The following is a 72089-nucleotide window of genomic DNA, read 5'->3' on the forward strand; positions in this document are numbered from 1 at the left end:
GAGTCTTCTGCATGGCAAAAGAGATGGTGTATTATTAACGTGGTTTTTTCAGCTTGCTATGAAGAGGCAGAATTCTGTAAGAGCAGGACAACACTGTCAGGAGGGTAGCAATATAATCATGTTTTTCCCTTGCCTTCACAGTACACTAAGATAGAGCCAATGGAAGTGGCAGATAGGATGGGATACTTGCAAATGCAGAAATAAATCAGCAAAATTACCACGGTCATGTGTGATGGTAGTTCCAGCTACACAGGAGGCTGAGGCTGGAGGATTGAAAGTTCAAGGGCAGTCTGGGCAACAAAGCAAGTACCTATGCCAAAATTTAAAAAAAGAATGGCCAGAAGTGTAGCTCAGGTGTATAGCACTTGCCTGGCATTTGCAGGTCCAGGATTTAGTCCCCTGTATGTACCACCCAAAACAAACAAACAAATAAATAAAATTGTCAGTAATAAGAAAGGTAATAGTGCTGCATGCACCTGGAGAACAGTGATTAAGCACTTGGAACATGCACACTTATGTAAGATTTTCCATTTGTGTGTTGTGACACCTGCACTTAACCATATGATTTCACTGATGTGTTTTTTTGTCATTATTAGGAAGGTGAGGTATAACTATGGATATTTTACATTTTCAATCTTGCAAATTCTCTTCATCTCTTTACCTATAACCACCCACCTGATTAAGGACCTGAGTTCCTGGGAAGTTGCATGGAACTACTGTTAACAGGAAAGAGAGCTTCAATAATTAATTGTTTCTATTATCTAAGATGAAGAATCACAATTTGTGTTTAGTTAATATATAAAAAACAAAAATTTATTATCCTTTTAATAATTACATATCATCACATATCATATACTATCCATTAGAATCCCTTGGCCATCATAAAGGATCATATGCTTGAGAGACACGATTATAATGTAGTCTAGCTTTATTCCCAGGATACACACTGAAATGTGAAAATGTAAAGATGACAAAACATTTCTATTAAAACAAATAAATTACAGTTGTATTTTATGATGTATAAGACATAAAATAACATTTTATTTGCATAGAAAGTGTATTTTTTTCATAGATTATGTTGTATCAAAGAAAACAATTTTAAAGCTGTAGTGCACTTTGTAAGTGCCAGAATTTGGCTTATTTTCCAGGCTCATGCAAGTGCAAGGTTATTTAACATGGAGACAAACTTTAGGCTGTGTTCCAAAGTAAAATGATTAAAATTATTTGTATTTATAAAGTACTAAATAGCATCTATTTAAACTGAGCTATATTTAGAGGACATGAGAATGACTTATTTTCCAGAGAAAGAAAGATAATTAAATTTCTATTTTTTTTCTTGTTTTCTATCAAATGTAGCAATTACTTGCAATATAGGATATTGGAAGTCATCAATAGTCTTATAATATCTTCTTTATTTTGCAAGTATAATTCCATAGCCTATGTATTGGTAGGTGAATTTCAAAAACATGGATTTTTTAGATGCAAAGATAAACACTGTGCCTAGCACACATTTATTGAATTATGAAATAAAATTAAAAAGGAGAAAAGTTGAACATCTCTGAAAAGAATTGCTGTCTGTCAACATGAACCATCTTTGTTGATTATCTGAATATTCTCTCTTTTCCCAGAGAATAGAAGCTCTTGGTGTGAGGGAAACTGAAGATACTGTGAGTGGGGAATTTTTCCTTTCTGGGTCTGTTGTGACATTCTTTGCTCTATGGACTGACACAGGGGCCAATAACACCATAATACCAGTATTTCTTATACACTTCAAAAATTTCACTGAGAGTGATGATACGATTGCTTTTTCAAAATTGGTAGAATTGTTTAGAATCACAAGACTTTTTTAAAGAATAATAAAATAGAGAAAATAGAAACACAATTTCTTGCACAGTGTGCTGACAATTAATTACACCCATAAAAGGATAACTGTGAATTTTTATATTTGAAAGGAGATGATTTTCTTTTTCTTTAATCACTTCAAATTTATGTATCATAAAGGGTAAAATTCTAGAAAATATTCAACAAGCGGTTGATTAATCATGTTTGTATAAAGTTTTCTGTTTTCCCTTTTCTTCAACATACATGATAACATAGTATTTTTTTACATTGGTAATATGAGTCTTTATTTTTTAAATTATTAACATCATTAAAGCATAGTAATTATACATATTCATGGGGTTCACTATATTTCCATATATGCATGTGTCATGCACTTATCATGTCCATGTACCCTTCATCTACATCACCTTCTATCCCAAGGCATTCATCCAATTCCCCAGAAAAACCACCTTCAACTTTTCCATTTTCAGGTCCAATTTTTGTTTTTGTTATTGTTTATTAACTTAGTTTCCACATATGAAAGAGAACATGCAATATGTATTGTTTCTCTTTCTATGTCTGGCTTATTTTGCTTAAAATGATTCCCTGCTGTTCCATCCATTTTGCTGCTAATGACAGGATTTAACTCTTTTTTATTACTGAATAATATTCTGTGTATGTGTATATGTAATATACTTATGTATATAATGTGTGTGATGATATATATATATATATATATATATATATAATATATATATATATAACATTTTCTTTAGCTATTGTGGAGAGTGCTCCAATAAACCAGTATGTGTCAATCTTCTTTGTATGCTGACTTCATTTCCTTTGGATATATACCAGGTACTGAAATCATTGAATCATATGATAGTTCTATTTTTAGAGTTTTGAGGAGCTTCCATACTATTTTTCATAGTTGCTGTACTAATTTACATTCCCACCAACAGTGTAAAAATACTCATTTTTATGTGCATCCTTACCAACATTTGTTATGTTTTAATCAATAATGGGCATTCTAAGTGGAATGAGATGGAATATCCTTATAGCTTTTGTACATTCCATCTGTAGCATTTACTTGCATTTCCATGAATGTTAAAGATATCGATAATTTTCATGTAGTTATTATTCAATTGTGTGCAGATCATTTGCATACTTTTAATTGGATTTCCTGGAGCTTTTTTGGTTAAGTATTTTGTTGTTTTTGTTTACAACAGTGGGGATTGAACTCAGGGGTGCTTTACCATTGAGCTACATATTCAGTCCTTTTTATTTTGTATTTTGATACAGGGTGTTTGGTTGGATATGAGGTATTCCACAAAAACTCCTGAGTTAATATAGGAATTTTCAGAGTAAAATGATTAGAATATGAGAGCTGTAAACTAATAAGTCTATTCTGGTTTGAATGAACTAGCTAGGTGGTATTGTAGGAGGGTGGGGCATGATTGGAGGGGGATGAGTCAGTGGAAGGATTCATCTTCCCTGTAGTCTCTTACTCTCTTTTTCTCTGCTAACAGATTCCATGAATAGAATAATGTTCCCCTGCTATAATCTTTTGTTATGGCAGGGGAAAATCATGTTCTACCTCAACTTGGGTCCAGAGCAATGAAACTGACCCACCATGGATTGAACCTTTGAATCCATGAATCAAAATAAACTTTTCCTCCTCTAAGTTGTTCTTTTTCAGTACGTTAATAAAAAGTAAACTAACAAATTGGAACTGAGAAGTGGGGTCATTGCTGTGATTAACCTGATGATATGGTTTAGAAGCTTTGAGAACTGGTTTGTAAGAGGAACTTGACAAAGTTTGAAGATGTAGAATGGAGAAGCCTTACAATGTCATAAATAGAGCTCCCAAAGTGAAAGACTCCTTCCTGCCGAGAGAAATGCAGACAGAACAGATGCACTCTTGAAGTTTCAGAAGGGAATGAGGATTTTGTTGGGAATTGAACTAGAGACCATTTGTGTTATATTCTGGCAAATAACTTATCTATATTTTGTATGTTTTCTGAGACTTTGTGTTAGGCCAAATTTAAAGGTGATGGAATAATTAATATGGCAGAGGAAATTTCAAGACAGCATAGTATTCAAGTAGTGGCATGGATATTGCTATCTGTTTTTAACAAGGTTTACTGGTGAGAATCAAAAGCAGAAAGCAGAACAAAGGGCTTTTATAAACTTCCAGTTTGGCCAGAAAAGTGCGTGTAAAAATGGGGCCAAGGAAGATGTGATTATTAAACAAATTATACCCACTAAAGTGATGCCAAGTACTTTGTACAGTGACAGTGGGACAGATTCCTTCAGAGTATTTCAGGAACTGCCAAGACGCAACCATCACAGGCTCAAGGATGTAAAAGTGAAACTTCCTCTAAGAAAAGACAGGCACATTCCTTGCACAAGAGACATTAGGAAGTTGTTTCACTGTGCTCACCAAACAAAACTCTCAGAGCCAGTGATGGTCCAAGGAGACCCAGCTACTGCTCAAGTTGATGGTAGAACTTGGCATCATCCATGTAGGGTTATTTCTGCAGGAATGCAGAAGTCTTCCTTTATGATCTCAAGGGAAAGCCTGGGGGGCCAGACAGAAGGTAGTAGGATAAGAATCTCTGTGTTCTGTCCCTGAGAGAGGTGATGTATGAAGCTGTGAAGGTGAAATGAAGCTGGAATGAAGTCCTCAGGAATTAAAGACACCAGTCATAGGGACTGTCTGTTGAAGAAAGCTGTCAGCTGGGGAGAAAGACAGGTTAAGATAGAGGTCATGTGTGCTGCAACTGGAAAGGCCAAATGGGCACGGCTACCCATACTCTTTGGAGATCACATCCCACCATCATGTCCCTCACATGTTGGAGATGAAGCTATAAAATTTTTTTTACCCAACTAGATTTAGATCTTTATTTTTTTTCACATCCCTAATTCTGTGTCCCTAGTCCTCCCTTTTGGAATGGGAATGTTTAATTTATATTGAGTATATATATAACTTGCTTTGGACTTTTTAAGTGGTATGGGTCATTGGAGGCATGCCCTAGAAAGATTCATCTTCCCACAAAGCCCCCTCTCCAGTCTCTGTCTCTCTCTGTCTTTCTGTGCCCACCAACCCTCCCCACCCCACACCCATCACCTTCCTGGCTGCCTTGAACAGAGCAGCTTCCCTCTACCATGCTCTTTAGTCATGTTGTTCTTCCTTACCTCAGGCCCAGAACAAAGGAGTCAGATGATCACTCACTGAAACTCTGAAACTATGAGCCAAAATAAATGTTTCCTCCTCTAAATTATTCTTTTTAGGTATTTTGTCACAGCAACAGAAAGCTAACTAACACACAGGGCCTCACTAAGTTTCTTAGGCTATCCTTGCATTTATGATTCTTCTGCCTCAGCCTCCTGAGTTGCTGGGACTACAGTAGGCACCACCATAATCAGTCAATTTTTTTTAATATATTCTGGATTTTGACCTGCAGACAGATGAATACAAGAAAACATTTGCTCTGACTCTGTAGATTGTGTCTTCACTCTGTTGATTGTTTTCGTTTGCTGTGCAGAGCTTTTTAATTTGAAGTAATCCTGTTGATCTATGTCCACTTTTGTTTCCTGTGATTTGGAGTCCATTCAATAAATCACTTTTTATAGTAATATCTTGAAGTTCTTCCTCCAGAAGAGTAACTCTTGGTTTATGACAGAACGTATGACTTACATTTTTAAATTACTTACTCTATTACTATTTTTTACAATAATGATAAATTAATGACATAAAACAGATGTTTTAAAGCTTGAGTATGAAAATAGATGTAAAAGGAAAAGTTTCAATTCCTGATACTCAGAAGGCACTAAATACATTTTATGGTATGGAAAATGACAAGTGAATGCTTAGTCTTATTTTGACTTGCTTGACATTCATAAAATATTATTAGCTAACATAACTAAGCTATTATTGTTAACAGGCTATTTTTGTTATTTTTAAATAAGTTCTGATGAAACAGAAAAGTTGTACATATTTAAGTGTACATATAGTACAGTGTGATCTAAATAAATTTGAATTAATTTTTTTAATTCTTCAACAAATAAGTATTTCTTGAGTATCTCTCCTACACTTATGAAACATTTCAAATTGGAAATGCAACCTCCCCCCACCACATCCCCTAAAACCCTCTCTCCATTAGTATTACTTTTAGGGATAAAGGTTAAGTAATACATAAGTAATAAAATGAATAACTACAATAATTTCAGACTGTTAAGTTCTATGACATAAATTATATTAACTAATGAACTACATAAAAACTAGAAACAGGATACAAATTTTTTGACTTAGTGATCTCAAAGGAAATGGTATTTGAGCTTATAGCTTAATGGTGGTGAATTTTTTGACTTGGAGATTACCACTGTTACTAGAATTTTTATTATAGTCTGATATTAAAATGTAGTAAAATTTCTAAACTGGAATTTTGTGTTCTAAGTGCTTGGTAAGTCATATTTAGTAAGTAATATTTTGGTATAAAAGTATGTTGGAGAAAAGTGGCCACGGATTTGCTGACTCATGCTGTTTGTTTATTTCAGATAACTACATTTATATTTTAATGATCTTCTTTTGGCAATTTAAAATCTTTAGAACAGGGTTTTTCTTTGTTCTTTATTTAATATCATATATACTTTTAAAATTTCCCTTGTGAAAATCTGGCAGGACTTGGAGGTTCACAAAAAGAAATTGTCCTCTGGGGTTGTAGCAAAATTATTTTGTGTACTCAACCCTATTTTTGTCTTACATCACATTATTAAGCAACAGTTTTTTTTCTTAATTTCTGTGCTTTTCAAAATATCTAGTCCAATGCACTAGATTGTAATATCTATAATTTTGATATCTCTGATTACTTAATGTGGGATATGCCATGTAAGAATCATAGACGAAACTCTTCTTTGGCATTCATACAGTCTCAAATAGCTCAGTACTAATGGTGTCATCTCTTTCATCTGAAAACCTTTTCTTGGCTGTAGATAGGTACACCATTGATGAAACATTCTGCTTACTAGCCTTGGCAAGGGTGTATTAGGGTTCTAGGTATCACTTTATGTTTTACACTACAACACATAGTTCAACAGCATTTTGTGGGATCAGAGAAATCTATTTACAATTTTAAAATTAGTATCTGAAGTGATTATTTTAAGTTATTATTGTCGGAAAAGTTGATTTCTCAAGTAATTTCTTAAATATGGAAACAGATAAAAATGAACTTTTAATGCAATTATTCATTTACAGACTTCATTGTTCTCCTCCACAATGGTTTAACCAAGACAATAAGAGACAGGATGTTATTTTAGTTTTTGCATTGTAATCTGCCATATCTGTACATAGTCCAAAATATTTTTGCATCCTTAACTGAAAGTCTGCAAATTTGCTTAATAATCATTTTAAATTTTTTTCTCCTCTCATCATCCTTCTCTCTCTCATCTTTATCTTCTGTTCCACTTTCTTTGCTTTATATCTGCTACAATTCTTCCTAACAAGCATCTTGAATTAGTAACCTTACATTTACATAATTTATAACATTATTTAGCAAAACTAATTATGAGGATTCTATTCACCTGCAAATTTTTACTTCCCTCTTCGAAATCTTAAATGAAATGATGTAATATAATATTGAATGTAACATGTTGACTTTTTAAATATATGTATTAGACTCAATGTACTTTAATAATATGTTCAAGAATGACAGTGTGTATATACTAATAATAGGTATTTTTAACATGTATGGAGTGGAGATGACACATTAATTTCTTATAGTAATATTTCTATGTATTCTGAAATTAAATGCAAAAACTGTAAAAAAATTATAATTTCAGAACTTGGTGTCAATTTTCACTTTCTCTTCCTTATACATTATTCTTCCATACACTTTCTTTTTCTGGGATTTTATGTGTTTGTTTTTCAGTCTCATTTTTTCTTTATTTTTAATCTTTTTGGTTGTAAGTATTCAGATTCTAGTATAGCTTTGAACAATTTTCCAGAAATGTTTCTTCCAATAACTTCATAAATAAGAAAATTTTGTAAATACTCCATCAATATAGTAGAAATAACATAGGTAACTGGTAATGAAGATTGGATGCAGTGTGTATAAAGTTCCAATATATAGCCTCCAATAAAGCAGGGATTCAATAAATAGTCACTATCTCAATTATTAAAAGAAAGCAAGAGCTGTGGGAAATGGATGTGGAGTTTTACATAAGCAACTTTGTAGCAAGTTATAAATTAAGATAGTTTCCATACATGGATCCTGAAGTAAATATTTATGGTTTGTTAGGCTGCCACACACACTCTTTCAAGATGAAGATTTCCTGGCATCCACAGAAGATTTCTAAGACATTTACACACCCGTTTCATCTCAGGAGCTCTAGATGGAATTATCCCTCTGGGTTCTCAGTGGTGCTTTCATTTCCTCTGAAGAGTCTAAGCTTTAAATATTTAAGTGCAGCTAAAGGATTTAAAATTTGAAGAAGAGAGAATTTTTTATTTTTTAATGATGTATACCACTTAGTTTACTTTCCATTTGCATTAGTGCTTGTTGTAGATTCCCTAATCAGTAATTATTTCAGGATCTTTTCTCAGGTGCTTTATGAAAGTAATTTCCAAGAGATCTCTAGAGCTTACTTGATCCTCCTGTGGGGTCACAAAGTCTGTGCATCAGGATAAATAATTTTGTTTCGTAAGGGTGATTCTCAGCAGATACATCTGATGGAGGTAATATTTTTTTAATTTCATATTTTGCTTGTAGTCCAAAGGTTCTCATCTTGTGGAACTCTTGGAGGTTGGTTTATCATGGGATGGAACCTACACCTGCGGTTCTTTAGTCATCTACTCCCTCATTTAGTTAGCACCTATTACGTGCTAACACTAAATCTCAATGACATGCCTCTGCCTCCTATTTGAATGGGAAGAACAAACAGAAAATGTGAGCTTTTTCAAAACGAATTTAAAGAGAAACTTGCACAGTGTTTATAGGAAAAGCATCTAATCAAAACTGGAATATGTTGAGGGAAGATTTGTATGAAATTCTTCATAGAATTTACCCATCACCTACCTATTGAATAGAGATAACTGGCAGGGGTTATCTTGAGACAATGGGCACAATAAAAAATTTGATATAGCTTAAAAATTATATATAAATGGGATAGCTTTGATAAAAGTAGTGCATTGGTAAGCCAAGATTAGATTAATAATAACTTTATATTCCATGTAAAAAATATATAGTTTATTTTGTTGTGAATGATGAGAAATCACATTGCAAAATTTAGAGATGTTTGATATAAATTTGACTTTCTCATTCCTACCTCTAAATATCTGCTAATTCTATTAAAATCCAGACAAATATTTTGGGGAAAGTTCTTAATTTATCTCATTTGAAGTTGTTAATGAAATAATATCTTTTCTCTTTTAGAGTTTTTTTATAATTTAAAAATATACCTGGAGACACATCTTAGGTCAATGAACAATTTATACTGGTAGAGGATAAAGACACCATAATAGAAAAGCAGGATTATTATTTGAGACAGGCAATCACTTCTTTCATCCCTCAAATAGAAGCATCCTACCCCATACTGTGCCTTCTTCTGCCCTCTTTTGACCTCTGTGAAAGATTACTGAGTCTTCCACTGATTGCAGAAGATGCTATTTTGTCTATGAGGCAATACCTGACTTCATCTTAGGTCAAGCCACATCACAACAGGTATTTGGTTCATGGTGAGTCAGTGCTGGGATTACGTGACAGCTAGCTTTTCCAGGTGATACTTGTTCATAGCAGTCTTCTACATTGAGTATTCAGTCCCAGGAAGAAGCCAGTCTCCCTACCCAGAGCTCTCCAAGAGTGAAAGTAGAAACAAATTTGTACCTAGCCCAGGTATATTTTGTTTAGGTTTTCATATTTAGATCATCATTACTTCCTATTCTTTTTTGGTACCAGGGATTGAACTCAGAGGTTCTTAATCACTAAGCTACATACCTAATCCTACTTTTTATGTTTTTATTTTGACACAGGGACTTACTGAGTTGCTTAGGACCTCACTAAATTGCTGAGGCTGGCTTTGAATATGCACTCCTCCTGCCTCAGCCTCCCCAGTCTCTGGGATTACAGGCATGGCTCATCACACCTGGTTACTTCCTATTATTTATTAAATTATAATGTACTCAGATTTGTACAAAATAAAGTTTTCCACTGAACTTAGTTACAAATAAACTTCAAATGTTACTTGTAAAAACAATTTTCTTTTATAATATAGTTAATTTTGATTATTTACTATTTTGTGTTTATTAACTGTGCATATGCCTGGAGATACAGCAGATTATATTGTACAGGAATAACCAAGAGTTGGATTATTCCTTTTAAGGACAACAGAACAAACTGATGAGAGGGTGTCAGTGTTGTGAGACAGTGGTGGATCTTCTATAAAGACCAGATCTGAAGGTAGTTGTCAAGAGAGCTGAGCATGTTTTCAGACAACACAATGATGGGGCCCCAAAATGTATTATAGGTAATAGCATTTTACAATAGCCCACTCTCAGCATGATATAACAACCAGCATGATATAAACATCTAAGATGTGAGACCTACAAGAGTTATGGAAATGGTTAGTTCAGCACAAAGTCTTTAGCAGCAAGAGAGATGAACAGGCATTCAGATATTGCCTAAAATCTATAAATAGCAAAAGGCGAGAATGGAGCTGTGAGAGCAAAGATGTGTTCTGCAGGACTTTAGGCCATTTCTGTTGGTAATGATGGCATCCGGAGCACTTCTCTTCTGGGAGCTCAGGTCCATGACACACTGAATGGTGCGCAAACAGTCACCTCCAATCCCTGTGAATGGTGCAAACTTTGAATGGTGCACCTCCAATCCCTGAAGTGCCGCAAACTCTTGGCCAATGAAGAAGTAGCAGCCCACTCGCCTTGCTCCTCCTCATCCTGGGTTAAGCCCATAAATATCAACATCCTGTTCAACATCCTGTTCTCTCTCTCTCTCTCTCTCTCTCTCTCTCTCTCTCTCTCTCTCTCTCTCTCTCTCTCTCCCTCTCCCTCTCCCTCTCCCTCTCCCTCTCCCTCTCTCCTTCTCACCCCCCTACATCATTTCTCTTCTGTGACTGGCCCCTAAGGTCCTGCTAATAAAATCTCAGACAGGTAAACGGTTGTTTTGGCTTGTTGAGTTTATGGAGCTTTTCCACCGTTCCTACAATTTCCAAATCTGAGAAGTCACCTACATCAACAAAATTAATGAAAAAGAATATTGCAATATTGGAATATTGGGCAGGGAGAAATTAGTGTTACTATTAATGACCAAGAGGATGCAGAATTGGTGTTTGCTATGTGTTTTGTTTAATTTGCTTCTCTGGCCCCTGAAACTACTGAAAGGTCTCTGCTTAGTAAAAAGCAGAGTACTGAAAGGTCAGAAAGGTGCATTTGGTTCATGCTTTAGTCAGCTTTTTTTTTTCTGCTGTGACTAATGGATCTAACCAGAACAATTGTAGAGGAGGAAAATTTTATTTGGGAGCTCACGATTTCAGAGTTCTCAGTCTGTGGACAGCTGGCTCCATTCTTCAGAGCTCAAAGTGAGGCAGAACACCATGGTGGAAGAGTGTGGCAGAGGGAACAAGCTCATAGGGTGGTCAGAAAGCAAAGAGAGAGAGAGTCCACTGGCCAGATACAAATATATATCCCAAAGCTATACCCCGAATTTCAACTGCCTCCAGCCATACTCTGCCACTTCAGTTAATCCCGATCATGAAATTAATGCATTTGATTGGGTTAAGACTCTTCCAATCCAACCATTTCTCCTCTGAACTTTTTTATATTGTTTTACATGTGAGCTTTTGGGGGACACTACCTCTAAACCATAATACTCCACATTATTTACTGATTCTATATGTGCAGACTTGTCTATTCTCTAAAGTTCTTATACTCCAAATTAACATTTCTGACACTTTTGCAGTCACTTATAGACATGCAGAGAACTATGAAAACTTTGAGTCACCCAAAACACACTTTACCCATTGAGTGTGAACAGCAAGACATTGTCTTCTTGTCTTGGGTTTCATACTGACCACCAGTGTCCATCTTGTAGTGTATCTTATCGTCTATGTACTGTCACATTTTCTGCTTGTTTGCTGATGACTTCACTGTTCTAAATGGCCAAGCATTTAGTGCTGTCCAGTGTTCCTAAGGGAAGAAGGTATAATGTGCCTTCATGAGAAGATGGTGTGTTAGATAAACTTCATTTGGGTTTGAGTCATTGTGTTCTTGCCCATGATTTTAATGTTAACATAAAAACAATATGTATTAAATAAGTTATATTTAAATAGAAATAAACAAGATTTGTATTAATCAATTAACAAAAATGTTATGACCAGAAACTCATGGGAATCTACCACCATATCTTTCCAGGAGCAATGGTTCGATTTCCACTAGGGCAACATTCATGGTGACCTGATAGAACATGACTGCTGTGAATAACAAGTGGTGACTGTGGTAGCTCTGGTCACAGCTGTGGTGCCAAGAAATAGTCATTTTGCTAAGGCAGCTCAATAAGGTGTCAGGTATGTGGTGTGTGGCCATTGGTTTGGCAAATGAGTTAGTTTACATTCTAATTAACAACAACAAGAGCTTCAGGAACTGTTTGCTTAAAATTCTGTTTCAAAGCTTTGCTACATCCTTTACTCTCTCAGAACATGATCCATCAAGACTTTGATCACTTGGAGATTCCACAAGCCATAACATGAGTCCAACAAATCAAATATCTCAGGCTAAGCCAGGCAAGCAATTAATGGCTAGTATTCTGAACCTTGGCAAGATATATGCACTTCAGCAGGTGAATAACCCTATGGAATTTTTTTTATTAATCCTTTTTATTTACATGTAACATTATGATGTATTTTGACATAATCACAAAAGCATGAGATAAAATTTACTGTAATTCAGTCCCCATGACATCCCTCTCTTCCCTCTTTTTTCCCCTGTTTCCCTCCCTTTATTCTACTGATTATTTATTTATAGATTATTCTACTACAATTTATTTAAAAAAATTTTTTTAAATAGCATGCTGTGTATATACTTGATTTTGGAATTCACTATTGCATATTCATGTATGTATATATGAAAGTTTGGTCAGATTCATTTGCTGTTTTCCCTTTTCCTGTTCCTCCTTCCTCTCACTCAATTCCATTCATGGAGTCTATTTTATCTTTCCACACCTTTGATGAAATTCCCTCTGCCTTTCATTGAGCATCTGCCAATTTAGAAACTTTTTAGGTGTCTCATGGTAAGGAATTTGCCCAAATGTTCCCTCCATTGCTCCAACTTATATCATCATTGAATGTAAAATAGTTATAGACATTATCTTATGGACTTATTTGGTGCATGGACAATAAAACTTACACTTGTGAATGTATCAGATGACAAAGATGGCCATATATGAGAAAAGCCTGGAATAGGAAAGGTTCTGTATAAAACCCAGGACGCAGGACCACCAGTACCCTTACTTGGGACATTTTATTTAGTAGCTCCTATTTTGTTGAACTGCCTCAGTTAGGAGAGGATAAAGTGTGGATTCAAAGGCAAGCCTATGAAACCCATGCAGTTTAGCCGTAGAATAATTATACCTCAGTTCCATGATGTTTGGAAACATGGCCATTTCATCTACAATGATGATTACATGCTTAACATTTGCTGCATCAAGAATTGTTTTAAAAAGGATGCACCAAATGGCCATGTATTCAGAACTGAAGGGACTGGAAGCAGTCTATAGCTCTGGGGTTGAGGATGAGCAGGACCAGAAGTTTCAGGTAAATTGAAGATACAGGTTATTAGTGCAGAAGCTCATGGCTTTATCTTCCTCTACATATCTCTGCATGAGGGTGCCATGTGATCAACCAAAAAAGAAGAAAAAAGATGAGAGATTAGTTTGTTGTTGAGTCAGCTAAGGAATAAACCAAAATGGTGGTGGTTGCATTACTAAGATAATTAAGATTGAAATATTTTATAGTGGACAAAGCTTTAAAAATATGCTTGATAATCCACTTTGTGGGAAAAAATAGTTTGAGGTAACAGTCTATGTGGAATCATGGAAAATGGTTATGAGACTATTAAGGAAGTGATCGCAGGATCAGAGACAAGTCAGGAAACAGGTATCTCAACAGACATACAGGAGTGGATGTGAGATCTGTAGATATTGTATTCACATGTTAATACTCACAAGAAGGTATCCGTCAACGAATAGACATTAAGTATCAACAGATATACCATAATTTGCTCAGTTAGTATTAGCTTATCTTATAGATTATACCATATCAGGCATAAGAGCACATTTATTAATTAGCCACAATGGCAGATCTAGTGGCTATGTGTAGGTTCGATACCACCAACTCCCAATTACTGATATAAAGATGAGTAATGTTGTCTCTTAACATCATTAAATCATCCATGTATAGAGACCAATGATGTTCCCCTGATACACCGCCATTCCTCAAGGATCAACTAGTAACTGTTGACTACTCAGCTATATTATATCTCTCCTATTCTAAAAGTGCCCCAGCAGCTTGTCCTCACAGAGAGTTGAGACTCAGGTAGAACATCTACTTTGAAGCAGTACCATGTGTAGAATTCATAGATAGAAGCAGAAACACCTATGCTGTATCCCAATGAAAATCCATGGGTCTAGAAAACAAGTGCAAAAAGAATACTGACAATGCTTGTCACCAGTCTTAATGACAAAGTAGGAAAATTCACATTGACTATGAAGTCTAGACTCCCCAAAAGGGACATAATAAGATTTCCATTGATCTACAAGCTACAACTATTGCCAGTACTCTTAAAAAATATATAGATATATTTTTGATCCATGGATCACCAAGCCTGAAGAATAGTTATAATCCATGTGAGTATAATTTATCCCTGATCAGCAGGAAGAGTTATGCCTACTTTTATACAGTGGAAGCAAAGAGATTTTGTGTTCACTTGGGTGCCTTCAGTGCTGCCTTTCCCCAGTATAAGTGTGAATGGACCATGGTTCCCTTGAGTCTCTCTTTTTGGCTGTTTTCTAAAGTCTGCAACTGTGTGTAACAAGTGGTAGAACTCTGGCAGCAATGAGTATGTACTGTTCAATATCCATCAAGAAAAGTGGCTGTAGGAGCATAGCTAACTGACAGCCCAATTACCTCTGTTAATGAAACCAATATAAAGTTCACACCAATGTCAACTTTACCCATTGTACTGTTGGCCATTGACAGTGTATGGTAGGGTATCAATACTGGTCCAGTTGTGCAGGATATGGAACTTGGTATGGCCAAAAGTCTCTTTGAACAATGCCATACTCTGAGACTCTGCCTTCCCAATCTTTTCTTAAACTGTTGTCATACCGTCATCATAACATAAAGGCCTTTCCTGCTACCCTACCTCTCTTCTGTATTTCCAACCATGTTTTGCCCATTTCTTGCACATTCTAATCCCATCTTGAAGTCTGCTGCTCAGAGCCTTGAATCAACTGCTAAATGCTTTATTGTGTGTCAAATGAAGCTTGTAAAGTGTATCTCATTTTACTATGTAATATACAAATAAAAATATGTTCACTGAAGTTGAAATTAGCTTCATCAGAGAAAGTTTTGCTTGCTGGGAAGCACTGTTTTTCATTGTCTCAAAACTGTAGATAACAGTAATGTGTTTTGGATGAACATGTTTTGGAAAGTTCCAGAAGTTTCTGGAATACATTATTAAATAATTATATAATTTTATATTATTAAAACCATTAATATAATAGTCTATAGTATAAGGGAGACAGAAACAAAAAGAGAGATATTAAAAAATCCAATCTCATCTAGTCACTTTTCCATGGTTGCTTACAGTCATTACTTGGCATGTGAAGGAAATTGAATGCATGGTATACTAGAGGATTGATAGTTGTGTGCTGCTTACTTGGTGCTGCCTACTTCTTGACATCCCATACCTCAATCTTTCTATTGGACTTGAGATGCTATTATACATAATATTGCAAATGTATACATAATTAGTGGTATATTCCTTTAATGAGATACTAATCTATAAATAAAATTACCAAATATATTTACATGCATTACACTAGATAAATCTCAAAAGCAATAGCAAAGAAAAAATTCACAAAATAAAACATAATTTTATACTCATAGATGTAACCCTTAACACAAGTTAAAACTATACTATTTCTTCCTTATTTGGCATAGCTATGAAAAATCAAGTCAATATCAGAAAAGCCCTGTGGCAGTTAACCTTAAAAGTAGTGACTGATATGATCAAAGAGAGTGCTTAATTGATGTTATTGCTCATGGTTACCTAAACATAATTGCATAATTATTTTTTTGACTTCATATGTACATTCATATTATGCTCTTTTATATAACTCTCAGTAAAGTTACATTAGATAAAGACAAAAAGGTTTATATATATAAATATATATATATATATTATGTTCTCAATAATATTAATAATACTTGAAGTAAAGTCTTGAAGAATATGATTGCTTTTCAAAATTTTAAGAAGTAATTTATTTCTAAATTTATTCTAAATGCCATGGAAAATCATTTCAGCTGATTATTTTTAGTGATATGCTGTCCAAAACTATATATTATGTACAGAATGAGACATTTGACAAAAAAATTGAAAGAGTAAATGAAAGCATAGTCTCAACCCCCAAAAAATTTGATTCAAGAATAATTCAAAATATTAATATTGCAGTTGAGATTATTTTTCTCTTTTTTAAATAAAATAAATGCATCTTTTAAAATGTTTTGTTTTCTAATAATGAGTATGGTATATTTATTTATTAGATAACTAACATCTTTCACGTTCATTGTAATAGCTGTGACAAATTGAAGTCATGTAACATTCAGTGGTATCAGCCATGGTGTCAGCATGGTTCATGTGATTATTTCCTAGAGCAGGTAACTGAAACCTGGCTTTCATAGAATTGGATCACTGAATGCAACAATTGTGCAATTTTGAGATAATCCCCTGTGAGAATAGTATTGGGAAAATTTTCACAATGGATAAAATAAGTTGATGGACTCCCTGGAGGTGAGACAGGATAAGAAGAGAAGATTAAGGATTTAAAAAAGTGTAATAAAAGCAAACTTTAGCCATTGTCTCTTTTTCTAGGAACAGTTCTATTGACCACTGAACCTGACTTCTAAGGCAGGTAGAGACATTAAAATCCACTGTGCTTTAATTCTTTTCAGCACACAAATCATTTCCCAGAATGAAAACTTTCAAAATTCTATCTTTTAAAAAATAAACTGGTAACATTAAAAAGTAATTATCATATTTATTGGACACCTGGACAAATAAGAAAACAAAATAAATGACTTGAACTGTTGAATCCTCATGTTTCCTTTTATGTCTATACCTGAAGAAAGTTTATTCAGACACTCCTTTGGGGAAGTTACAGAGGACTGCAGCTATGGAAAGACATTTATATTTGACCAAGACTGAAAACTGGTTTCTGCTTGAATCTTCTTCTCATTTCTCAGAAAATATAAAATTCAATTTTATCACCATCCGGGAAAGATGTGCATAATATCAGCCATAAAATCAATTAGCAAGGGTTTAGTTAGTTATAATACTTCTACCATTTCCCCTGAAAATTCCCATTCATAGGAATGCAGTCAGTCTCAGTCACCCATCTCTTTCAGAAGATTCAAGAAATAATTCTTTAGTTTATGTTAGCTCATTTCTCTCTAAGACCTACTTTAAAAATGTAAAAAACAATATAAGAAATTATTCTCCATTTTTATAACAGTTGCTATGCATGAATGTGTGTCAATCATATGTATATTCGATATCACAGCATAATCTCCTCATTACTTCTGCCAGGGACTTCAAAACAGGGATCACTGGTGGATCCTAGGGTATATACCAGGTCTAATGTTGTACATCAAATGCAAGCCTGGAAATTGGATTACTTCTTAGAATTTAAAATATGGAGGTCTTGGATCTGAGTCACTCTAAATTTGACTCATTGGAATACCTGATATGACATTTCAAAAATGCTCTCATATCTTTTTTTCTGTAGTCTTGATATATTCATAGTTATGGGTATTTCAGAGAGGCCATTTGGGGAGTCTTAAGCAAAGCTGACTATTAATTGACTCCCTAATCCCTTAGGATTGGGTCAAGTTTAGAATGATATCAGCATGAAATCCCTGGTGGGTTAAAAGAAGCTGCATCTGGAAACTGTCAGTGGTGCTTGCGATTTTACCAATGAAAATCTTTAATGGTTTATTGATAGATGAAAATTAAAATATGACTGCATCTCCCCAATATATTTCCTAACTGCAAAAATATTTTGTTTTTGCTGTTGTTGTTACTGCTCTATCTTGTATTTTGTTGTTGTTGTTATTATTGCTCTGTCTTGCTTTTTTTTTGGTATGAATATTCAAAAATATTCTAATAACCTATTTCTAAAACATAAAGTTCATATTCATTTTAATATGCTATAAATGTTTTTAATATACGTTGTTTATTTCTCTTATGCTTGTCAATTTTATTTTTTGCAATTTATGGGAATATCATTTTAACATGAATTTTTAAAGAATAGTTTATTCAGTGTATTCTCAGGTATATTATATGCATTCTTTTTTTCTGGATATTTGTGTATGGAAAATGTATTTGTGTATGTTATTGGTAAGTAATGTATTCTCAGATTGCCAGTATTTCTTCCAATAGTCCAGTTTTGGTTAATTGACCTTTTTATATTCAATGTGTCTCATTAGAAGCCCAATAATATTCTACTTCTCCTTGCCAAATATATTTTATTGTGTCTATCTAGAAACATTAGCTTTTTTCCCCTCAATTCTCTAATTTAAGTATTTTGTTGGGGTATCACAATAGCCAGCTTATGCATTTATGAGTGCAAAGTATTTTAATGAGTTTTAAAATAAACCAATTTGTTTAAAAGTATATCATCCACTAGGTACAGCAGTTAATATCTTATAGATGAAAAAACTGATGTAGAGAGACATTAAGTAATTACCCAAGCTTATAGGTTGGTTAAAGGGAGATCAAAAAAATTCAACCTGTATGTCAGGCTCTGCAATCTGAGTTTGCTAACCATAAGCAACCATCAGCAATACTGGTCTCTTCCTCCACTTTACAAATTGCTTGTGATCATTTTTTACCTAATGACATCTGGTGCAGAATCACTCAGTCATCATGTGGACCTGCCTATTGAAGCCTCATAACTAGTTATGGATTGGCAATGAGTAGAAAATTATGCATTATTATTGTTCCCCATGTTTATAAAATGCAGATGGAAACTCTGACCTTGGAATTAAGGTTTATAAGGGGGTCCATGATTCTATTCAGAAATAAAAAGGAAGATGTGTCTGCAAAAACTGCAATACCTTCTAATCCTGCCATTATTTTCAGAAGTAGAATGGAACTACATGGACGATATAGCAGAAAAAGTTCTCCTAATTGTGGCATCAGTGGTCTACCCACTCAGCAACATTCCAAATCTTTATCCTGTTAAGTTTAATGGTTATTCCCCTCTGGACTCTCCACACCTCATATGTTGTTGTTCCTCATATCAGTATTCATCATTTTTCTAAAAAGTTCAAGTACAAGCACTATCATGGGCTCCTTCAGGTTTCTCCCACTGGCTGACCACAGTTCTGTGCCTCCAGCAGGATAGGAAAAGTGGAGGCTGGATTGAAGTATATGCACTCTTCCCAGACTTCCCTGCTGCTCATTAGTCCTCACCTAGTTTGGGTGTAGCAGTTTTGAATTCCTTAAACTTACATAATGCTTTATAACTTATTGCCGCAGTCTGGCTGGGCACAAATCACGAGCCACTGAAGCAGGAACAAACTTTATTTTTTAACTGCAGGAAAAACCTCACACAGGCTCCTGGGGAATCCTCCCGACCAGCCACGAGGCTCCTGCAGGAACCCCCAGCCGGAAATAGCTCCCCGGGAAATCCCTCCTCCTGCACTTCGCCAACCAACGGGAACCCCAGGGGAATCCCGTGAGAACTCAAAATAACGCAGGAAGTCCAAAAATAGCACGAGAACGCAAAAGTAGCAGCAGAGGCGGATAATGCCTCGCCTGTCAATCAATACTGTTGGCAAAATGCCCAGGAGCCATACAGACTCGGCTGTGGCTCTCAGCAACTTAGATTGTTTTGTGGGAACATTTTATTTTTTTATGCTTGCTATAAAGACTGAGCCCCAAGCATTATATTATACTTTTACGGAGTAATATAATTTTCACATTAAAATAAAGTCATTCATTGTGTAAAAATTTATTCACAAATAGTGGCTATGTAAATCCACTATTTACATATAAAAGTATGATCTCAAGATATTCTACAGTTCTAGGTGCATAATATTTCCACTTGACTGTGAAAGCTGTGTTTTTATTTACTTCTATGTTCCTCTTTCTCAGGAGGCTCCATTCTTTGCTGGGTAATTTTCAGTAAAACAAGGGAATAAAAATATCTACCCTTTGCAGGTATAGGGCTGGCTGTGCCTGATTATCATTTCCAAGAGCTCTCGTGCAGGGTCTTGGCCGTGTGAATTTGAGTTTTTCAGTAGTTTCTGGTAATGCTACTGTGTGATATGTGTTATTTTAGCAGTTCTCTAGAAAAGGAACTATCCTTTCCTCAATATGGGCTCCAGGCCTTAGGTTTTATTTTCTATTGAAGATTCCCTTCAATTTTTTTTTTCTTTTTTGAACACATATTTTCACTAGCAAGCATAATTTTATTGTTTGGATTTAAGGCAAAGGAATCAGAAATTTAAATATATAGTAAGCAAATAATTGTCATTTTGGAAGCTCTCCAAGTTCTTTGCTTCTAGTTTTATTTATGCTAAATTTGATCTAATACAAATATTCTGACCAACATTAGAAAGTGGTTTTGTTATAGAAGATACCAGATGGACCTGATACTTTTCTATGTTCAGTACTTCTTGATACATTTTGACCTCGTATTTCTTATGTAAATAAGAAAAGTTTTCACTTCACTTACTGTATTTCTTTTGAAATTTTGCTTCTGACGTTTACTTTCCAACAATTGTTTATTTAAGACTCTATAAAAAACTATTGAATACAATTCAAGTCAATAAAGATTTAATAAGTACTTTGACTTTGGAATAACAAAGTGAAAAATAATATTAGCCCTGTCATTAGGAAAAAAACAATCATTCAAAACTGAGAACTAGATGAAGTTAAACTTGTATAAAATTGTATTTTAAATACACATGTTATTATATATAATGTCATTGATGATTATGCCAAGTGATATGTAAAACACAATCACAATGTATGATATATGACATAATGTTAATATCATCATAGAGAATATTCTATAGCATTGTTTGAAAATTTTAAAAAATACACAAGCTATTAAGGATTAGAAATATAGAGGATAAATTCAGGCCAACCATGAGTGTGAAGAGGAAAACAAAACAAAACTAATAAATTAAAACTTCATAGACTTTTAATGAAAATTTTGAGGATGAATGGAGTGGTGAAGATGAATAATAATAACATTCCAAGAAAAGCAACAGAAAATTTAAGACCTCACTGTGTTAAACACCATGACAGTTACCATCTTGTATGATAGGATTTGAAGATACAGTTGAGTCCAATTTATCAGGGTAACTGAACAATTTGATGTTTCTTCTTCATGTCCCTTGGAGGATGCATCCTATGAGAAGAACAAGGGTAAAGTAGATAGTTTTCCTAGGTCAGATCATTATAGCCCTTGATAGATGCTATGTGTGTGTAGTGGGAGTAGGGTGACTAAGAGCATGTACCATGATATCTAAACTCAGGACAATGTTTTATGTACGCAACTGTTAACTATAGGTACAAAGTTGTAGAACATATCTCTAGCATTTACTCATTTTGCATGACTGAAACAATATGTCCAGTGAACAACAATATTTTCCCTCAGCCCTTGGAAGCCACCACTATACTTTCTGTTTAAAATTAATTCAACTATTGTACACACCTCATGGAAGTAAAATCATGTGGAGAAATTAGAATATATTTTCGTATTTAACAGAATTGTACAATTGTACAAACAATGGAAAAACAGCACAAAGTTTCTTCAAAAATATAAAAACAGAATTACCATGTGATACAGAAATCTACTTCTGCATATACAGCAAAAATAATTTAAATCAGGTGGGCTCCATAGCACACACCTATCCCAGCAACTCTGGAGGCTGAGGCAGGAGAATCACGAATTCAAAGCCAGAATCAGCAACTTAGTGAGGCCCTAAGCAACTCAACAACATCCTGACTCTAAAAAAAAAAGGGCTGGTAATGTGTCTCAGTGTTAAAGCACCCTTAGGTTCAATATCTGGTACAAGAAAGAAAGAAAGGAAGGAAAAAACGGAGGGAGAAAGGGAGGAAGGGAGGAAAGAAAATTGGTAATTCAAAGCAATATTTTCACTTTTGTGTTTACTGTAACATTATTCATAATAGCCACGATACAAAAACAATGTACATGTTTGATGGATAAAATAAGGTGTTATGTATGTACAAAGGTATATTATTCAGTCTTACAAAAGAAAGAAAATCCTGCCATATATAATAATGTCAATGAGCAAAATGCAAAAATGAAATTGGACTCACATGCCATATTAAAAAAGAAAATCAAAGTGGGCTAGAGCCCTAAATACAAGACATGAAATTAAAAATGTCGTAGAAGAAAACCAGAGAAGAACTCTCTGGCAATGATCTTGGTAATGATTTCTTGATTATGTCACCAAAAGCTCAAGCAACAAAAGCAGAAACAGGTGAGAGGGACTGTATTAAATTAAAAAAAAATGTCTGCATAGCAAAGGGAACAATCAGCAAAGTGATAAAGAAATCCCAGTGATAAATCTGTGTAATAAAGAAATCTATGCAGACAAATATTTGAAAACATATATGTGATAAGGTGTTGATATCCAAAATATGTAAGGAACTCATATAACTCAATAGCTCAATTTAAAAAACAAAAACAATTAAAAAGTGAGCAAAGAATTCAAATAGACATTTCTCCAAAGAAGACATACAAATGACCAATAGGTACAGGGATAGATGATATTTATTTTATTTGGTGCTAGGGATGGACCCTAAGGCCTTGCTCATGGTAGGCAAGCACTCTATAGATTAAAAATAAATATTGAGATTTTGTAGTGAAGTCTCTGCTCACTCTAACAAAATGAGTGCTGAAATAGATAACTGACCTGGAGGCCAGCACACAGAGTCTTTTAACACAGCAATGGAGACATAAAAATGGCCAACATAATTTCCACGTAGGTCTGAGATTCCTACGTGAGATTCCCCTTTTCTAAGATTTTATATGTTCATATTTTCTTCTTATCAGAGCTCTCATCCCTAATTTCTCTTAATGCCTTAATTTAGCTCAAAGCTAAATTTAAGTACAGCCTATTGTTACATTGTTAAGAATTGTTACATTGTTACATTGTTAAGAATGCTAAGCCCTTCAAAACCTTAAAATTTAGATTGCCTCTTTTATTAATTACTTTAGGAATTACTTATTCTTGTTGTGTGGCAATGTTGTAAGTTGACATCAGAGTATTTTGAGTGTTGTCTGCTTTGTATCTCATTTTCATGAAGTTCCTTCCCTCATCAAAGTACTTCAAATAATCACACAGCATAGGCAGATGTCTCTGTGATCCCAATGGTGTCCCTCGAACTTTTATGATCCCCTTCCTCCCCTAGATGTAGCAGTTGGCAATGACTGAATCTATGCAACCCACATAGGTTTTGTCAACATAGGCTTAAATGTTTATTTTACTAAAAAGAAAATCATGCTTTGTCCACTGGCATATTAATATTCTGCTTCTGCTTAGGAAACAATGTTACTTTTTATTGGAATTTAATTTGAAAGGATTCATTAGACATAAGCATTGAGGTCATAATACTTTGTATATGATAACACTATTGAATACCTGACATTACAATGAATGCCCAATAGCTGCAAATATTTTTATTGGTTATTTTTAGTTATTCATAAATTGAGATTATTATAAAAACATGGAGTATAATTTGCTCTGATTCAGTCCCCAGTACTTCTCCTTTCCTTCTCTTCCTCCCTTCCCCTGTTCTACTGCCTCTGATGACCTTTCAGCTATTTAGTTATTTTTTTAAAAAAATATTGTCTTGTGAATGTATATGATAACGAGATTCACCATGGTATATTTATATATGTATGTGAGAAAGTTAGGTCAGAATCATTCTCCAATATTGATATGCTACAGTGAAATAATAATATTTAAATGTCAAAATGACTGTTGTGATTAGATAAAATTTCTCTCTTTTGAATTTTTTTATTTTTAATTAATTATATATTTTAGTATGGGTGATTTAAGATAGGGTCTTTGAACAACTGGGCCACACTACCAGCATTTTTTTTTTTTTAAAGACAGGGCCTTGCTAAGTTGCTTAGAGCCTCCTGGAGTTGCTGAGGCTGGCTTTGAACTTGTGATCCTCCTGCCTCAGCCTCCCAAGCCACTGGGATTGCAGGCCTTTGCCAACATACCTGGCTTGAATTTTTAAAATACCAATTCAGTAATTATCTTAAAAGAAATGCAGTTACTAATGTTCATGCAATAGTAGTTTTAAAAAAACTAGGTTAAGCTCTAGAACCTTCAGAAGGATAGGTAGAGTATAAATCAACATGAGATACCTGCAAAACAATAGAAATGACTATATTCTGAAGCATAGTGTCATATATGAGATATCATTTACTCATAAAATGTTTTCAGACTTTTATATTGGTCAAATACTTTATTTTATCTATCATATGCCATGCCATATTCTTTTATATATAGAATGTGAAAGTTTTTGTCTGTGCAGAAATGTGTGAGTGAGTGACCCTACTTTATTTCTTATTATAAGATTGAAAAATCTCTAGGCACTTTATGAGTTTCAATAATTGTGTCATAGGTGATAGTTTTATTTGAAGTTCATTTTTTAACTTAATTTATTATCACTGTATTTTAGATTATTTATTTCCATATCTCATTATCAGTTTATCCTTTGTAATCAGATAGCTGAATTTATCTAAGAGTCCGTTTTCTGTAAATATCTAAAGAGTAATTTTTATCCGCAAAATTTGCATTTAAATGGCTCCTAGAAATTGTGTTTTGTTGCACAGTAAAACCTTACATTTTATAATCACACCTTCAGAGTTAGAGATCTTTTCTCTGTTCTGGCAGGGTAGCTGATTCAGGATGTCCAATGGAAAATTATAGTCATTCATCAATGAAGGTGAGGGAGTTATCATTTATTGTAAAACCTTAGGCTTCTGGATGATTGTAAACTATCACAGACAGAATTACTCCCATTGTACTCCTTGGGGGCTTCTTGTTTCTTAGAAAAGAAAAACAGAGATAGTAAAGTTTGTTTCTTAACCACTGTCTACCTGGAAATACCAAATATGTTCTTGCTTTAGACCTCATCTACAATGCAGGCCCTTCTCTATCAGAAAGTATTAAATTAGGGCATTCAAATCAGTATGACTTATAATAAGGTCTAGTCTACTGTTGAATCTTCTGCATAGTGATGCTCAGGGAAGGCTTTGGTTTATGAATACAGGTGGTGGTTCGGTGGTTTGCTACTGGGAGAACAAAGAGTAAAAAAAAAATAAAGTTTTGCTCTTGCTTTTGTGTATATTTATTTATATACACACACAAGATGAATGCTCATAGATGTGTGTATATACATAAATGCATATGTGTATATTTATGTTTTCTTTTCTCAGTACTTGGACTCAGAGAATGCAACTCCTCTGTTTCACTACCTCAGAAGTTTTCTTCAGTTGCAGCATAGAAAAAGAGCTTCATTTTCCATAGAAGATTTTTTATGCCTAGTTCATCCTTTTTGTTCCTTTAATGTAACTGATAAAGTAGGAAGGAAATTGATGGTTTTGCTAAAAATAATTGACACATCACAGCTTAGTGTTCCATCTTTCTCACATATTCCGTCCTAACCACATCTATTTTTATTCTCAAATTTTTGCAAGTCTAGACTTTTAGAACTTGTAGGAACAAAAAAAATTGCATCACGATTCTTCAAGAGAAAGTTCATTTGGTAATAAGTAGGCAAATGGTAGCTGAGAATTAATTTACAAATTTATGCCTGAAAACAGCATCCATGCATTTAAAGTGATTTTAAACATTTTATGTAAGAGTTCATTTTATTTCAGGTTGTAAAATTCTTATAGTCAAGAGTCTACTAAACTCATTTCTGAACTAAAAGACATAATTCTGCTGCTAATCATATCCTCAAATATAATAGGTACTATCTTAAATTTTAAGATTCAACATATTTTCCTCCTCCTGCACTCTGGAGCTCTCTGGGAATAAAATTACATATAATTAGTATGGGTAAGAAAGCTAAAGAGTAATTGCCTTATTTGTATCTGGCAAAAGCTAAATTAAATAATGAATTTAAAATTGACCCTAAGTTCACTGAAGCACAAAATTCCTCAAAAATTCACTGAGATAACATTCATGGAGAATTGCTCAAGAGATGAGTGTTGACATACTTTTCCAGCTATCACAAACTTTTCACTATGTAGTTGACAGGAGTCGTACACATCAACTCAAGATTTGTTTTTCCTTATACATACTTTTCAAATTAGAAATTCCTTTCCAAATACTTTTGCAACAAATATATCTTGAGCACATATTTTGTTCCAGGGGCTATTTGAAGCACATAGGAAAACAGACAACAATCCATGTCTTTATGAGTTATGTTCTAGTAGAGGTAATAACTTATTTTTTATGTAGATGAAAAATTATATAAGCTAATGAGTTTACTGTTTCATTTTGGTTATAGAAAACCTTGATTATGACACATAATTTTCACTTTTTCCTGTCTTTGAAATTTTTCCATTCCTCTTTCTTTTATATTACAAATTTAATTAATATTATCTTGTTTCTGATAGTTGTAACAACCATTATCTTCAAATTTTTTCTCCAACAAGGTAAAATAAATATACAAATTTGTGTAAGCACTATTTATGCTTCTACTAATTTGAGAACAAAACTGAATCAAATTTACCAAACATTTAGATGTCTCATAATTTTAGTTATTAACGTTTTTAAAAACTTTATAAAAATATACTCACATCATTGAGGAAAGATGATTCATGATAGAAAGCTCAATCACTGGAGAAGTTAAGAAAACAGATAGGATTTATCTGTTTCATGGGTTTTATTTGTAATCATGTACAAATTCTGATGTCTCTTGTTCACTGAAAATAAAAATCAACTCTGTCAAATGAGATAGATATATCTATTGTGAATACACCTTTAGTAAATTAAAAAATACTTAGAATCGATTAGGCATCTCAGTGAGTTTTATGCAGTTATAACAGATGTTGGGTAATTATTGCATAAAGGGGCTTTTTTTGTTCATGATTCTGGTGGCAGGAAATTCTAATCCGTATGTGGCCACTGTGGGAATGTATCCACTGTGGCGCAGAAGCATAAAGGGAACTGATTGTGTCAAGAAGGACACATATGAGACTGAGGAAGCAAGAGAGGAGCAGACTTGTTCTTTTATAGCACCCCACTTTCCCACAATTTAGGGACTAATTCCTTCCTGTGAAAATATTAATTTTTCCATGAGGTTGAAATTCCCACCATTCACTTGACTCCACCTCTTGTAAGTTCTACCACCTCAACACCATGACACTGTGGACACTTCTCAGAAGGTCGAGAGAATAATAAGGAAGCAATACGGAACAATCATTCTTTTTAGAATTAAATGAGTCTCAAAAGATCACCTATGGCAGACAAAATAATGGTATTCCAAGAACATCCACATCCATGATCTAATATCCAGATCCTTTGACTATGTCTTGTTATTGGGCAAAAGGGATTTTGCAGATGTGATTAGATATCTAGACCTTGAGAAGGGGATATTTTCCTAGATTAGCTAAGTGGATGAATTCTAATTTAATGGGCTCTTCAAAAGGGAGAACTTTGTGCATCTAGAGCCAAAGAGAGAGTCAGACAACTGTGACAGAACAAAAGGCAGGAGAGATTTGAATCCTGTGAGGTACTCAACCAGGCTTTGATTGTGGAGAAAGGATAGGAGCCAAGCAATCTGCTTGATGATGGAAGTTAAAAATGTCCTCTGCTGACAGCCAACAAGGAAAAAAAGACCTCAATTCTACAACAGCAAAGAACTGAACCTGCCAAAAATCTGAAAGCAATAGAAAAAAGGTCCTTCCTTGGAGGCTCTATAAAGAACTATGGCATCTAACATCTTGCTTTTCACCAGGAGAGACTCATGTTGGACCCCTGGGCTATACAATTATAGGATAATAAACTCAAAGCATTAATTTGCAGTAATTTCTATAAAAGCAATAGAAAACTGATGAAGAAAATCTCTCCACACAAGCCAGTAAGTTCTGACTGTGACAGTATATATGGGGTTCTTAAAAATAACAACTGGAATATGGCAGTCACGTTTGAAAAAAAAAATTCCTTAATGATAAGGTATTCATCTAGTTTATTTTATTATTATTGTTGTTGTTGTTGTTGTTATTATTATTATTATCATTATTATTATTATTTTGGCTGGGCTAGGGATTAAATCCAGACCCTTGAACATGTTGAGCAAATACTCTATCAGGCTATATTCCCACCCCATCCTAGTTTTTAAAATTCCTTGGGAAAGGGATACAAAAAATCTCTGTTAGTAATTTAATTCAGGGAAAAAACACTATGAAGAATTTCTACTTCAGTCTATGTAATTAAATTTTTGATAAAATTATAGAATGTTTGAGCTGGAGGCAGATTTGGAGATAATCAAATCAATCTTATAGTTTTACAAGAAAGAATATTGAGATATGGAACTTATTTATGTAAACTGTAGTTTTCTGATTTGGGAAAAAATTTTTTTTTTGGCTTTCATATTAAAACCTGCTTTTCCTTAGTGTCCACATTTGTTTCTGTCCTATCCTTAGGTGAGATGGAGAACTAAAACTGAGTTTCATAAGTGTCTTCTCTGCCCATGAATCTGGGCTCTAATTATAGAATAAAATGTTAAAGGAAAGTATGAACCTGAATTCCACCAGAGAAAGCTATTGTAATGATTTATTAAGAACATTATTCATTATATCATCACTAAGATGGGAACAACAACCCACATTACAAGGGCTACATGGCCTACACTTCTCATACCATATTTTAGAAACCTCAAACCCAAAATTTGACAGGTATATATAAAGGGAATTGATTTAAACTCCCTTAAAATGCAAATGCATTCATAATTTTAAGTCTGCACATATATTCTACCAGTGACTCAGACTTCTAAACAGTTTCAATTTTCTCCAGGTCTTTTTATGGTGTCCCCATATTATTTCTTATAAGAGGCTCAGAGTTGTCATCACAGACTCAAATGCATCCTCGGGAAACTTACACACAGAGAAGGCAAGCTTAATGAATCATTTGGGCAGTTAATAAGATCTCCATATAATAGCAATGAAAAGACATATGGTATCAACATTTTTTTCTTAGATCTTCCTCATATCACTGATAACAAATTCAGAGCATACAATTTATTCTTTCCCCCAGTTTATTTGAGGAACTTGTAACAACACATGGATTGAGTACTGGGTAAAGCTATTGTATGGCAGACAATTCTAGCATTATTGAGCCTCATCTTTATTCTAATTAAGGCAGGTAGTTAACATTAACCAGCTCAGAATGCAGTTCTAAATGATTTCTAACCTCATAACTGCAACTCTTTTTGAGAGAAGTAGAACAGGAAAAATTTTTAATGATAATTTATGTTCAGAAGGCCTTGGTATATGTTCAAAGTCACTGTAAGTATATAAGATTGCCTCCTATTGAGGTAGTATTTCTCCTGAATAGAAAACCTATTTTGTTTTTAATTAATCAAAATGATTTATAGATGCTGTTAATTATGTCTACAGTTGAAGTAGAAAATGGTTTTATAGTGACACTTAACACTCCTAAATTTTATAAAGTAAGGCATATCTCAAAGAATCCCACAGAAAATTCTAGTTCTTTGAATCACAATATTAAAAATTTAGTGTTTATATTCATATTATTGTTTTTTATGTGTAGCCAATTTAATGCCTAAAATGCTCCTTTTTTTTTTTTTTTTTTTTTTTTGCAAGAGCTAAAGAGTTGTAGGCAGGGAGAACATAATCTTATCCAAATGAGCGAGATCTGTCAGCATTTTAATTGATAAATAAATTTCGAGTAATTTGCTGCTTGAGGATTTTTGGTGTTGCCAGTGATTGCTATGCCACTTAGTAATGACAACGTGGTGATGATGATGATGATGATGATGATGATGATGATGATGGTGATAGCAGCAGCAGATATTTTTTGTTAACGTTTGTTTTAGGCAAAGTTGCCTCAATCAACGAAGAACCCAGCAATGGAAATGTGTGTTTTAAAGGAATGGCTGATTATTGAGACTGTAACACTAAAAAAATAATGCCTTTATCTAGCCAAAAATAAAGGACAATACAATTGTTAAAAATAATTCCTGAAGTACAATCAAATACTACATTAACAATTGTTTTCTAAGATGAAACAATTTTGATAAAGAAAAAAAGTGAAATCATGTAAATATTTTTATTTGAAATGAAAGTAATTGGAAATTGTGTGTGTGTGTGTGTGTGTGTGTGTGTGTGTGTTTGTCTGTGTGTATTTTAAATAGTTTGGAAAAATGTGGTGATAAAATCCAAGATTTTAACCAATAATAGGGAAAGAAGCAGAATTTTTGAGGTAAGATGCAAGATGCAAACTTGAAGAAGATAAAAGAAGTAGACATTAAAAGCAGACAAGGTCTTCAGGTAGAGCCTTGCCACAATAGTGGACATTAGGCTTACCCCTTTGCCTTAAGCACCTAAGAGGAAAAGAACTAAACACATCCGAAGCACATGTTTATCAGGAATTGCCCAGCACAGAGCTGGGATACTTGAGAGAAATGAACCTATGAAGAGAACTCTATACCCTCCCTCGCTTTCTGTGGTGGGCATTACCCAAATTATGGTAAAATGAATTGTCATAGAAACAAAATGTGTCCACAAGAGACTTCAGCATATTGTAGGAGAGTTTGGTCCAAGCGGCAGAATTCTAACTGTAAGATGCTCAGGTTGAGTATTAGAAATGGTAAAAGCTGGAATGTACAGGATGGAAAAATACAGAAGCAGCTGAATGGATATGTAGATCCAGAATAGGTGCCCTTCTGAGGTTTTATCTGAACACTCAGGCATGTACCAGGTAAGATTCTTAATGCCAGGAGGAAGATAGCTAATATTGAGGAAGAAAAAGAAGGAATATGAATGTAAATTCTGGAAGCCTCATATTGTTGGAACAAATAAGAGATGTGACCAAAGTCAAGATGCTTCTTTGAACAGCTATTTGGCTGTTGTGATCTGAGAAGAATGTTTAAGGAGCACGATTGCTCTAGTGCTTGAAGAGGAATACATAGCTCCCCGGCTTAACCTCCTGCAACCAAGCTGATCTGCCTGTTTGTCAGAACAAACTCAATAAAATTTAGATGAGAGCAACAGAACGACGAGTATGTAGTATGTGCCTTGTTCAAGATACAATTATAATTACTATACATGTGAAGAAGCAGGTTCCTATGACTCATAAACAGAAAAAAAACCCCAGTAGCAATAAACTAAGGGATGACTCAGATGTTTTGAACTTAAGTACATTAAAAGTCTATGATAAATTTTTCACATAGTTATAAAGAAGCATAATAAATGAAAGATTGAGAATCTGAGGAAAAGTACAGTGCAGATCAAAGGAAATATATTACAATTCTAGAGCTGAGAAAAATCAGTATTTGAAATGAAAATTTACTTTGTTGCATTTGCAGTTTTAAGATGTATCAGAATCTACTGAGTCTATTGTGAGAAAGGGCAGTTATTATCACATTTTAAAGGTGGTTAGACCAAATTACTTGCTTCTCCCAGGATTAGCCTATTGGTAATTAGGAGCGAAATGAATCATAAACTGAATGCTCAAACTCCTTTCTCTTCAGTCCACCCTTTCGTTTTGTCAACTTCTCTTGTCACATACATATCATGTAACCTTTCTTAATTCTAAGTAATACTTCTGAGTTCTACCTGCTATGAAGAACTGCTCTTGCTTTTTTACATCAAGTTTTTACCATATGTAAAGTATATTGCTACTTATTTCCAAAAACAACGTGCCCTCAATCCTTAAACCAAGTTTATGAACCAAAAACTGTTGTTTTACTGCAGCTAATAGAGATTCATAGTACCACCAGAATGTTGAGGGTTTGGGAAAATAATGTATGGACCACTACAATCAAAACTTGAGGAAAACTACATTATGTTCAAAGGTAAATGGAATATTCTCCAAGGCCTAAAGGCAAGTCTGTTTATTTCAAATTATGAAAATTGTATGGAATATGTTATCTGATCATAATGGAATTACATCATGAATGGATAAAAATGAAAATGTTATATCCCCAAGTATTTGGAATTAAGCAGTATATTTTAAATAAACTATTAGTAAAATAGTAAACTTATATAATCTGTAGTGAATTAGAAAGTTTGCAGTTTTAATGGTAATAAAATGGGGTGATAAGTTTCGTAAAATGCATAAAAAGCAGTTCTTAGATGAATATTTATTTGTTTATTATTATTTTTAAAAATATTGTTTTGTTGTCAATAGATCTTTATTTATTTGTATGTGGCACTAAGAATTGAACCCAGTGCCTCACACATGCTAGGCCAGTTCTCTACACTGTGCCACAATCCTAGCCCACGTAGAGGAATATTTATAACTTTAAATTCTTAGAGGAAAACAATAATTCAAAATAATAATGTAAGTGCCCAAAATATTATGAAGCTAGAAGATAAAGAACAAATTAAAATCAATAAAAGAATGTTTGACAATTTCTTGTAAAGCTATCCTTTTACTTAACTTTTATTTCAATAATAGAAATGCTTTCTTCTTCCGCCCCCCCTCCCCCCAAAAAAACAAATCAAAACTATACAAACCAAAAAGATGTCTTGTAAAAAAAGGTTCTAGAAGCTTTATTCATAATAGCTCCAACTGGCACTACCCTAAGATCCATCAAGAAAAAAATACATTGAGATAGGTTTAGACATGATACATGGTTCCGAATAAGAAGTAATTAACTTCTAATTCACATATCAACATGGAAAAACATTAAAATGAGAGCAAAAGAACCTAGATATAAAAATAAATTTACAATTTGATCAAATTATAGGAAAATTTAGAATAGAAAAAAAATTAATAAAACAACATAATTTCAAAAAATTTAGCTATTGGATTTCCAACATATGACATAATAATAAAGGTATAATTTCATTGTTTTCTGTTTAATATTGTATTATTTTTGATTCACTGTGGATAGCTATTCTCTGTACAACTAAAGGAGTTATATTTTCATAGAAAACTTTTTGAAAAATTTGAAAACTTGGAAAATATTAAATTCTCAATTTTAATGCCTTTTTACTAAAAGTAATATTAATATTGTGAAGTAGAAGTAAATGCCCATAAATTAAATATATTAGTTTAAATAAAATAAAAATGTAGTTTGTTTAAACAATTCACAAGTATAAATAGACCATAAGGTTTTTTTTTTATCAAAAAGAAACAATTGAAAGCCTACCAAATTCAAAGAATTGGGGTTATTATAGTTCTAAATATACCCACTGTACTGTCCTTTATTCAGAAGTTACTTTATGGTTTAATAAAGCAGATATTTCATTTCAGTTCTTTGCTAAAATCTCAATAGAGCACACTCGGGTGTCCAGGGTCTGATTGTATTCCAATTAGATGGGGGAGAATCTTTATTGTTTCTTCACATGAAAAGCGATAACACTAACACTAATTGAGCTAAACAGAAAGTTATAGAGTGCTGTGCCCAATAGCCAAAAATACATAATCTTCCTCAAGTATTAAAATCAGCAATCTAATTGTTTACCTAGAAATAGAAGAACAAATTTTCCTTAATATAGGAAGAAAGAAGGTAACAAAAATGATTTTAGTGGAAATCAATAAAATAGAAAAAAACCTTACTTAAAAATACAATTAATCCCCGAAGTTGATTTATTTAGAATATTAATAATATTTAGAGCACTCTAGCAATAAGACTCATGGGAATATTGAAGAGAACACAATTTAACAACATCAAAAATTAATGAGGGAACACTATTAAATTCTTCAGATATTAGAAAAGATAATAAAAAAATATTATGAACAACTTAGTTGTAATTCATTTATTAATTTGTCAGATGTACATTTATCTCATAAAGCATTTTATTAATAGTGTTCAAATAGAAATAGAAAACATCATAAAGTATTCTAAGATAAAATGGGGATTGTCTGCCAGTAACCTGGGAATTATTAAACAGTTCATGTATATGTGTGAGTGTTGTGCATATGTGTGTATGTGTATGTTTGTGTTTAAAGAATTAGAAAAACAAGGGAAAAGTAAGCTGATATTATAACAAATATATAGCATATGAAACAGGTAAACCTTTCTTTCCAAGATATTTTATTATGGTCTTTGTTTAAAATAATCTATTTTTATAAAGAAGCTGTGTATTCAGAGCATTCATTAAGAAATCCTAGTAAAGTTTGACTTCCTGTTACATGTGCTGTGTTTAAGTAAATTTAAAAGTTTATGAAGTGCAAGAAGAATTTATTTTGGAGAATGGTGGATTTGTGATCATAAAACATAGTCTGAAAGTCAAAGGCTTTGTTTCCTGTGGGGTCCATTTGAGAGGGGCATGTCTCCCATTCCTGTTGATAATTCTCCTCTATGAATGTCCACAGGACAACAAAAACAAGCAAAAAATTTAAAAAAAAAAGCCAAAGAAGGAAGTACCAGAACAATAAATTCCACATAAGCCTCCAATGTGGCTTTGAAATAAAATCAGCAGCTCAGAGACTCTTTCATACTTACATTAAACCTGTCTAAGTTACTTTGAACTTAATAAACTGCACACTCCACCAGGTTAGATGAAATAAAAAGGCTTTCCATTTTCATTTTCAACTTCAAAATAAATACCTGCCCTGTTAACACAGATTTGTATTACCTTACATTCTGAGTGGGTTTTAAAACTGAATGCTTTAAATTTCACTACAGTTGGAAATAAAATATATGACATCTAACACTCCTGAACTACCATGGAAAATGAATCTAACAACAACACAACTGACATTTTTCTATAATCACAAATAACTCATTTTCAAAATCCTTCATTTTACTTTTCAAATAATAGATCAATTATTTTCAGAAAATGTAAGTGAAACTGGTACTGTTTAAACAAGACCTATAACTAGTTCACATGCAGGAAATTCAATCATGTGGATAATTAATAGGATGAATGCTCATACTAAGATAGGAAATAAATGATTTGGAGAAAAAAATCACAGAAGACATGGTGCAACTTATCATTCCCAAGAGTTGTCATTTTCAGGTGTCATGAAATAAAAGATAAATAAAAGATAGTCCTGTGCTGAAGAAACTGTATTACCACTGATCAGGCTCCAGATGAAATCAGGTGTAGTATACTCTGTTTTTCTTTCAACAAGAATGTAAATATCAGGGAAAACAGTTCTTTGCTTCTAAAGATTTTTTTTTACAATATTATATATGTGTGTCTGGGCTGGGGATATAGCTCAGTTAGTAGAGTGCTTGCCTTTTATGCACAAAGCCATGGATTCAATCCCCAGGACCAAAAAAAAAAAAAGGAATATATATGTGTGTCTGTGTGTATATATACTTATAAATAGGATTTTAATTATTGTGTATAAGTAGCATATATGGAAAGATATATACATATACACACACACACACACATATATATATATGTGCATATATACATTGACACACTATATATATATATATATATATATAAAGAATATTAAAATACTCAAATTCATTGATAAACTAAGCTTGCAATATTTCAGAGTGCCAGGTAAAAGAATAACATTATTGGCTTCAAAATCTGAAAATCAATAAGCAGATATAAAGTGTGTGCTATACTGTTCTATTATGAAAGTGCGGTGTGATTTGGTGATTTTATATACCTTTGGTAAAATAAACTTGGATCTAATTTTTTGGCAGATCATTTATTTAAATATTACTCTTCTTATACTGTCTCAATAAGACAATACAAGCTCTAAGCAAACAAACCAAAGAGGCAGATTAGAAGCACTAACCAATCATGGTGCCTAAATATGAAAACATTGGCCTAGTACATCTATCAGAATTAATGAAATTCAGATGATAATAAGGATTATTATTTAAGCTAACTGAGTTGCTTATTTACCATATGCCAGCAAACTAATCTAGCAGTGCCACAAATTACCATTAATCAATAGTTTGAAATTACAGCACTTGAACCTTAAACTTTAATTCTGCTCTGGTGTATTCTGTGTTGGTTGTATCATTAGATTTTGAAAAAAAAAAGTTATTCATTTTCAAGTCAGACCAATATATTTTAAACCCTTTCTTAGAAAATATTATTTTTTCTATTTTTAAGGGTATTAAAAATTAGAGGATATTTGATTTGTAGTTATAATGAGAAGATGCCTCCTTATTTTTCAAGTAAGGGATATTGAAGAGATTGGTAAAATATGGGATGTGAAATATTCAGATACTTAAGTATTTAGTATTTACATTTCATGAAAAAGACATGACAGAGGCAAACTAGCCTATTTGGAGTCAGTGCCCTGTACTGCAAAATGCCCTGGAAATTTTGTACCAAGATTTAATAAAAGCCCATTCTCTCTCTCTCTCTCTCTCTCTCTCTCTCTCTCTCTCTCTCTCTCTCTCTCTCTCTCTCTCTCCTTTTCTTTTTCCATTTCAATGAATCATTTAACTGATTTTCTTAGTTTGTTCACATGACACTGAGATAATTTTTGACTCTGAAATTATATACACCATGGTAGCAATTTGTCATAGAAACTTGAAATTGATACTTCATTTTGGTGATAATTCAAAACAAATGTACATCTTTTCTCTTAGTTACCATAACAAATAACATATGTAACCAGGTGCTGCAGTAGTCCTACCATCAACATAAAATCAAATTTATATTTTTAATGTAGTTTAATGTAGTAGGAAACACTGAATATTTGTCTTGCTCTAGAATTTACTAGAGCTCGAAGGCCTAATTTGGAATATTTGGAACATGTTTGAAGTTCTCAAAGATATTTTCTTTATGATACATTAGTTGTGATGGAACATTTGATATATGAAGATTAACATTGTAGTTTATTTCACATATTACAAAGAAGAGACTCCAGATATACTACTCCAACTACTCTAAAGATATAGGAATCTTGCTCTGTAAGGGGTGGGTGATCAGAGGTCCAAATTTACTCAGGTCCTTTCTTACTGTACGCTTGTTCTCTCTTTGTACTCATTTACAGTATCCTTTTTCATTATGAAAGTGTAAAAGATCTGTACAATGAAAACTACAAAACCCTAAATAAAGAAATCAAAGAAGACATTAGGAGATGAAAAGATCTACCTTGCTCTTGAATAGGCAGAATTAATATTATCAAAATGAATATACTACCAAAAGCACTATACATATTTAATGCAATTCCAATCAAAACCCCAATGATATTCCTCATAAAATAGAAAAAGCAGTCATGATATTCATCTGGAAAAATAAGAGACCCATAAAAGCTAAAGCAATCCTAAGCAGGAAGAGGGAAGTTGGTGCATTCACTATACCAGATCTTAAACTATACTACAGAGCACTAGTAACAAAAACAGCATGGTATTGGCACAAAAACAGACTGGTAGACCAATAGTACAGAATAGAGGACACAGAGACTAACCCACACAATTACAATTATCTTATAATAGACAAAGGTGCTAAAAACATGTATTGGAGAAAAGCTAAACTCTTCAACAAATGGTGCTGGGAAAACTGGGAAAATCCATATGCAACAAAATTATATTAAAACCCTATCTCTCACCATGCACAAAACTCAACTCAAAATGGATCAAGGACTTAGGAATAAAACCAGAGACCTTGTATCTAATAAAAAAAAGTAGGCCCAAATCTCCATCATGTGGGATTAGGCCCCAACTTCCTTAATAAGACTCCTATAGCACAAGAATAAAAACCAAGAATCTATAAATGGGATGGATTCAAACTAAAAAATTTCTTCTCATCAAAAGAAAGAATCTGTGAGGTGAATAGAGAGCCCACATCTTGGGAGCAAATTTTTACCCCTCACACATCAGATAGAACACTAATCTCTAGGGTATATAAAGAATTCAAAAAGCTAAACACTAACCAACCAACCAACCAACAAACAAACAAACAAAAATAATCAATAAATGGGCTAAGGACCTTAACAGACACTTCTCAGAAAAGGATATACAATCAACAAATACATGAAAATGTTCATCATCTCTAGCAATTAGAGAAATGCAAATCAAAACTACTGTAAAATTTCATCTCACTCCTGTCAGCTATTATGAAGACAAATAACAATAAGTGTTGGTGAAGATGTGGGAAAAAAGGTGCACTCATACACTGCTGGTACAACTGCAAATTGGTGCAGCCAATATGGAAAGCAACATGATGAATACTTGGAAAACTATGAATGAAACCACCATTTAACCCAGCTATCCCTCTTCTCGATCTATACCCAAAGGGCTTAAAAACAGCATACAGCAGTGACACAGCCTCATCAATGTTTATAGGAGCACAATTCACAATAGCTAAACTGTGGAGCCACTGAACTTCAGTGGATGAATGGATTAAAAAAGTGGCATTTATTCACTATGGAATATTACTCAGCACCAAAATAGAACAAAATCATGGCATTCGCACGTAAATGGGTGGTGTTGGAGAAAATAATGCTAAGTGATGTTAGCCAATCCCCCCAAAACACTGAATGTTTTCTCTAATATAAGGTGGGTGACTCATAGTGGGTTATGGAGGGAGAGCATGGGAGGATTAGATTAATTCTAGATAGGGAAGAGGGGTGAGAGGGAAAGGGAAGGAGAAGGGAATTAGCAAGGATGGTGGAATATGATGGTCATCATTATACAAAATACATGTATGAAGACTTGAATTTGATGTCAACATACCTTATATACAAACAAAGATATGAAAAATTGTGGTATATGTGTATATTAAGAATTGTAATGCAAAAAGTACATTTATAATGGCATAAATCTGTGTGAACATACTTTATATACAGAGATATGAAAAATTGTGCTCTATATGTTTAATAAGGATTGTAGTGCATTCCACTGTTGTTCTGTTTATATAAAATATATATAAATAAATAAATAAAAAGATTATGCTAAGCGAAATTAGCCAGTCCCCCTAATATCTCTGATATAAGGTGACTGACTCATGGTGGGGTAAGGAGGGGGAGCATGGAAAGAATTGATGAACTCTAAATAGGGCAGAGGGGTGGGAGGGGAAGGAAGGGGCAGTGGTTAGCAATGATGGTGGAAAGTGATGGACATCATTATACAAAGTACATGTATGAAGACATAAATTGATGTGAAAATATTTTATATATAAACAGAGATATGAAAAATTATGTTCTATATTCTACTGTCATGTATTTTAAAAAATAAAATCAATTAAAAAAGAATACGTAACAAAATGTTAATAGTGTATTATGAGGGATGTGCTAATTATTTTTGTTTTTTTCTTTATTTACTTGTTCTGAATGATTTATGATGACTATACGTTAGATTTGTACTTTTCTACTTATAAAGAGATTAAAAGAATATTGTACTATATTGGAAAGATCAAATGAAACTTGAGAAATATTAAGTAAATAAACTTAGAGTTTTGTTCTTTAAAAAAAAACAACAAAGTGTCCTTTTGGATTAATAAAGAATATTTTCCACTTATTTTTAGGGGATTTAAGAAAAGTTAATGCTATTTTATTTTTAATAACCATTTTATAATATGTATAACAATACATACTAACAGTAAATTATCTTATTTATCCTTCAGTGTCCCACCAACTTTAAATTCCTTCCCAATCCCCCTTTTATTTAGTCTTTATAATCATACAATTGCAATTTTGATGTGTCTTTTTTCCTCTTTCATTTTTTTTGGCAATAAAAAATAAAATGAAATGTCTAATCTATTTCTGGAAGCAATGTCATGACTGCAACTTCATCATGACTTACAAGAAATGTGAATTCAAATTTGCCTGAGAGTTTTACAAGTATTTGTAAAACAGTTTCAAAAAAAATGTGTTTATGCCCAAAAGACATTTTCCTTTAGAAAACTGAATGGAAAAACTGGTTTTCATGAAAACAGAGTACTCCTGTGCATAAAAGCAATTAATTCACAAATCTCCTGTGCCTTTGAGCTTTTGAAATGAATAACTTTCTACTATTAGAAAATCAGGATTTTTGTCCCACTATCTAGGTATCTGGGTCCATATGGTGTGCTATAGCAAAATATCAGACACAGTGAGTTATAAATAACAGAAATTCATTTTTCACTATTCTAGAGGTGGATGTCTGAGATCAGGAGGTCAGAATGGTTAGATGTTGGTGAGGCCCCTACTTGGTTGCAGACTGCCATACTTTCTGTGTATTCTCACACAGCAGAAAGTGAGAGAAATCTCTGGGGTACTGTCTTCAGAGCACTAAAACAATTCATGAAGTCTCCACCTTTGTGACCTCTCAAAGGTTTTACCTCCTAATGCCACACTGGAGGTAAGGATTTCAACATGAATTTTCGAAGCACACTAATATTCAACCCATAACAGTAAGTTTATGTGGTATGTTATGATTAATAACTTAATCTTGGAGAAATTGGTTCAAATCTTGGCTCAGTCACTTTTTCACTTTTTAGTTTTGAGCATGTTGAAAAGAATATTTTCACAATTCAGTTTTCTCATTTTTAAAGTTTAGATGATGATGATGATGATAATATTAACCAGACTCACAAGAATATTTGAAGTGAAAATGACATACTATAGGTAATTAGCTGTTTTCCAAGAGAAATTATGAGCTAATGAACAGTAGTCATTACCATGTTTATTGTGAATAACTAGGTTGTTCTGTGCGCTGAAAAAAAATGAAAATCAGACAATAAAATTGAAAAAATGCTGCATACTAGTATGTATTTATCCCATTGAAGTATGTGAAATAGAATTGATAAGTAAATTTATGAAGTGATTTCATAAAGGATGAAAATATCTGAACTTTATGAATATTAATAGTAACTTTTAAGATAATTTTTGTTCTTAATACTAATAACGTTTATTCTATTCCATTGGGTAGAATGTAATGCTTGTGAATGAAAACAAAATATTTAGAAAAATAATTTTATATATTTAATATGTTTAGTTTGTGACTGTTTTGAGTAATATAAATAGATAAACCATATTTTCACATATGCTGTAGAAAAAAACAGACTAACAAATGGGGCTGGATAAACTAGATATCCATATGTGGAAGATTGAAACTAGATCCCTATCTCTCACACCTAACAAAAATCAATTCAAAACGGATCAAATACCTAAAAGTGTTCGGTGCGGAAGTTTGAAACTGCTGGAAGAAAACATAGGGCAAAGGCTTGAAGAATAAGGCACAATCAAAGGGGTCCTGAATAGGATTCAGATAGCTCAAGAAATAATAGCAAGTATTGACGAATGTGATCACATTAAATTAAAAAGCTTCTGTACTGCAAAAGAAATAGCATAGCAAAGAGACAGGCTACAGAATGGGAGAAAATCTTTGCCAGCTACTCCTCTGACAGAAGATTGATACTCAGAGTGTATAAAAAAATTCATAAAACTTAACAGCACAGAAATAAACAACCCAATCAATAAATGGGCAAATGAAATGAACAGACACTTCTCACAAAAGGATATTCAAATGACCAATAATCACATAAAAAATGTTCATTTTCAGCCACCAGGAAAATGAAAATAAAAACTGCACTGAGATTCTACCTTACCCCTGTCAGTATGTCTATTATCAATAATACAAAACAGTAAACAGACGAGATCGGACGCATTCAGGGTGGTATGGCCGTCTGCATTTGGGGTAAAATTGGGAGTTCATAACCCACTTCAATCTAATGTATGAAATATGATATGTCAAGAGCTTTGTAATGTTGTGAACAACCAATAAAAAAATTGATCAACCCACCAATGAAAAACAAAACAAAACAAAACAGTAAACAATAAATGCTGGTGAAGATTTGGGGGAAAAGGAGCACTTTTAAGCTGTTGGTAGGAATGCAAATTAGTACCACTATTATGGAAATCAATATGGAGTCTTCTCAAAATCTAACAATATTAATACTATATGATCCAGCTATCTGGCTCCTGTGTGGGATGAAATGCAGTCACAAAAAAAAAAAAAAAATCTGCATGCCCTTTTTTTATCATGGCACAATTCACAATTACCAAGTTAGGAAATCAGTATAGGTGCCCATCAATGGAGAGTGGATAAAAAAAAAGCACACGTTTCTTTATATGAGTAATATAAACTATAGCGTATTAAGCCAAAAGAAAACTTAAATCATGTGATTTGGAGGAAAAGGATGGAATTGGATATCATAATGCTAAGTGAAATAAGCCAGACAGAGAAAGAGAATTATTGGGTGCTTTCCTTCATATATGAGATCTAGGAGAAAGGTGATATAAAAGTATCTTGGATAGGGGGTGGGGAATTGGATTTGATAAAAGTGTGATATTTGCAAATACTTATATACCACAGTAAAACCCATTGTAATGTATAAAAAAGGTAAAAAGTAGGGGCTAGGGTTGTGGCTCAGAGGAAAAGTGCTTGCCTAATATGTGTGAGGCACTGGGTTCGATCCTTAGCACCACATAAAAATTAAATAAGGGTATTGAGTCCACCTAAAAACTAAAGAATAAATGTTTAAAAAAAGGAAAAAAGTTAAATACAATAAAATTGTCCTGTCATTTAATATTAAATATTTTAGTGTGTTTGCATATATACATTTATAGCTTTTATATATTACATTGATATGTTTACTCCTATACCTATTATTATAGAACATTTTCCCTAAATACAGGTGACTTGAAGTATGCAGTATGTAGAATTAGGTAAAGTCACAGAGATTGAAATATTATGTAAGAAATATTTTTAAAAAACAAAAGTCTTGAAGTCTCCTGTGTATATTCATCCAAAGTATGTATATCATTGATTAGATCAGTACATACTTGAGTACGTCAATAGTAGATATTCAGCATATTTTATTAGTTTCTAAAAAATACTTTAAAATATGTTGAAAACAATCTAAATATATTTATTAATCTATGTAAATTTGGAATTGGATTTATTATTGACCTCTTTTGCTTGGATCTTAAAATTCAATTTGGAAAGATTGTATTGAATCTTCAGCTGAAAATGCTATAGAAAAATTGTTTCGATTAGTCCTGGGCTTTTGGAACCCAAGTGATTTCTTCCATGTAGGGCATTGAAAGGAAAGAAAACATGCAGTGCAAAGCAGCTTTGCGATAGTTCGAAAGGAAAACAGAAGTTATTGATGAAGCCAATCACATGAGTCATTAGAGTTCTTCCTAGCCTGCAGCCTCTCACCATCCCTCATATAAATTATCCTGTTTCTGAAATGACATTATTGAGAATGTGTTTGCCCTCAGAGAAGAAATATTTTCTTTTCTTCTGCAAAGATTTTTTTAATCAAATTTTATGGTAGAATCTAAAATGGTTTTATTAAATTATTTAAAAATAAAACTACACATAAATACTCAAACAACATATTCCAAAAGTAGACTATCATAAGCACAAATCAGGATATTCATATATTTTACATATGTTTTCATTACAATATTTATGTGATTGAAATAAAATATCAGTACTTTGTGTATAAAACCTTGAATACATTTGCTATGCACTAATAAATAAGTACTGTAAATTTAAAATCCTGGAGAAACAAGGTGTAATAATTACTTCATAATATTATGTTAGCTTGCAAACATAATTAGTACATAATGATTCAATAGTTTATTTTTATTTCATTAAATGATATTTTATTTTATACTCTCATGTCCTAGACTTGAACTACTGCTATTATTGACTCCAGTCCCTATTTTACTTTATTATATGCTTTCTTTTTCTTTCTTCAGTCTATGTTTTTCATGTCTCCTTGTTCTTCCACATGAGGCATGAGGTCTTACAATAATACTTTTGATGTATGCACTTGTAAAGTAGATAGGTTTGTAAAGTATACAAACATATCAACTAAGTGATATGATAACTTGGTGTTAAGGTAGCTCCATGTTTCTGAATGCATGTTTGATTACTTGATCTTACCTGCCTTGAAGTATATATACTCTATAGTGTACCTTCCTCTTACCTACAATAGACACTGACGTGAGTTCCCATTTTCTACAACCATTGCACTGTGACCAGTATCCTCATTTATGTACTATCAGGGCATAGTGAAGAGCAGACTGCAGAAATGTAGCACTTACATAGGTTTCATTTCACCTTTACTGGTAACTACTAGATTATTCTAAAGACAGATTGCAAGTTTTAAGCCTACATTAATATTCTTCAGGATTTAATTTCTCAGTATCCTCAGAAGTATACAGAAGTAAGAGTTATTTTCCTACTTTGAAATTATCCTTTCCACTGATTTTGCTTATAGCAAAACAACTAATATTTCTTGAAAGTTCCACTAGTTTATGTATTGATTCTAATATGTTTAGCATTCACCAATTTAGTCATAGTACATATTGACAGTTTTTCTTTCTCTTGAAATATATGTATGTCTTATTTTTCGAGTTATTATTTTGTGCAGAATCCTAATTTGTCTCTATAATAGTGCAGTGATTTGTTTCCAATTTAAGGAAGTTTTATCTCAGTTAATTATTGTTTTGATCCTGCAATTTGTTGTTACTTTAGATAAATAGACTATCAAGTTAGGAAGGATATCTGATCATAGGAAAAAGAAAACAATTATTCATTTAGTTGAGAATTTTATGTTTTATATTCCTTATCGTATGCTATGGTAAATTATATTGCTGTATTACTTGGTATTAAACCATTCTCTTCTTTTTTGGAATGAGGTATATTTACACGTACTACTAGGTGCATTTTACTTTTATTTTTTGGTATAAGGGATTGAACCAAGGGGCTCTTTACCACTGAGCGACATCCCCAGTCCTTTTCTCTCTATATATTTTTTATTTTCAGACAAGGTCTTGCCTAGGTGCTGAGGGCCTCACTAAATTGCTGAGGCTGGCTTCTGAATTGTGATCCTCTTGACTTAGCCTTCCTAATCATTGTGCTGTAGGCATGCGCCATACACATGGCTACCACAAGATACAAGAAGTATTATGCTGCTGTTTAAGATTTTCATTACCATTGTTATCAGAGAATTCTGTCTATTTTTTCTTTTATGTGGTGTTATTAACTAGGTTTGCTATCAAGATTAGGCTTTATCTGTTAACTTAGTTGAAAATCATTCTTCTGTTTATAATCCTTATGTATAAATTGCATAAAATGGTAATTTTTACAACTTATTTGAAATTCATTTAGATCTGAGATTTACTGCAATTAATAAGTCAATCACAAGTAGTTTTATATATGATTTTTTTCTATTCCTAGCCATGCTGTGGTTATTCATATTTTATTATTGACTCTTTTATATTGAATATAAATTAATTTGTGCACATATAAATTCAAAATTAGGATTTGAATAAAACTCAATGCTGCAAATTACTTTCTAAGCTTTCTTCAACTCTACCTCACAAATTTTAACTTCCACTTGACTTTATAGTTAGTTATGCTTTATTTTATTAACTTTATATTTACTTTCTTTTATTTAAATCTTAAAATGTCTTATTTATAGAATCACAGTGTTTTAAAGATAACATTTTGTTATTGTCAGTCTGATTTTATTTTTCTTCTATAATTAATTAGAAAATGTTTTCTAATACTGAATATCTTAAAATTATTTAAAGGAATAATTTGGAAACTGTATTCTACAAAGAATTAATACTAGAAAAGTTGGGAAATAAAGAACAAAAAAATGCAGAAATTAGTACTCAAAAATATTACAATATAATATAGGGTTTAACTATATTTCCAAATAAATTATTTTTAGTATTTAAACATTAATTCACTATTTTAGTACATTTCAATTATTCATCAAAATTTTAAAATTATGTACTTCATATTATTTATAATACTAAACCATCAATATCTTCATTAAATCATGTTTTGTTTGCTTGTTTTTAGTTAAGATGATTTTGTATCTAAAATGGGAAAAAAATGAATGTTGTGAATAGTCTGATCATGAATTTCAAAGTTGTAATAAATTGACCTTGTCTTCCCCACCCTACTGCTTTCTTACAATTTCATTATTGGAAAAGATGATATTAATGCTGGAGTTTGTTTCTTCCATAAATATCAACACTTTGTTCAGCTTTAGAAAATTTTTTAATCTCTGGTTAATTTGCAAGATATTGTGTTCCTTAAATGTTTAGTTTTTCATCCTTTTACTGATGATATTAATATGCAAACATTGCCACATAGTACTAAGAAATACATTTAAAAGCAAATACTTCTTATAATATTTATAACTTTTCCCTAGACCCATATATTTATTCATATCATCAAAAATTCACTTTTAAAAATGTGTACTTACTTTTATTGGGACTTTAGACAAGTAGAGTACATTTAAATTTAATTACTTTCAAACATGTAATACTTTGAAATACATTTTTATCTCAGTTTTTTTGACAATCCACAAGTTAAAAATCTTTGTTTTTATGGTGAAAATTTTTGAAATTTGCTTAGCTCTTCTTAAGATAATGCCCCAAATTCTCTGCTTATTCTCAAAAAAATATATACTTAATGTACTGCATGAATAATTTTTTAATTTTATTAAAAATTTTTGATTTGTGATTTATGGTTAAACATAACAGTGGGAATCATTTTGACATAATAATAATGCATGGAGTTTAGTTTGCTCCTTTGTAGTCCCTAGTGATTTATTTTTCCCTCTCCCTTCCCCCTATTCCTCTGCATCTGCTCTACTGGTATTCCTTCCATTTATTTATTCATTTTTAAAAAGTTGTGCTTTATAGAAACACATAAATATGAGAATCCCTATGGTATATTCAACAATTTTTTTCAGCCATAAAGAAGAATGAAATGTGGTATTTGCTGATAAATGAATGGAAATGGAGAACATCATGATAAGTGAATTAAGGCAGACTAAGAAAGTCAAGGGTCATATTTTTCTCTCAGAAGCAGAAGCTAGAGAAAAAAACAGGGTAAAAAAAGGGAGGATGTCATGAAAATAGATGAGATGTAAATGGAGTAGAAGAATGGGTTAGGCGGAGAGGGGATGGGAAAAGGGAGGAACTGTTAAATAAAATTGACAAAATTGTGCTACATATAGATATAAATATACCACAGTGAATGTCATCTTTATGCATTTCTATAAAGTACCAATTAAAAAACAAAATGATAAATAAGTAGAAGAATGACCAGTCAAGAAGGGAAGGGAAAGGAAGGGAAAGAGAGTGTACTGGGGACTAAAATGGAGAAAATTAAATTCTATTCATGTATGAAATTTACAAATGGGCTATAGTAATGCCAATGTTTACTAATAGCACTTGGTTAAAAATTTTTAAAGAAATCTCAGGCAAATCTACGAAACAAATTCAGTCAAACCAGAAGTGACATTTATCTAAATTATAAATATATTTTATTATATCTTATAAAGGTAATAGTATAATGCAACTGAGAATTGTATTATATTAAGATAAAAGAAAGAGGAAAGTATATATTAAATTTTTCTATTCTTCACTTATGTTAAAATAGGACCCACTATTGTGTATAACATTAGTGAACAAATAAAACATTTTAAAAGTAAATATATAAAACTGGTAGCCATGGACAAAAAAAAAAAAGAAAGATTATGATTGAGAAAAAAATTGAGGACATGGAGAATAGAAAACTTTAATTACATCAGAAAGTTAGAAGTGAAATGTGTTTTCAGGTGCCAATATGTATTTATACTTAACCTAAAAAAATTCACAAAAATATTGTTAGACTGAGTGAATTCAGTAAAGTTATAGGATACAAAATATATATGCAGCAATCCATTATGCTTCTATACATTATTAATTATACCCAAAGGAAAGTATTCAAAATAATCTTGTCACTGTAGCATCAAAAAGTGTAAATTAACCTGGGTGCAGTGGTGCACACCTGTAATCCCAGTGGCTCAGAAAGCTGAGACAGGAGAATAATGAGTTCAAAGCCAGCCCCAGAAAATGCTAGGTACTGAGAAGCTCAGTGAGACCCTGTCTCTAAATAAAACACAAAATAGGGCTGGGATGTTAAGGATGGTTCAGGGCCCCTGTTTTCAATCTCTGGTATAAACCTCACAAAAAAAGCATTATCTTCCTAGTAATATATTTAAACAATAAGGTGAAATATATTCACACAATACACTAAAATAAAAAACTGAAAAATGTAAAGAGACAAAAGTAAATGGAAAGACACCTTGTGTCCATAGGTTGGAAGAATTAGTACTATTTAAATATTGTTCATTACCCAATGATATTTACTGATTCAGGGTAATTCCTGTCAAAATCTAATGGCTTTTTTTTTACACAAATAGAAAAACATGATTCCAAAATATGTGTGGAACAACAACAAAAAAAATGCTCCAAATGGCCAATGCATTTTTGAGCAAGGACAAAGCTTAAAAGCATCACATTTTTTGGTTTCAAAATGCATTACGAAACTACAGTAATAACAAACAATATGATACTGTCATAAAAGCAGACTTATGGGAAAGAGAAAAAGAATGGAGAACATAGAAATAGACCTGATAAACTGATCTTTGAAAAGGGTGCCACAAACATACAAAGTGGGGAAGGATAATATTTTAAGCCATCAGTACTAGGAACTCTGGATATTCATTTGCAAAATATTAAAAACATTAATTTGAATTTTTAATTTACAAGATACACAAACATCTATAAGAGTGGATCATGGACTGAAAACATAAAATACCTAGAAAGTAACAGGAAAAATTTGTCTTTCCATTGACCTTCCAATAATTTCTTGGATATGACACCATACACAAGTAACAAAACCAAAATAGTTCATATCCACTAAACAGTTTATGCACAAAGAACTCAAGGATTGGAGGAAAGCTGCATTTTCAGTTCTTCCTGGCTTGGGAATCAAGTAACAGTACTATTGCTTCTCAGCAAGGCAGGCAAAAGAGAGAATTCACTTATAGTAATGCAGCCATATCTATGTTTATAGTAGCTCAACTCACAATAGCCAAACTATGGAAACACCTAGTTGTCTTTTAAGGGAAGAATGGATAAAGAATTGTGGTATATATAGACAATGGAATATTATTCAGCCATAGAGAGTAATTAAATTATGGCATTTTTTGGTAAATGGATGGAAGTGGAGAATATCATGTTAAGTGAAATAATCCAATCCTCACAGGAGAGGTTGGGGAAGGGAATACCAGAAATAGATTGTAGTGGACAGTGGGCAATGGAGGGAGTGGAGGGGAGATGGGAATATAGGGAGGACAGTAGAATTAATTGGTCATAACTTTCCTAGCCATGTATTTGTGTACACGACCATGGTAACTCCACACTATGTATGACCACAAGAGTGGGAACCTAATAGAATAAGTTATATTTTATATGTGTATATCTTGCCAAAATACATTCTCCTTTCATGTATAACTAAAATAAAAATAAAAAAGAGGAAATTCATTGTCTTCTAGAGACTCAGAAATTCATTGAACAAAGGATAAGAAAGCACATTGGAGCCAAACCAGTTGCCACAGCAGTAATAGAGGTACTGACTTACTAAACAGAGAGAAATACAGAGTCCTATTTGACATGAAAAAAACTGAATAATAGAAAATAATCCTGAATATATTGGTTCAAGAGAGCTGAAGTGGGGAGTTATCTTAAAGTGGTTACATTGCAGTTTGCCATTTTAGGAGCCCAGAAAATTATAGTGAACATTTCCATAATGGCCAGGCAAATGCCTGTCATGTGGCCTACAGTAACCCTAACAGAATGTGGGTAACACAGGCACGGAGAAAACTGTACCCATGGAGATTTAGGTCAGAGATACAGAGGGGGTGAAGCTCCTGTGACCACCTGAAAAGGCTTGGGAAACTGATTCTTCTCAGAAAGATGAAAGATGGTATTTATGGACAGTGAAATGTGCCAGACTGTTGAAGATTGGCTTCCCTGATTCACAAGTAGAATTTTCAGAAGGATTCTGAGATCTACACTTCCAGCAGAAATCCTAGGGTTGTATTCTGATGATCTGATCTTTTCAGAGCAGATACCACCTTGGAAAGTCCCTAAGGCCTGATAAGAGCTAAGCCCATATGTTGGAAGAATATCCATATAAAAAAAGTTCATATAATTCTTTGCATCTTTACTGATAATAATGGACTGAAATTAAAAGTGAGCAACAGCAAAAAGCAAACCTACAGAAACTAATACAATTATAAGGAGATTAAATAATACACTCTTGCATGATGAATTGGTGAAAATAAAAATCAGGAGAGAAATTAAAAATGACATAGATAATTCTTATCTCTCACCCTGCACAAAACTCAACTAAAAGTGAATAATAGATCTGGGAAATATATCGAAGCTATGCAACTCCTTGAAGAAGACATAGGGTCAATAATTCAACAGAAAGTCACAGCAATGAAGTTCTGGGACACGATGAACTTCTGGGACACTATGAAAGCCATTCAAAGAGAAAAGTTTAAGGGCTGGGTTTGTGGCACAATGGTAGAGCACTTGCCTAGCATGAGTGAGGCACTGGGTTTGATCCATGGCACCACATAAAAATAAAAAGAAATAAAATAAAAGTATTGTGTTCATCTACAACCAAAAATTTTAAAAAGAGAAGAGTTTATAGCTATGAGTGCTTACAAAATAAAATCAGAAAGATACCAACTAAATAACTTAATGATGCATCTCAAGAATCTTGAAAGATCAAATGAATTCCAAAATCATTAGAAAGAATAAGATCAGATCCAAAATCAATAAACTTGAATATAAAAAATACATAGAATAAATAAAATGAATAGCTGGTTCATTGAAAAGATGAAGAATGTTGATAAACTCTTAGTAAAACCAACCCAAAGAAAAAGAGAGAAGAGAAAAATATAAAATACTTAGAAATGAAAAAGGACATATCACAAACATCCCAGAAATCAATATTTAGGAATTCTAGAAAAAAATGAATATATTTTTAGACACATATGAGTTGCCAAAATTTAATCAAGTTGACTTAGAAAACATAAACACATAAATAACTGGCAATGAGATAGAGCAGTATTAAAAATCCTATTAGCAACAGCAACAACAAAAGCCTAAGACCAAATAGATTCTCAAGTGAATTCTATCAGACCTTTAAAAAAGAACTAATGACGATGCTTCTCAAATTATTTTATCAAATAAAAATGGAACACGTCCAAATATATTCTATGAAGCCAGTATCACCCTGATGTAAAACCAGATGAGGAAACATCAAAGAAAGAAAACTATAAACGAATATCTCTGCTTAATTTAGATGTAAAAATCTTTAATAAATTATTAGTAAATCATATTCAACAACATGCTAGGAAGATTAAAAATTATGACTAAATTGGTTTTATTTCAAAGTTGTGAGAATATTTTAACATACGGAAATCAATAATTATGGCATTTCATATAAATAGAATTAAGGACCAAAATCATAGTAATCTCAATATATGCAGAGAAAGCCTTCAACAAAATTAAACACCCATTCATGATAAAAACACTGAAGAAACCTGAGATAAAAGAAACTTTGCTCAACATCATAAAGTCTATATATGATAAGCCTAAAGCTAGTTTCTAAGTGAATGGGGGAAATATGAAAGCACTTCTTTTAAAATTCAGAACAAGACAAGGAAATCCATTCTCACCCCTCCTGTTCAAAATTGTTCTAGAATCCCTAGCCAGAGCAATCAGGCAAGAAAATAAAATTAAAGAGATACAAGTAGAAAAAGAAAAAAATCAAATTATCTTTTTGCTGATGGCACAAAATTATATCTAGAAAACTCAAAAACGTATTAGAACACTCTAGAACTGATAAACTAATTCAGTAAAGTAAAAAGATCATTATCCACATACATAAATAAATCACTTTCTTATACTCCAATAATGAATCTGCTGAGAAAAAAAGTCAGAAAAATGAAAGCATCATTAATAGCCTCAAAAACCAACCAGCCAACCAACCAAACAAACAAAAAACCCTAAGAACAAAATGAACCACAAAAGTGAAAGAATTCTACAATGAAAGCTATAGTACACTGAAGAAATACAAGATGAAAACACCTTTATAATATGTCGAGATCATTGAATTGTCATGTGCAACTAATTTAAAAAAAAACACCTTTATATGTTCATGGATAGGCAAAAAGTTATTTTTACAATGGCCATACTACCAAAATCAATATATAGATTCAATGAAAGCACCCCTCCCCCCACACACATATTAGATATGTTGTTCTTCTGAGAACTAGGAAAAAACAATGATAAAATTAATTTGAAAGAATAATAGACCCAGAATAGCCAAAGTGATTCTAAGCCTTAAAAGCAATGTTGGAAGCCTAACAATACCTGATCTCAAATTATATTACAGAGTTATAGTAACAAAAACTGTATGGTATTGGCATCAAAACATATAGACACATAGATCAATGGTACAGAATAGAAAACACAGAGACATATCTACACAGCTAGAGTCATATGATCCTTGACAAAGTTGCCAAAAATATACATTGGAGAAGACAACCTTTTTAAGACATGGTGCTGGGAAAATTTCTAGAGAAGAATGAAACCTAATCCTTATCTCTCACCCTGCACAAAAGTCAACTCAAAATGAATAAAAGATCCGGGAAATATATCAGAAGCTATGCAACTCCTTGAAGAAAACATAGGGTCAACAATTCAACATATAATCACAGCAATGAAGTTCTCAATAGAACCCCCAAGCTCAGGAAACATGGCATCAAATTAAAAGCTTCTACACAGAAAAGGATACAATTAAGAATGTGAAGAGAAAATCTTTGCTAGCTACTCTTCTGACAAAGGATTAAAAAACAGAATATATAGAAAAATTCATAGAACTTAAAATCACAAAAATAAATAAACCAATTTTAAAATTAGAAAATAAACTAAACAAACATTTCTTAAAAGAATGAATACAAGTGATCAACAATATATGAATATGTTAAACATCCCTAGCTAATCTAAAGCACACTGCTATTTCATTTCACTCTAGTTATAATGGCAATCATCAAGAATACAAACAATAATACATTGTAGAGAGGATGTGAAGAAGTAGGAACAACACTTTTATTGGGATGGTGAATTAGTTCAGCCACTATGAAAATCAGGATGGATATTCCTCAAAAAGACTAGAAATGGAGATATCATATGATCCAGCTATACCACCCCTTGGTATTTTTTCTAAAGGAGTAAATTCAACATACTATAGCAATATGTACATACCTATATTTATAGCAGTAAAATTCACAATAGTCAACTATGCAACCACTCTGGTCCATCAATTAATAAGTGAAGTAGCATATATATAAAACTATAGGCTGTGGTTGGGGTAAGTATGTTGGTGGGAACATAATTTGGGGGTGAAGTTCTTTCTCCATTTCCTGGTTGCCATGTCCTGAACTGCTTCCCTCCACCATGTACTTTCAACATGATGTTCTGCTCCACCTTGAGTCCAGAGCTATGAAGTACACTCATGGTGGACTGAACCTCTGAAACTATGAGCCAGTATAAACTTTTCTTCCTCTAATTTGTTATTTTCAAGTCTTTTATTCATAGCATCAAAAAAACAAAGCTCACTTACACACACATGTATTCACCTCACAGATTGTTTCTTTTGCTGAGAAGAAACTTGTTAGTTTGAATCCATCCCATTTATTGATTCTTGATTCTAATTCTTATGCTATAGGAGTCTTATTAAGGAAATTGGAGCTAAATCCAATATGATGGAGATTTGGAGCTACTTTTTTATTAGATGTAGGGTCTCTGGTTTTATTCCTAGGTTCTTGATCCATTTTGAGTTGAGTTTTGTGCATGGTGAGAGATAGAGGTTTAATTTCATTTTGTTGCATATGAATTTCCAGTTCTTCCAGCACCATTTGGTAAAGAAGCTATCTTCTCTCCAATGCATGTTTTTGGTGCCTTTGTCTAATATAAAATAATTGTAATTATGTGGGTTAGGCTCTGTTTCCTCTATTCTGTACCATTGGTCTTCCAGTCTGATTTGGTGCCAATACCATGCTGTTTTTGTTACTATTGCTCTGTAGTAGAGTTTAAGATCTGGTGTAGTGATGCCACCTGCTTCCCTCTTCCTGCTAAGAATTGCTTTAGCTATTCTGGGTCTCTTATTTTTCCAGATGAATTTCAAGACTGTTTTTTTCTATTTCTTTGAGGAATGCCATTGGGATTTTGATCAGCATTGCATTAAATCTGTATAGTGCTTTCAGTAGTACGGTCATTTTGATAATATAAATTTTGCCTATCCAAGAGAAAAGTAGATCTTTGCATCTTCTAAGGTCTTCTTTGATTTCTTTCTTTAGGGTTCTGTAGTTTTTATTGTATAGATTTTTCACCTCTTTCGTTAAGTTGATTCCCAAGTATTTTTTTTCCCTTTGAGGCTATTGTAAGTGGGGTAGTTTTCCTTGTTTCCCTCTCAGAGGATTTGTCACTCATATACAGAAATGCCTTTGATTTATGGATGTTGATTTTACATCCTGCTACTTTGCTAAATTCATTTAATAGTTCTAGAAGTTGAGAACCTACATCTTTAGAAAAAATTTTTACCCTTTACACATTAGATAGAGCACTAATCTCTAGGGTTTTTAAAGAACTCAAAAAGCTAAACACTAAAAAATAAATCAATAAATGGGCTAAGGATCTGAACAGACACTTCTCAGAACATGATATACAATCAATTAACAAATATATGAAAAAAAACCTTCATCATTGCTAGCAATTAGAGAAATGCAAATCAAAACTACTCTAAGATTTCATCTCACTCCAGTCAGAATTTCAGCTATTATGAAGACAAACAACAATAAGTGTTGGCAAGGATGTGGGGTAAAAGGTACACTCATACACTGCAAATTGGTGTAGCCAATATGGAAAGCAGTATGGAGACTCCTTGGAAAAGTGGGAATGATACCACCATTTGAGCCAGTTATCCCTCTCCTTGGTCTATACCCAAAGGATTTAAAAATAGCATACTACAGGAGACAGCCACATCAATGTTTATAGCAGCACAATTCACAATAACTAAACTGTGGAACCAACCTAGAGTTCCTTCAATAGATAAATGGATTTTAAACATGTGGCATTTATAAACAATGAAATATTACTCAGCAATAAAAGAGAATAAAATCACGGTATTTCCAGGTTAATGGATGGAGTTGGAAAAGTTAATGCTAAATGAAGTTAGCCAATCCCTCAAAAACCAAATGCTGAATGTTTTCTCTGATATAAGGAGGCTAATTCAAAGTAGGGTAGGGAGGGAGAGCATGGCAGGAATAGATATACTCTAGATAGGGCAGAAAGGTTGGAGAGAAAAAGGAGGGGGCATGGGGTTAGAAATAATGGGGAATGTGATGGTCATCATTATGCAAAGTACATGTATGAAGACATAAATTGATGTGAATATACTTTGTATACAACCAGAGATATGAAAAATTGTGTTCTATATGTGTAATAAGAAATGTAATGCATTTCAATGTCATATATAAATTTTAAAAAATTAATCATAATTAAAAATACACACATGTAATCTTTTATTGAACTCATGCAGAAAACTTTTAGATCAATTATTCTATTTTATCTATAATCTACTTTAATTTTTGTTTAAGTGTTTTGTTTATTTTGCTTTGCTTTAATTGCTTGATGGTAATTTCTAATTTTTTTTTACTCATTTTTGTCTTCTTTCCCTGAAAGTCCCTCAGTATTTTTTACACAGTTGACTTATGGTTTGTTTTGCTGATTCTGATAAGTAGGTAATGTTTGTATTACCATTTTTATTTCACTGAGTCACAATTCACCATACTCTGTATGTATTTAATAAATATTGAGTGCATGCCAAACATTGTGGATGAGGAACAAACAATAGATTGAAGAATTTCTGGTGTCTTCCTCTGAGAGAACCATTTTTTTCTAAGATAAATTCACTCTGTTGTGATCTTCAGATGATTATATTGGATATTTGAAGACTTGGTTTCAAACCAAGCCATATCTATCTTGGTCTACCTGTGTTCCTAGAGCAAACTGCTTTGTTCTGCAACATAATGTTTGCTAATGAGATGGAACCCTTATTGAGTTTCATGAAAAACTTAAGAAATTTCATAAGTCCTTCTCATTTGGTGGGGCTAAAATTTTCTTTCTGCCATGAAGTGGATAGCCACTGATTTTGGCTTCAGTTGTTTCAGCTTTTCAGCGAGTGCTTTCTTCTAGGATTCACGGGGTCTGTCCTGCACAAATATAGTTGAAAGTCAGCCAAGATTAAGGATTGGGCTCTTCATGTTAGGGTGCCTCCTTACTTACCTCTCTTTTCTTATATTTTATGCTTCAATTCCTGGCTGCATTTCCAGCTCAAACTCCATTGTATTAAAACATAAACTAATAAGAATTGTGGCCTTCTGTTCTAATTCTAATTGTCATCTGCAGTGAAAAGAGGAAAGTGCCTTTACCAGGAAAAGACATGAGAATGTTTACTCCAACAAATGCATCCTCTTGTATTAAAAGTTTGATTGCCTTCCAGTTTCTGCCTGATTTGCTCTTCATTACCTTCAAACAAATGTGCTATTTATGCTTAAAATTTTAAATATAAAGCTTTAAATATCAAGAATTCTACCAAACTGTCATCAGTGGGAAGGTTAACCACATTCAAGATGTGCTTTCATATTATAAAAACTCTAACACCAATTGCCTTATTTTTTTCCAATGTCTTCTTAAGCTGAATTTTTGTTTAACAAAAGAGATACTCAATTCTATATAACAAACATTGCTCTAAAAGAATGTTAGTTTGGTAACAACTACCCTGATTTCAGACTCATTTTCAAAGGGATTTATGTTTAAATAATTTTGTGACAGAAAAGTCAATACAATATCAGTGATTTTGAAATGAAAATAGTAGTATATTTTCACTAACATCTACACTAGCTTTATAAAATCTATTCATGTACATACCTCCGTGTTGGAGGGGTTTGGTGTAAATATCTATTTATAATGATAGTAATAGAAAGCTATTTGCTAGAGGGGAAAAGGTAATTTTTTGCTTTCTCTGAATTCTGCCTTTCTCAATATCACATTTTTAAAAATCTTGATCATTTTAATTTAATTATAATAATGTAATTGGTTCATATTTCAGATTGGTTTTGGATGATGTAAGAAAAAAGGTTTTAAGCTTGTGGGAAAAACCAAACAACTTTCTGAAAAATTAGGTTTGGATAAAATAAAATAGCTGATTATAATAACCTCAAAATCTTGATTCAGATTTGTAGATTTTAAAATAATAATTATATTTTAAATATAAAAATATTTCTCATGCAGAAATGAGAAAAAGAAAAACTGGAATTAAAGTGATTTTATGAAAACAGGAAAATAGTAGAAGAAAGAAATAGAGGGAGAGGGAGGAAAGGAAGAAGTGGAATGGTACTGGAAAGTGAAATAAGCAAAATGATGATATGCCTATGTATGAATATATCACAATGAATCCAACTTCTATGATTAATTATAAGGCAGCAATTAACAATGAATAGAAGGGAGACCAGTAGTGTATAGGAATATGACCAGGGGAGGGAGGAGGGAAGGAGAAGGGGAAGTACTGAAGAAAGAAATGGAGCAAATTATGTTATGTCATGTATGAATATGGCACAATGAACTCCACTATTATGCATAATTATAATGTACTAATAAAAACATTACAAAAGGAATAGAAATTTTATTTCATTCTTTCCCAATAGCCAATGTCAACCTGATTTATGTTAGCAAACAAGTTCATTTTCTATATCCCCATTGCATAGAGCTGGTGTGAATATAATGCAAAGTGTAAATCTGCAGTCTGTGAACATTGATAAGAGGAAAATTATTCTGCTAGGTGGTGAAATGTGCATATTTTCCTAAGGGAATAAATGTATGTATTTGCATAAAGAATCTGTAAATTTTAAACAGTGTGGATTATTAGTAAATATTGTTACATTCATCCCCAGAGCATGAGGTAATGCTATTTTGCTGAAGATGCTCTATCCCAATAGCTATTTTTCCTTAAACTGTTCAATTATTTGTACTATTGTATAGCTTTTCCCATGGGCTTGGTAGAGAAGTAAACATTTTACAAAAGAAGAAATCAATGCACATTTGAATTATATTCACATGTTACAAAAATTTAGCTAAGAAAGATTTGGCAATATGTAATTTCTGTTTTCATCCCTTTCTGTAACCAAAAATTCTTGCTGCATGCTACTAACTTCCATATTACTAGATCAAATAGATTCAGTCATTACCCCACAGAATTTTTATGCAATAGTGTCTTATAATAATATTTTAGCATAAGAAAAAAATGGTAATTTTTTTAAAATCTTGAAGAAAAATTAACTATATTGATTTATTCTCTTCCATGTATAGATTTTCTTCACATTTTTATTCCAATTTTACAACTATGTTTTTCACAACTTAATATGTATACAATGGGGATCTATTCAAATGCAGACTGTAATGAACTGATTTGGATGTATATTTAACTCTATAGTTCACATAAACTAACAAGGTGATGCTGATGTTGATTTGAAAGTCATGCTTCAAGTTGAAATGTTCAGGTATAAACTAGTCATATATATCTATTTTGGTTGAATATTATAAAATTTTGAATTGTTTTCAAAGCTATATATGTCATATATAAGTGATCACAGGAGTAATAAACTAATATAAAATTAATAAAGAAATATGACAAAATGCATATTGGAATATGATAAGTGATCATTTATGATATAATAAACATGTCATTAGAGGAAGAGAAGTATTTATATACATATGATTATTTCAATATCTAAAATGCTTTTCATTGTTTAGGGCACCAGAGAGAATGTATAGTTGAAGTCTGAATGAGATATTAATACTGAGGTAGTTGTCTTGGATTTTTTCAAAGCCAGAGGAATATATTTTAAGCCACATTCTTACAGTCTCAAAGGTTTTAAATCATAATAATATTTGTTTATAGAGAACTCTCTGGCTAAGACAAATAAAAATTGTAATAAAAATTCTGAAAATTATAAGAATCCAAGAGCATTATCTGCAGAGAAACATTATGTGCACCTCATTCTAGGTGATACACTTAACTCTGTGATCTCAGTATTTTGATAAATCTCAAATATTGGTGAAATGGTACATTTCAAATGGGGAATATATACAAAGACGATAAACGTTTTGAAGAACAGCATCTTTCATAGAGATGCAAGGAAAAATACCAAGGAAGAGGAAGCCATTATACAGTGCATCCAACATGTGAAATTCTATGCTTGAAACTTCATAGCAACCCAATATTTGTACTAAAGTGAAACATACAATATTCTGAATTTTCTGTAAATAAAGTCACATAGATATACTAATTTATATTGCTAGGAGTGAAGTATTTATTTAGATAGTAAGAATATGAGCTAAGTAGTCAAGTGAATTCATCACCAGCTACAGAAGTGTAATCTATTTTGTTTTTGATACTCTATATCTCCCTCAGTTTGTTTTTATTATGTAAAGTTATTAATGCTCATTGAATGTGGAGAGCATGCTGCAGTTTCTTTTCATTCCTAGACAGGGAATAAGTAGGGTTCACAAAAGCTGCAAATTTCTATGGTAAATCATGTTGGTCAAATTATAACTCATGAACTACAGAGGACTGCTTCAGCTAGTCCCCAAAATAAGTATTTGCTTCAAAGGATCCTTGTGGAATATCAACCCTGTTTATTATACTTAATGTTACTGAGAATGTTCATTTTAATATAAGAACACACATTTAAATCTAGCTAATTAACAAATACATTGCCTTCCTTAGTTATCATTTTTGTGGTGAAGATCATTAACATAAAAATGGCATTTTTAAAGAATATACAAATGACCTGAATAGATATTTCTCTACAAAAGAGATGCAAATTGCCAACGGGTATATGAAAAATGTGTTCACCATTACCAGTAAAATTGCAATGCAAAAAAAAAAAAACACAATAAGATATCATCTCATTCTATGGCAATTATCAAAACAAAACAAAACAAAAATGTTGATGAGGATGTAGAAAAGGGGAACCCTTACAGACTTTTAAAGGAAATTGAAATTAGTGGAAAACAGTATGGAAGTTTCTCAAAATTTAAAATAAAACTACCATTTGAGCCAGTAATCTCACTACTCATTTCAAAGAAAATGAAATCCATATGTAAAAGATATATCTGCATTTCCATGTTTATTGCATCAATTTCTTCATAATAGTCAATGCATGGAATTTACCTAAGACTCTGTCAGAGATGAATAAGTAAGGAAAATGTAGTATGTACATATAATAGAATATTATTCATCATCAAAAAATAAAATCAAAAGGAAATATGTCATTTCTGAGGATATCAATGTACCTGGAAAATATTACATTAAGTCAAAAGAAAACACTAGGCACAAAAAGAAAAATACTGCATGATCTCACTCATAAATGGTTTTTCAAAATGTTGATCTCATACAAGTAGTGTAGTAGTAATTTGATATCATAGAATAAGAGTAAAATGTCATTACAAGATACTGTGTTGGTTGGACGAAAGATGACTCATTGCTCTTAAAAACAAATTCATTTTAAGAATTATAATTCAGGTTTTTTTTAGTTCCATGTATTGAACCAAGGGTGATTAAATACTTAGCCACATCCCCAGACCTATTTATATTTTATTTAGAGACAGGGTCTCACTGAGATGCTCAGGGCCTAGCTAAATTGCTGAGGCTGGCTCCGAACTTCTGATCCTCCTGGACCAAGGCAAATGGAATACTGAAGATTCCTTTTACAAATTACCATTTGCATTTTTATTTTATAACATTGCACTTAAGGCACAATATATGAACTAGACTGAGGGAAGACTAAAACACCACATGATTTAATCATTGTATTACCTATATGATGTCTTTCTCCTTCACTGACTTTTGTATTTCCCTTGGTCTTATATTAATATAGTCTGGAGCAATTTCTCTCTCTTTTATTTAGTTACTTTATATTTCTCCCTGTTGTATAATAATTATTTGTTGAAACAGATTCAGGTTTTTTTAATTAAGTAAGACAAAGGTCTGCTTCAGACTATATTTGAAAAATATATAAGCATTTTGCTGTTGTTGTTATTATTGGATTGAAAATAAGTTTGCTTCTCCTGAAAGACTTTATATCTTAATAATATTTAAAAAATCCAGTACAAATGTTTCCTTATAAGTCAGATGCTTTTTTTACCTTGTTTTACCTTCTAGCACTTAAATATAGTTTATCCCCTTTTCTAGCCAAAACTTCTTTTTATATACATACATATTTTTTAGATGATTTATATCATCACTTGATTTTAATGTATGTCTTTTGGATTGTGTGTTGCTGATTTTTGAAAAAAAAAAGTGCCCTTTACTTTCACCAATTTTAACTTTTAATTGACAGTATCTTTCTCTGTAGAGCACTCCTGGATTCAATGCCGAGTACCCTCCCCCATAAAAAAAAATTAAATTACCTTTTTTTATTTGTTTGTTTTTAACCAGTAGCTTCTAAAACCTGAACTTTGTCATTTGGTAATAAAATATGCATATTCACAAAATGCCCCTTTTGCCATTTTCTGTAATCTGTTGTATTATTAGTCTTCATCTCTATATTAGATTTATTATGTAATAAAATTTTAGGAGATAATAAAAATCATCAGTGACTATGAGGAAAAATAAAGAGTGCATGTTATCATCTTGAAGAAGTAAACAACTATATTTTCATAAAGTAAACAGACATACAAGGCTACAAAATGGGCCCTACAAATAAGTATCTAGTATTTATATATTATAAAAATATATGAATATATTATTCATGCTGTCTTTGTCCACTGATCTCAGTCACTAGATGCAACATTTTTAAATACAATTCTTTTAATAAATCATATTTTAAGTTAACCTATCAGAAAGAATCACAAAAAAAAACATCTTTTTCAGGGTTTACTTTTGATTTACACATGGTAATTGTACATACAATATTTATGGAGAAAATAATTGTTTTGATATATATATAGAGAGAGACTGTGCAATGATCAAATTAGGGTAATAAGCCTATCAATCAGCTAAACTATTTATCAGTTCCTGATAAGAAGATTCAAAATCATCTTTTTAAATTATTTTGAAATAAAATGCTTCACTGTTAACTCTAATCTCTCCAGTGTTCAATAACTCAGGAGTTTTTTCTTCCTATCCAATTGTAATGCTGTACCCATTCACCAGTCTCTCCTCTTTTACCACTTTTCCCTTACCCATCTCAGATTTAGGTAGGCAAAATTCGACTCTTAATTTCTATGAGATTTACTTTTTTGACTCTGTGAGTTACATCAGTCATCTTTTTTTTTAAACAAAAATTTTTGTAGTTGTAGATGAACAGAATGCCTTTATTTTATTTGTGTATTTTTATGTGGTGTTGAGGATCCAACCCAGTGTCTTATGCATGCTAGGCAAGTGCTATATAACGGAGCTACAGGCCCAGCTCCAATAGCATTCATCTTTTAATGAACACTTAAGTTGAATTCATGAATTGAGTATTGTAAATTTCTGCAATAAATGTGGAAAGGTAAATATCTCTTTGATATACTGATTTCATTCCCTTTGGATATATAGATATCACTGGGACTGCTCAAAGTTTTCATCTATAGTTTCCTGATGACTATTGGCATTGAGAATTTTTAATATAACTGTTAGCAATTTCCCTCTTTGCAGAAATGTTGATTTTTTGCTCATTTAGGTTTTTCATTTGAATAATAATAATCATTATTATCATTATTATACTTTATTATTGAGTTGTTTTTGTCCCTGGTATTTTGGATTATAATCCCTTATTAGATGTATAGTTTCTATAAATATTCTCTCATTCTGTATGTTATCACTTTATGTTGTTATTTCCTATAATATGCAGAATACTTTGTTTGATACAACTCCATTTACCTAGTTTTTCTTTTGTTGCTGGTGCTTTTAAGGTCTCATCCAAATTCTCTGTTGAGATCAGTGTCATGAAGCAATCTCTTTACATTTTCTTCTTGTAATGTCACGATTTTAAACAAGGAGATTCTTCTTTTTAATCAATGGTACCAATTTCAAATAAAATCTTGATTCATTTATTTTCCAGTGTAGGGTAACATAGATTAAGAATGCAGTGTCAGCCCTGTAAGAGTTTAGTTTTAGTCATTTAAAATCCTTCTAACGTGTCATTTTGGTATGATTAGAATCGGTTACTGCAAGATTAAGGCTACATAAATGTTTAGTGAAATAAATATTTAGTTTTTACATGATTATTTGGAAAATCAGAGATACACCAAATAAGATAGTTGTGTCTGCTATTTTACAAACTTTACCCCTCCTTTACATCATCTGTTACCTACTAAAAAAGACAGGATTTGTGTCACCTCCTGAAAGCAAGACCTGTTTTCTCATTGTGGAAAATAGATATATTTTGTTCTCACTATGTCCTCTATATTATCATTACAACATTTACTATAATGTCATAATGAGCAATGTACAGTTGACAATATTTAACTTATTTAAAAACTATCAAATTCATATGGTTCAATCTCACATTTTAGGGTCATTGTCAACTAAATTTTCTATTCATGTACTACACTAAGTTCTATGTCAAGGCATGGGAATTGTTTCACTTTTTTTCTGCATATGTCATTTAGAAAATAATCTAAGAAATAATCTGCTTTCTATATTTATCACTTTAAAAACTTGAAAAAGTTAAATACCTGAAAAATGAATGACAGCATATCTTCTACTAAGAACAGCTTAAGTACTACTTCTAAATACCAAAATATCACTTATTTTACAGGATAACTCCCTAAAACCAAGGAAAATTAAGTTCACTAAAGCTAAATTAATTATTAATATACATGTGAATTTAAAATCTGATTATTCTAACAGTTATTCATCACTTTTCAATAGGTATTTGCCACTTTTAAATACATTCTTAATTGAAACCTAAGGATTAAGGATTAAAATAAACTCATTTTTAATATAAGTTTTAGCTACTTCTTCACTTTGCTTTCCAAGTCTTTTTTTCCTAGTCTCAAATTTTAAGGATGTATTCTCCAATCTCTTCATGCTGTACCAAGTGATCAATACATGAGAATAAATGGAAAGTAATTTCAACATACTTACTAATATTTCTTAACTAATTTTAAGTCCCCTTCTACTTCGTTAATTCATTCTCCATTTCATCAGGTGCTTTAAAACAATAGGACCATTTTATGGTATATTGTAAAACCACCAAAATGGAGCATACAATGTTTTTAAATTAGGATGATTCTTAACATTAAGGTAATGGATTTTCTAATTATATTGGCTTATATATATGAATAGATGTAACACTTGGAATAAATTCAAGGAAAGAATTTGAATTTCAATATTTATCATTTTAAAAATACTTGAAGAATTTATATAAATATCTAAAAATATTTTTATATAAATTATATATGTAAATTTTAATAACATGCATTAATGGCACATATTAATTGGGTTCAGTGTGATATTTCATCTCAGATATATAGTGTATAGTGATCAAATAAGTCTTCCTCCTGTTCACTATCCCCCAACCTTTCCAAATTCTAGTAATCACTGTTTTACATTCTGGTGGACATTTGTTAGCTTTCACACATAAGAGAGAACATCTGATACTTATCTATCTATGTTTGACTTAATTTAGTTAATATATCCTCCAGGTCTATCCATTTTGTTACAAATGACATTTTATTTTTTATTGATCAGTATTCCTTTGCATATATGTAGCACATTCTCTTTATCCATTCATCCATTGATGGGCCTCTAGTTTGATTACAGATCTTAGCTATTACGCATTGTGGGCACAACAGAATATTCATGCAGGTATCTTTATAGTAAGCTTATTCCATTTAATATGTATATATATCCAAAAATGGTATAGCTAGATCATGCGCCAGATCTGTTTTTAATTTTTCAAGGAACCTCCTAAATACTTTTCTTCATAATGGCTAGACTTATTTATATTCTCATCACCAGGATATCAGAGTTCCTTTTTCTCTATATCCTCTTCAGTATTTGCTATTTTTTGGCGTATATCTTTAAAATAATTTTTATTTATTTTAGTTAGTTATACATGATAGTAGAATGCATTTATGTACTTTGATATATCATACATATATGGGATATAATTTCTCATTTTTTCTGAGTGCACATGGTGTAGTATCACATTGGTCATGCAGTCACATATATACATAAAGAAATAATGTCTGTTTTGTTCTACTACCCTTCCTATCCCCACATCTCTTCCTCGCCCCTCCCTTCACTCCACTGTACCTAATTTAACGTAGTGCTATTCTTCTCTAGTGCCCTGTCTGCCTTATTGTGAATTAGAATCTGCATATTAGAGATAACATTTAGCCTTTGTTTTTTGAGAATTGCCTTATTTTGCTTAGCATGATATTCTTCAACTCCACCCATTTACTGACAAAAACCATAATTTCATTCTTCTTTAAATCTGAGTAATATTACATTGAATATATATTATTTTAAAAGCTGGATGGCTTTTTTGGTTGTTGTTAAATCTTTTTAGTTCTTTGTATATTCTAGATATGATTTATTTTCCAGATGAATAGTTGACAAAAATGTTCTCTTATTTTCTTAATTGTTTTTTCACTTTGCTGATTGTTTCTAGAGCTGTACATAACTTTTAAGTTGGATGTACTCTCTTTTTATTATTTTTGCTTTTGTTTCTTGTATCTTTTGAGTCATATCTAAAAAAGTATTTCCTATTTCAATATCTTGAAATATTTCTCTTAACACTGTAGTACATATATATCATAGATATGCAACCTCACCAATTCTGTGTAACCAAACCCAGGTCAATGGATACAGGATAGGCACATGTTCAAAAAGTAGACAGAGAAAGTAAAGACTTTTAATAGACAGGACCTTATTCCTTTAAAAATACAATAATTTCAACTCTTTTTATAGAAATAATTAAGTAACTCTACCTCTGGAGTCCCTATTTTCAAGTATGTCATTTTGACTTTTAGTCCTTCCCTTGTTTGTGAAAGTTCAGCAAGGAAATATAATTGAGCACTCGCTTTTCCTAAAAGGAATTTCATAGTAACTAGTTAATGTATAATTCATTTATAATAGGTTATCTTAGCCATCTAAGTATACACATCATTCATTTGGTAGCCTCTGTCCTTTGCTTTGGAGAAAATTGGAAGGTTAATTTTTTCTAAAACTTACCAACTTTTGTGATGAGTTAGAGACCTTTGAACACCAGCACAATGTAAAACAAAGCTAATTACACTAACTGCAGGTCCTTTATATTGAGTATTGTTTGAATCACTTTTTTCATGTTTGGTTGGCAATAGATTTTTTTAAAATATTTTTTTAAAGATGGACACAATATCTTTACTTTTTACATTTTGTTTATTTTTATGTGGTGCTGAGGATCAAACCCAGTGCTTCACGCATGTGAGGCAAGCGATCTACCGCTGAGCTATGATTGCAGTCCTGTCAATCAATATTATTACATAAAATAGTCCTGTCATCTGATATCAAAAGATATAATCAGAAAATAAATATAGAAAATATCTTAAAAGAGGCAATTTTTTAGGTGTGGATTTAAACAGAACTGCCTGATTTATGTCATCCTTTCTTGCATGCTATTCAGTGGGATAGTACAATGATCTAAAGTTAAAATTTGATATGTAATGCAATTTAATTAATTATTCTTATTTGTAGCAACTTTGGTCTAAAAAGTTGCCATAAACACTGAATTAGCAAATACTATTATACCAAGTGGAAGTAAGAGATTAGATTTTTATACTGTGAGTCTCTGTTTACAACATTTTCATCAATTTGAAATAGCACTTGCATTGTGCAGGTTCACTCACCAACATCCCAGTCTCATCAGCACTGGAAACCAGGTCTTCTTCTAAACCCTTTCCTTGTACAAACACTGGTGGGTATTTTAAAAATTCTTCTGTAGCTAACCCAAAGCACCTGCCTGACCTTTAAGCTTAAAGGTTTCCATTTCATATTGAAATACAGGAGTTAGTCAGCACTGGTTGAAAGTGTTTCACCTTTTCCTGAGCCTGGGTAAAGTGATCATGAGTTTTCAGCCTTTCTGCTTCACTTCAGTTCTGCCCATTAATGCTTCCTTCATTTTCCCTTTAGTTTTTTAGTGAGCAAATCTTCTTTTTTTGCCAATTTTAATCTACAAGAAAAAGTTAGTAAGTAGAGAGCATTCCTATGTGACCATAGTTTATATTAGGGTTCAGTTTTTTTTTGTTGTACATTATATGGTTTTGACAAGGGTATAATGACATGTGTCTACCATGACAGTATCACACAGCAGGGTTTCATTGTCCTAAAAATCCTCTGTACTTTACCTGTTCATTACTTTCTCTAGCCAAACCTCTGACAACCACTGTTTCATTTTACTGTCTCCATAAATTTTCTTTTTCATGAATGTCATGCAGTTGGTATCATATAGTATGTAAACTTTTTGTATCACTTAGCAATAGGCATTTAAGATTCCTTCATGCCTTCTTATGGCTTGAGACATAAATTCTTTTTGTTCATGAGTCATGTTCCATTGTTGGATGTGCCACAGTTTGTTCTTCCACTGCAATCAAGAAGGGTATATTAGTTGCTTCCAAGTATTGGCAATTTATGAATTAAGTTGCTCTAAGCATTCACGTCCATGGTTTTGTGTAAGTATAAGTTTTTTTTTTTTAACTTAGTTGGTAAATATCATTGAGTACAAGTGCTTGGTGAAATACTGTTTAGTTTTTAAAGAAACTGTTAAGCTGTCTTCCAAACAGCTGGACTATTTTACATTCTCATTAATGAAAAATGAGAATTCCTGTTGTCCATGATTTAGAATTCAGCAATTCTTTGAGGTTGGTATAGATATCTTAACATTGTTTGCATTGTTTGGATTTTCAATCTCTTAGCAACATATATTTTTTAATCAGTTGTCATCTCAGGAATGCATCATGTTTTACATCTCTTTTGCAAATCCAAAATAAGTTATAAATGTTATTTCAGTATTCTTCCTTGTGGCCTCACACAGAGATCTATGAATTCTGGCCCACCCCCTGCTCTTATTTCCTGGCAGTAACATATTGTACATTCATTATCATGGAATTCATGGTTAATAGCTCTATAACTCTTGCCTAAACAAAACTTACCTTTTACCTGTATTTTCTCCACAATGCACATCACTGCTGCCCTGTGCTTGGAAAGACTACACAGCCCTTCAGCTCTGGTGGAGTCTTTTTTAAACATAAAACTATGAACAAAAGAACAAAAATGTGAACAACGTGACACTAATTTTACTGTACAGAATAATTGTCTACAATATGAGAGCTGAAACAATAAGGCAAGGCATTGCCTTGCTTGACTTTAGCTGGAACTGTATGTGTGAGAGACTAAAATGTCATGATGTTCTGCACATACCTGTGAATGACAGTGAACACTGACAAGTATGGGGTCTTTGGAGTTACAAATAAATTTTATCTAGTAGAAAAAATTAGCAAACATGGATTACACAATTAGTGAGGATGGTTGATATATTCTAGGGGTCCTTGCTATAGCAGAACTTGTCTATAAAAGTCCTTCATAAGTCATTAACTATTACTTTAAATATATAGAATTTGAATGTAATGTTACTCAGATGCAAAATGCTTATCTCTTCTTTTCTGGGACTTCCTACACCATCCCTCTTGGTCTTCATACAGCAGAACACCACTCTTTACTCTCCTGAAAATATTGTCTTCAAAACTAAAAGGCTTCAGAATTCTAAAAGAAGGTTCAAAATAAATGAATTGTAGACAGCTAAGCTTAGTCGTTGTTGACTAAGCTATTTCACGAAGAGGATATGGTATCTCAGGAATCAGAAACAATGGGAGATTTCATTGCTGAAGTTTCTATATTTAGGAAGCTGTTTCTTCAGTTAGTTTTTCTTTATTTTTAAATTCATGATGGGAGAGTCACAAAACACAAATCCAAACCCACTACTTTTAAGTCTATGAATATTAAATGTCATAACTATTTTTGATTACTCTTTAATGAAATTTCCACCTAAAGCTCACAGATTAATGTTTATAGCACATTCTATTGTCGTACTTACTTTTAAAAATAAAATAAAGATTGTGGTTGACCTTTGAAATAGTAGTGAGCAAATAAACTAAAAATTATTTAATTGTAGACTAGTGAAGTATGTGAGATAAAATGACAGTGCTTAATATATATATATATATATATATATATATATATATAATATGGCTATATAAATTTGTTTTATTGACACATATGGCACAAAATTCATTTTCTCTTACCTAAATATTAATGTATTAAGAGTATACCAATGCAGGACAAATATGCCAATCAGATTATCACATATGCTTATTCAATTTTTTTAAAAAATAAAACATTAACTAGGGACTGAGAAACAGTCTTACTGTTTGCATTTTTAACTAAAAGTTTCAGATATTCCAAACCATGCAAGTTGTACAATGCAAGTTCACATTCAATGTGATGATCTGGAATCATTTCTTTAAGTGTGATGCAATTTGAGGCAAATTTAATAGAATAGAATTTTCCTCCAAGAGCAGAATGTTAGAAAATTACTCTCAGTGCCCATAAAACAGCTGGCAGGGCTGCTGACAGAATTTTTATTTTTTTAGGTGGTTCAATATATTTCTAAAAACAGGCCAAACAAAAGAATCAATGTCTACATCATTATACAACGTATTGATTAAATTAGATCAAAAGACACACTTGCACATCAAAAACATAATAATGAATCTAAGCCATGGATGTTTAATATGGTTTTCAAATTATATACTGAGTTTTCATATTAATTTTCATATTCATATAATGAACTCTTGCTCTATTCTTTCACCTCACTGATCTTTTTACCACATGGCTAATTAACTTGTCATGATTATAATCTAATTTTTTAACTTAGACTCTATTGATATCTACATCTGCATCTAAATTGAATGGAATGGCTGATGTAACCTAAATTCAAAATTTTAAAGGTAAAACATTTTCTTAAATTCTTAAATTATTTCAGATGTGAATGCTTATATACAAGTTTCTATATAAGTACCTCCTACCTTGGGTTTTCAGGTTAAAAGAATGGTGATTGATTAAATGGTTTTAAATGACACAAATTCTAAGTAATTAATTTACTTTAATATTAAACTTATAAGGAAATATGACATTACAGGAAACACTGCTGGACATGCCTTTAAGCTAAATGCAGATCTCATGAATTCCACCAGCCAAGTGTTATTAAGGATTTGCTGAATCATTGCATTGGTATATTATTTTCTTAACTTACCTGAATCAAGTTTTTTGAACACAGTATTATGATAAAGTAAAAAAAAATTAACATTGGTTGTTTTCATTTAAAACAGATATCTCCTCTAAAATAATTATGGAATTTTTAAATCAAAAGAATTCATTTTAGAAAGAAGTTTAGAAATGTTTTAGAAAAAATATATATGCATGTAGTGAGCCAGTGTCTCTTTACAAGGGGGCAAGGAACATATAGATGGCTTGCAGAACACTTTATTGGTTATTGATTCATGAGTTAAGAGAAAACAAATATGCTATCAAAGTAATAATTAATAGAAAATAGAAGTAATAATATAATTGTCAGAAGAACATTGCTTAATTTGCACATTACAGTGACTAGAGGAACCTTGTAAAATGTGAGACATTTTGATGCACAATATGATTACTAATATTTGAGATTTACAAGAACATTTTATTCTTGGATGAACTTCTATGCATATATATTTTGGTGAAGTAAAACATCTCAAAGAATTTAAGACCATTTTTATCTGAGAAAATTGGCCATGTTTTCCTCATCAGTAAATTTATCTAAAGCAACTTTCCATCACCATACAAAGTTTAGAAAAAGTCCTTAATTGTGAAATCAGATACAAAATAACAGTAAGCTTAAAAATGATAGACACAGAAGGAAATAGGTGAGCTTTTTTCATATATATGAAGGCAAAAATTATAACACAAGAGGAAATACTAAAATATTATTTTGAGATTTAAAACTTTCTGGTAAAAATAAATTGGTTTTACAGATATTGAGGGATTGAATGTTTATTCTTTAAATTCCACCTGTGGGCTAGGATTTTTAGCTAATTAATGGTTCCTGTCTTATAAATTAAAATGTATTGTTGAGCATTAATCCACACAAAACTGTCTAGGGGAATTGTGGTATAATTAGAAATCTTAGCAGCAAATAAAAATGATAGAGTAAGGTCTTTGGAATTTTACTTCTTCTTAAATTTAATGCAAAACTGACAAAAATTGTTAAGAGTCAACATCTTCAGAACTAAAAATTAACCAAAAGCATACAACAACCTGGTGAAAATTTAGTCAAGAAGAACAACAGAATCATGGTAAGAATAGCGATATTGGTAACATTTCAACTAACTTTTGTTCCATATCCTAACTCCTCCAGATCAGTAAAAGTTTTGGAACAGCATCCTACATCCTACATCAGAGGGAGCAGACAGAACTTCATTCATAAGGAAGTATATTTATTTGCTGGCAGATCCCTAAAAGACTAACTTGAAAGACAAATGATGTCAATCTAATTTGTCTAGTGCTGAAACATCTCTCAGGGGTCGGGTATGAGAATGTTCCTTGGATAGTTCAACATCATAGGTCGTGGTGAATAAGACTTGGGGCAAGCAAAAAATTAAAATTAAAAAGCTTAAAAGTAAAAATTGAAAAACGAGATTCCACAGAAACTTTGAATACCTGTTGAGAGCCACAGCCAAAGTAGCCCCAGCAAACTTCCAGCTGCCAGCAAACTTCCAGC

Source organism: Ictidomys tridecemlineatus, chromosome 6 (genome assembly GCF_052094955.1).
Source record: "Ictidomys tridecemlineatus isolate mIctTri1 chromosome 6, mIctTri1.hap1, whole genome shotgun sequence".
NCBI classification, from domain to species: domain Eukaryota; kingdom Metazoa; phylum Chordata; class Mammalia; order Rodentia; family Sciuridae; genus Ictidomys; species Ictidomys tridecemlineatus.